Raw genomic sequence first — 72,089 nt, forward strand, 5'->3', positions numbered from 1 at the left:
ATATTTTAATAATCACCTCTGGCATTTCTCTAGCATACTGATGTCTGTACTCCATCCAGCTCTTCTGGGTCAGAATATCTAGCAATGATGCTCACTCAGACAGATAGGTTTAAAAATCTCCACGAGGGCTTCTCTGGTGGCACAGTGGTTGAGAGTCCTCCTGCCGATGCAGGGAACACGGGTTCGTGCCCCGGTCCGGGAAGATCCCACATGCCACGGAGCCCCTGGGCCCGTGAGCCATGGCCGCTGAACCTGCGCGTCCGGAGCCTGTGCTCCGCAATGGGAGAGGCCACAACAGTGAGAGGCCCGCGTACCGCAAAAACAAACAAACAAACAAACAAACAAAAACTCCACGGGTGATTCTGATCTACAACTTGCTGAGGGCAATTTCACTCATAATTATATGCTTACAAATATTTCCTTTCACTTAGTAGCCATTAATTGAGCAACTATTATGTACTAAATACTGTGTTAGGTGGTGGAAAATAGATATAATTAAGGCATAAAGCTTGTCCACGAGGAACTCACAGTTTAGTAGAGGATGTTGACGCAAAACCAGAAAATTTTATATAAATATACATGCATGTCACAAGCACAGTGATGGAGATTCGCACAGGGGCCGTGACAGAACAAAAGAGGCACCTAACGCTAAGTCGGTGTGGGGAGGGTCAGGAAAACACCCTGCTAGAAGTGAGACCTGTCCTAGAAAGAATGAGCATTAGATGTCTGACGAGAGGAGGAAAGATATTTCAGCAGAGAGGGCAATGAGCACAGGCATGGAGAATAAAGCCCAGGAAACTCAAAAGTTGTTTAATGATCCTGCATCTTAAAGTCCAGGGGCAAAATGGAGACCATTAATGCTGGAGACATATGGTGAGTGCCACATAAAAGAAGACCTCAAAGACCTTAAGGACACCAGATTTTGACCTATAGGTCAGTGCTTCTTAAACTTCAGTGAGCACATGAATCACCAGGGGATCTTGTTAAAAAGTTGACTGATTCAGAAGGTCTGGAGTTTGGCCAGAAATTCTGCATTCCCTAACAAGCTTTCAGATGCTGCTGTCTGTACCGCTGGTCTGCAGACCACATTTTGGGCAGCAAGGCCATGTAAGTTGTCTACCGTGTTACAAGAGCAGCTAGTCTGAGATCAGAGTGCTGAAGAGGAGCACGGAGGCACTCTGGCTGATGGGGCCAGATCTCACCATTCTGACTAGAGAAGACATCTCAGGTCCTCCAGACCAGCCCATCTGTCATCTAAATACCAACCAATAACCCCAGTTGATGTACAGTAGAAGACTGCCTAGGCGAGCCCACTCTGAATTCATGATCCGTGAAATTGTGAGATATGAAAAAATGGTGGTGGTAATAAGCCAACAAGTTTTTGGGCAACTAAGTTTTGGTGTGTAGCAAACAGATAACTAGCACAGAATTTAGTCTAATAGGCACTGGCTGCATATTTAAATAAATTAGGGAGCTTTACAAAAAAATATCGATTCCCAAACCCCATCTATCTCCAGAGTTCCTGATCAATTGGTCTGAAGTAGGGCTCAGACATTGATAGTTTTAAAAGCCCCCAAGATATGCCTATAGAGATTTTAATGTGCAAGCAGAGTTTAAGGCTATTGCAATAGGTGACGATGCAAAACCATCAAAGAAGTTTAAGCAGGGAGCTGATGTGCTCATGTCTCTGTTTAAGGCAATCCTTGTCAACTAAATGGAGAACAGATTTGAGAGGTTGAAGGCTGGAGCTGGCAAAATCAATTAGGAAGTTGTTGTCGGAATCCAGGTGAGAAATGAGGGAAGCTTCAATGAGAACAATGGTAGGAGGGCTGGAGAGGACAGGATGAATGAGAAAGGTTCAGAAGACAGACAGTTCTAGGAAACTGGATAAGGGAGATGATGCAAAGGAAGGAGCCCAGCATATAGTTTAGGAATGCAGCTTGGGTGACTGGGTGCGTGATGGTGACATTCACAGCAATTAGAGGCATAAGAGGAGAGGCAAGCATAGCAAGTGAGATGAGTTCATTTGGGGGATACGTTGACTTGGCATTACTACCTGGAATATCTAGGTAGGGCTGCCTGGTAGGCAGTTAGATGTGTAAATTTGAAGCTCAGGGGAGAGGCGTTAACTACAGATGTTGATCTGAGTGGCATCATCATTTAGATAGTAGTTGAAATCAAGAGAATGGATGTGACTGCTTTCCCAGGGATGTCTGTCAGGGATACTAAGATTGTCTAGCTCCAGCCCCATCCACCTCCTCTTACGGTCTTCCTATTCTGCAAAGATGAAAAGACCTTAGAAGACATGTGTTTGAGATTTGGAAAGCCATCCTCTTTCAGTTCTTTCTGCTGGCAAGTAAAGTGATGTATTCTGGAGTGGAGAGGCAACTGCAGGACCAGACTCAGATGGCCAGAGGATGGCTTCTTGGCTCCTGTGCCCCCAAATTCCATCCCACCCTTTTATACCCAAACCTATTTTTCTCATGGCCTCACATACTGTGAGGACCCTCCATTTTCTCGCTACAACTCTGTACCCATATCCATAAAGTTAAATATTTTTTTTGCTTGTCAATAGTTCTCAACACATTAAAATCACCTAAACTGCTTGAGAAATTGATGCAAAATTCCCAAGCTCAGATAGTCTGATCTAACTGTTCTCAGGTGTGATCTAGGAATAATTGTGGGTTTTGAAAACATTCCAGGTGATTCTAATACACAGCCAGGCTTAAAATATTGACTTCTGCTGGCATGTATATAATCTTGATCATTTGTTGCAAATCATAAAATCTTGCTTGTCTGTTGCATTGTTGCATCTTCACTGTACGGATCATGATATGTGTTGGTTATCCAGTTTTCAGAGAAAAAGGACAGTTATTTACCTTGATTTATACTCTAGTTGAAGTAAAACTTAGGCTGAGGCTTCTTGAATTCAACAGCAGTATTATTCATGTTTATATACCTATGAGCAACTTTCTTACACCAAACAGATGCACAATAAATAATTGTAGAATGAACATTACTGACTTGAGTATTTTGTAGAAGACTGGTGTCTAAATCTATTAAATCTCCATAAAGCATAAGTATCCATTTTTTCTGTAAAATATTCATTGACAAGGTAGATTTGTGTTTGATCTGGACTTAGGGTGTGAACATAGCACACAAATGAGATGAACAAGGAGTCGAATCTTTTTTTCCCTGCCAACAGCATTTAATCAGGCTAGAGTCCTTCAAGTCAGTATTCTGATTAAATGCCTCAATTACCAGTTAATTGCTAGAGAATAGATGCAACTGACTCATTTCTCTTAAAAATTCCAAGTTGGAAGCCTCAAATGAACAAGAATAATTCTAGCTCCAGAGTTTGTTAAATGTCAGGCTGAACCTGGCCAATGTCACCGTAAAATATGCCCTGAGGCATCACAACTTCGCATGTAGCACCAAAGAGATTTAACATTAATAGCGTGTTTTGAAAGAGTGCAATCACAGCGGAGAGCTAAAATCCAACAGCGCAAACGACACGGATCCACACTTTGCAAGATAAATACCTCTCATGACTCCTTAATTAAAGTCATTAATGATAATTAACCTCAGGGGAGAAACGACTCAGCCGATTGGTAAAAATACACTTGGTTTCATTTTGGCCTATTGTCTTCTTTCTAAGGTTACAGATGGACTGCCTTTCCTTGTACACGTGTGTACTCACCTGACAAGTAAGAAGTCAGAAAAGTGTGGACGGCCTTTCTGTTGATTTTCGAAAGAATCAGAGTAAAAATCTGACGCTGTATCATGGTCTCTCCCAAATAAGCCTACTGTTTTCCCGGAGGAGACATGGAAAGCACACCAGTGCTGGTGACTTAAACGTCACATTGGATGACCAGTGATAAATAATGCAAGGTTTACTCACGTTATTGGCTTGCTCAGAAAAGTCAATTCAGGGACTCGAATTTACTGTCCACTGAAATGCATGGATCAATTAATACGCATTGTTTACTCCTGGGTTTCAATCAGATTTGAAACAAATGCACTGTATTATGACACCATGAGGAAGTTAGATGTGCACAAGTTCCCAGCACAGAGGTGGAACCCTTCCATTTTCTCATTTTTAGTATAGATCGGATGGCAAGGAAGACTATCCCATGAGTTTCATTGTCCCTATAATTGACACCATCACCGCCCACACCCCCTTCTTGCCCATGGAGAATCAAGGCAAATTCAACAGGTAAGGGATGGGTAAGCTGTGCTTTTGGCACTGAAGCGGGGGTGGGGTGGGGGAGAATCACAAAGGTTTGGGAGCCTGTTTACTTAAAGCAGCATAAGCCTGGTAAGGGGCTATACGTGAATATTCTATTAAAAACAGATCTAGGTGACTCTTTTCTTCCAAGATCCATCCTGGCCACTCATAGTATCTCCAATTTCCACATAAGAACCCTGAGTAATAAATTCCCAGGTAACTTGTTCAGCACTGAAATTAGGATCCACTAGCAGGGTTTATGTCACCTTCTTCACAAACCTGAACTTTAAAATCAAGTCATATGAATGGTTGTGTCTTTTGTGTGGCATAGCAAGTCACTTTCAGGATCTTGGATACTCGTTCCCTCAGTTTCCTAGACTGTTGGCTGATGAAGGCCCACAGCTCAGTTACTCTCTAGGAATTGACAGCAGCTGAAGGGAGCTACATTACACAGAGTTATGCCCGTTCCTTCCCCAGGCTGATTGCTATCAAAACACCACGTGGGCCTAGACAAGGAGCATCTCAGTATCACCCAGTGAGGACAAAAGACAGATTATGTTAAATTCGTAAGACTTCTGGTGCCTTTGAGTAATGGGGTGGGTGAAAAATTCCAATAAGAACTGGGATTGATTTTTTGTGTGTCTTCCTGGCCAGTGGAATTCAAAGTCATTTAATCTAATATAAAAAATATAGTGATGCCCAATCAAAAAAATGGGCAGAAGACCTAAATAGACATTTCTCCAAAGAAGACATACAGATGGCTAACAGACACATGAAAAGATGCTCGACATCACTAATTATTAGGGAAATGCAAATCAAAACCACAATGAGGTATCACCTCACACCAGTTACAATGGTCATCATCAAAAAATCTACAAACAATAAATGCTGGAGAGGGTGTGGAGAAAAGGGAACCCTCTTGCACTGTTGGTGGGAATGTAAATTGGTGCAGCCACTATGGAAAACAGTATGGAGGTTCCTTAAAAACTAAAAATAGAACTACCATATGATCCAGCAATCCCACTACTGGGTATATATCAGAAAAAATGAAAACATTAATTTGAAAAGATACCTGCACCCCTATGTTCATAGAAGCACTATTTACAATAGTGACAACATGGACAAGTCTATGTCCATCAACAGATGATTGGATTAAGAAGCTGTGGTATATATATGGAATAAAAAAATGGTTCTGAAGAACCTGGGGGCAGGACAGGAATAAAGACGCAGATGTAGAGAATGGACTTGAGGACATGGGGAGGGGGAAGGGTAAGCCAGGACGAAGTGAAAGAGTAGCATGGACTTATATACACTACCAAATGTAAAACAGATAGCTAGTGGGAAGCTGCTGCATAGCACAGCTATCAGCTCGCTGCTTTGTGAGGACCTAGAGGGGTGGGATAGGGAGGGTAGGAGGGAGACGCAAGAGGGAGGGGATATGGGGACATATGTATTTGTATAGCTGATTCACTTTGTTATACAGCAGCAACTAACACAACAATGTAAAGTAATTATACTCCAATAAAGATGTCCAAAAAATAATTTAAAAAAAAGATGTGGTATATGTATAAAATGGAATATTACTCAGCCATAAAAAGAATGAAATATTGCCAATACAGCAATGTATTGTAGAGAATATTGTACTTAGTGAAATAAGCCAGACAGCAAAAGCCAATACTATATGGTATTACTTATATGTGGAATCTAAAAAATAATAATAATAAAAAGAATCTATATAAGAAACAGACTCACATAGAAAAACCTATGGTTACCAAAAGTGGGGGAGGGACAAATGAGGAATACAGGATTAACAGATACAAACTACTGTACATAAAATAGATAAGTAACAAGGATTTACTGTATAGCACAAGGAATTATACACAATATCTTGTAATAACCTACAGTGGAATGTAATCTGAAAAAAAAATCACTATGCTATACACCTGAAACTAACACAATACTGTAAATCAACTATACATCACTTAAAAACATACAGTGATGCCATCGTAGCATTAGGATGAATTCATTACTCAGTGATATTTTTTTCAATCCAGTATTTTTTTCAATCCAGTATTTTTTTCAATCCAGTGGAGCAAAATTCATACCAGCTAAGCGCAATATAAGCACTAAGTTTTACATCCAATTCATCACTGCCTGGGAATGTCAAGAAATTTCATGGCAAAAGATGAAATTTAATAGAATCCTTAAAGACGGAATAAAAATGAGAAAAGTGAAAGGAGGGAGTGGCCAACATTCCAATTAACCATGGTGCAAAAACATAAAGCTGGGACGTACCTTTCATTCCTAGGGGACGGGATCCTTTAGGTACTTCTCAAAAAGCACCAAAGGCGAGCTTCCGTGGTGGTGCAGTAGGTTGAGAGTCCGCCTGCCGATGCAGAGGATACGGGTTCGTGCCCCGGTCCGGGAAGATCCCACATGCCGCGGAGCGGCTGGGCCCGTGAGCCATGGCCGCTGAGCCTGCGCGTCCGGAGCCTGTGCTTCGCTGCGGGAGAGGCCACAAGAGTGAGAGGCCACAACAGTGAGAGACCCGCGTACCGCAATAAAAAAAAAAAAAAAAAAGCACTAAAGGCACAATGTTAACAGCCGTATCTTTGAGATGGCGCTTGAAGCTCTCAGCAAGAACTGTCCATATCTGCTTCTAAAGAGTCTCCAACGCTTCTCAACAGGTACTGGCGTCATTTAAGCTGGAGCAGCAGGTTTACCTTATCATCATGCATCAACCCTCACCCCCTGAGATGTTCTCTTCGAGTGTCAGTGATGGAAAAAGCAGCTGCTCCTCCTCCGTTTCCACACCTTACTTTGCCACATTCTTCAGAAGGAATCAGGGTGAGCACGGGCTCCTCCAGTATTCCTCTGCGTCTCTCGTGGGCCACCATGGTTAAAACCAGAAAACACGCACCCACGTCAGAAATGAACTGTGCACGCAGCCTCTAGGAACAACTCTGGACTGCAGCCCCTCTTCAGGCATGGATTCTTTTTGCTATTCGAAGTTAAACAATGTTTCCTTCTCACCAATTAGTGGAAAATGCTGAAACTGCTCTTTTCCAAACCATCCTCTGTTTCCATTAGGAAGCTGTTAACCTCTATCAGCTGGGTGCATACCTGGCCAAACCCAAATTTTTCTATGTAAAGTATTCTTTGCTTGATAACGGATAAAGAACCATGGACCTATAATCTACATAAATGCTATTTTAAAATACCATTAAGTCTAGTATTTAGCTATAGGAATTGGTGACTATTTGGAAAAGCCCCGGTATTTAGTTTTATCTGTGCATATTCAATCAGGATAAAATACATGCAGACACTTAATGTCCTCTACTTCTTTTTCTCTGTGTCTCCAAACTTTGCTAACATCCATTTTTTATCTCCTTCTTCTCCTCCCTCACTCCTCCCCACCCCTTCCTCTGTCTGATTACATGTCTGCGCTCTAGTCCGTAGTTTCAAGAGAACCAGGAAAGCAGGCTCTCTAGCTCCTTACAGCATCTTTCCTGGGCACTTTAATAACAATGAATTTGCTTCCTTGCCCTACATTTCTCTCTCATCTCTTCCCCTTGCTCTTTGTTTCTAATGACAATTGACATTATTTTCTTCACAGTTCATTTAATGTATCACAGAGCCGAGTCCCTGACTTGGCTGAGTAGAAAAACTCTTCCACTCTGATAAATTACACATGATAAATATATAGGGAGATATATAGAAGAGGGAGAAATGATTTTTGACAATGAACAGGTAAGCTCTAAATTAGTGTCCTAAGATGTCCATCCTTGCTCCTGACAGGTGCTAAGTTTAAAGCTACAGATTTCAGAATGGGGGCAGAATATCCACAGGACAGGTGAGGTGTTTCTTAATTTAAAAAGTCCATCGGAAATGATCTAGAAATAATCAAAGAATGATTTTTCTATAGACTTCTTGAAACATCATCAACAGTTACAGAGGGAACACTAGTCTAGCAAGTTTCCTGATTTGGGGAGAGATGTCAAATGTCCATAAATGGCATGAACAGCAAACTCCAACTTGAATCCAGTGGTAACTGAATGTTGCAATTACAACTATTTCTGTTCCTCTAGAAGTTACCATAGTACGCAGGGTTGATGGGGGTGGGTGGGCACACTGTACATAAACAAGCAGGGAGAGCATATAGCCCAATTCTAGTCACCAGAAGAGTCAGGGAGCCCCCACAAACTAATATTTAAATCAAATAAACTTTAAGCTATTTATGCAGAATCCCAGAGTCCTGGCCCACAGAGTGTTCTCACAAGGGATTGAGACAACAGACATCATACTACTGACTTGTCTCTGTAGATGCCGGACAGAGAGCCAGTTTGAGCGTGAGACTGACCTGGACCCTCTTAACTCCTTTCCTTGACTGGAGCCCAAGTAAAGCCCCAGAGTCAGGTGGTCATCCCGCCACAGGGAGTGTGCAGCCTGGCTTGGACTACTTGCCACAAGGAAGCAGAGTGGAGAAAAGACGAGGCTGGGTCTGAGGGCTCGAGAGTCTCAGAGAGAGCAAGACATACTTCTGTGTGTCTGGGCCATGTACAATCAGTGATCTGATGAGCCGCTCTCACAGGAGGGGAGAGAGGCACAGGATTCCTCCAAGCAGTCCCGGCCTGGAGAGCGAGGTACAGGGCCTGTCTCTCTTAGGGGCCTCAAAATCCCCAAGTAGAAACCCCCAAAGAGCACTGGGTATGGTTTCTTTCTGTGTTAGTCTGCTAAAGCGGCTGTAAAACAAAGCACCACCAACTGGGGGGAACGAAACAACAGAAATGTATCATCTCACAGTTCTGGAGGCCAGAGTCCCAAATCAAGGTGTTGGCAAGGTTGGTCCTGCCTGGGGGCCTTGAGGGAAGGAGCTGTTCCAGGCCTCTCTCTTCGGCGTGTAGACGGCCGTCTTCTCCCCGTTTCTTCACATTGACTTCCTCTACACGTGTCTCTGTGCCCAAATTTCTCCCTTTTATAAGGATACCAATCATATTGTATGAGGACCCATGCTAATGACCTCATTTGAGCCTGATTACTTCTGTGAAGACCCTTTCTCCAAATAAGGCCACATTGGGCATGGTTTCTTGCTTGAATCAAGTGTTCCAGGAAAAGCTAGCTTAACAAGTATGGAGTTTATCAACTTATACAGCACTAGCCAGACAGCAAAATGCCTCACTCCAAGGTACGTGTGCACTTTCGGAGCACATAGCTCATGCTGGAGAGCCCAGCCACACTCCTCCAATCGCTGTAAATTCTGAAGAAGACTTCTGAATTACATGGCTTCATGAACGCTTTGGGGTCCCACATCTTACACAGAGTCCCCGTCAGGAACATGAATAACCCACTCCTTTGCACATGTTCCCTGTCAGAATTGTTCAGCGATCCAGAGCTCCCATCTCTAAATATTTACAAAGTACTATTTATCAGTATGAAAGAGAATGTTTCTGCTCCACTATGTCTGGCATATGGTAGCAGCATGAGATAGAAGATAAATCGTGCTGGGTGATTCCAACTGGATTTAATGCCAGCAATAATTATTTTTAATCACATGGAAAGTTCCCTCCTGATACCAGCCCATCTAACATTAGAAAATAATTTTGTCAGTTCTCATTGTCTGCTGCTGTTTCTATAAATAATCTCCTAGGTCCTTTTGAAGTCTAACTTTATATCTTTCCTTTTATCTTTTCTCGTCCATTCTTTCTATGGTAATGTTCTATCCATTCTCTAAATCCTGGCTTTTGATTACAGGATGCCTTCACAAAATCCTATCAAGCATTTGGGGCTTAAGCAAATCCTGTCACAACTACATGGAATTTCAACAAATTTCTTGATCCTCGGTGCACTTCTTCCCTGTTCCCCATACCCCTCCCCTCCAAGAGGGCGACTAAATATAACAGCCTGAGAGCAACCCAGATCAGGTGATACAGAATTTGCATTTGGTGTGTGTTATTGGTGTGAGGTTGGAAGGAGGTTAGATACGTTACTGGGGTAATAAGACCCCAAAAGGGCACCTGACTGCATGCACTGTGTGTACACAGCCTACAGCGACCCACACCTCATGAAAGCACAGACAAATTTCCTGGCAAACTCTGATCTGGAATTTTAAACATAACTGAACATTTAAAAAATAACTGGCTGTTTAACTGCATTCACTTGTAGGTATAAAAATACATGTCGGGGTACAGCTAAAACATCCTATTTCCAAGCAATACAAAGAGGAGATTCATGTCGATGACAATTTTCCATCAGTGGGGCATGGGGGAAAGCCACATCTCTGTCACAAACTCACCAATCGGTCCAGGCTGATGATGCCTCTGGCACAGAGGGCATTTTCCTTCTGGGCTTCATGCAGCTCCGGAAGGCGACACCAGACCAGAGGGCCTCACCAGGAGAGCGTCGGCCAGTGTCAGGTTTGCTCACCCCAGCTTTGGAAGTTTGCTGCCTACCATGGCACTTTGTCCTGTGAGCCCAGGACTTGGCCAAGCCCCTAGCCTTAGAGCAAGCAGAAGTGTTTTTGCTAACACGCAAAAACTCACTTCCTACTGTGAGAAGAAGAGTCAGGAGAACAATCCCCTTAAAAGGCAGCAGTGGGGGCCTTTGTACCTGGCTTAGGAGTCAAGACTGTGCGCCTCCCGCTTCCGGACCCCTTTGTCCATCTATCTTCCTGGGTCTGGGGAAAGTGGCTTCTTGTTTTGGCTCTTCCTGCTCCAAACTGGAGGCCAGACTGTTGGTATATAAACTCTCCAGGCCACTGAGAAATTAGTTTACTCCTACTTTTACTTTTACTCCTGGGACCTGGGTCCCAGGCTGCTGCCGCCAGCGGGCCTCCAAGAGGACAGCCTGACACTGCGAGTCACAAGACCGTCCAAGGCACACGGCAAGAGAGTTCTCTGGGCCTAGCTTGAAGCTCTTTGACTTTGAGGTGAACTCTTACTTATAACTGATCTTGGGAACTTGCCTTCAGACAAATAATCCATTTCACAATCTGCCTTTGCCCCTGGAGCAAGGAGAAGCCTTATCACTTTTCCATGTAGAGCTTTACTGTGATGCTCCAGGGGTATAAAAACTTCAGGGTCGCCGGGCTTCCCTGGTAGCGCAGTGGTTGGGAGTCTGCCTGCCGATGCAGGGGACACGGGTTCGTGCCCCGGTCCGGGAACATCCCGCATGCTGCGGAGCGGCTGGGCCCGTGAGCCATGGCTGCTGAGCCTGCGCGTCCGGAGCCTGTGCTCCACAACGGGAGAGGCCACAACAGTGAGAGGCCCACGTACCGCAAAAAAAAAAAAAAAAAAAAAAAAAAAAACTTCAGGGTCGCCAATCAAAGAAAAGTTAGAGACATTGGTGCAGGCACTGAAAAAGTACATGATTCTGATGACTGGGTCACAATTCCTTCCTTAAGTCAGCTGGTTTCCAGTTCTTTGCTTTCAACAGAAACGAAGGAGGAATTGTCACCTCATATATCATTAAAAATAATTTTGGATAATAGATCATCATGGGATGGTGGGGGGACCAGGGAGGAAACTAGCTCCAAGGAATGAACATAACTGGTGACTACGCTCTAGCAAAATTCTTTCTGTTCCATCTACTAATTTAGTGCTTTGCTTAAATACTTCAAGAGAAATTTACTGTATGCCAGGGACTAGTTTATGAACTTTACATGCATTAATCTGTTCAAACCTCACAACAACCCTGTAAGGTAAGTTGTACTATTACTCCTAATTTACATTTGAAAAAGAAAACTCGAGAAGTCGACTACTTGTCCAAGGTCACAGAGCTAATGAGTGACAGAATTGGGACTTGAATTGGTAGACTGGCCCCAGAGTCTGTCTGGATAATGGCTGTACTGTATTTAATATTACTTCTGAGCTTATAGCAATAAAAGCAATAATGGCAATAGAATTGATGCTGAACCCTAACTTATTTTAGCCATAGGTATACCCATCCACTGATACATAAATGAGTTGAAAATTTTAAAATCGCTATCCAAGCTAGTGGGAAGCAGCCGCATAGCACAGGGAGATCAGCTCGGTGCTTTGTGACCACCTAGAGGGGTGGGATAGGGAGGGTGGGAGGGAGGGAGACACAAGAGGGAAGAGATATGGGAACATATGTATATGTATAACTGATTCACTTTGTTATAAAGCAGAAACTAGCACATCATTGTAAAGCAATTACACTCCAATAAAGATGTAAAAAAAAAAACCCACTATCCATATTGAGATAAATTTCCAATAAAATTTTACTCTTTAATTATCAAAATTTGTAACACATTCTGGTTAATTTTTATTAACTTGATATTGCTAATATTGCTAATAATAACCAATCCAGAAGATATTTTATCATTTAAAGATTTGGACAGGGCTTCCCTGGTGGCGCAGTGGTTGAGAGTCCGCCTGCCGATGCAGGGGACACAGGTTCGTGCCCCGGTCCGGGAAGATCCCACATGCCACAGAGCGGCTGGGCCCATGAGCCATGGCCGCTGAGCCTGCACGTCCGGAGCCTGTGCTCCGCAACGGGAGAGGCCACAGCAGTGAGAGGCCCGCGTACCGCAAAAAAAAAAAAAAAAAGATTTGGACACAGGCAATTACAAAATTAAATTTCTATATATATGCATTTTTGTTGCAAAGTATAATAGAGTAAGAAATATAAGATTTTTAAGCAAAAATACTACATTAAGATAAATTTCTGTGGAGGCAGAGTTGAAAGAGAAAAAGGAATGACATAGATTTTCCAATTTTTAAAACTGGGCTTATGTGTTTTTCTCATTTTTATATTTATCTTTGCTGTATCTTTGATACAATAAATTTTTTTCTTATGCATAACACATCCTGTATTTTTTTAAAGTGGATAACTCTTGGTATCAGATTACCATAATATTTAGATTCCTTTGGAGTTTTTAAAACCTCTTTATTCAGATATGATTGACATAGAAAAATCTGTGTATATTTAATGTACACAACTTGATGAGTTTGGAGATAAGCATACACTCTTAAGACCATCACCACAATCTATGCCACACATATATCCAGCACCTCCAAAAGTTTTCCCTTGGATATTGTTTTTAAAAGCAATGCAAAGGTTTATTTTATTTATTTATCTATTTATTTATTTATTTTTGGCTGCATTGGGTCTTTGTTGCTGCACGCGGGCTTTCTCTAGTGGGTGGTGAGTGGGGGCTGCCCTTTGTTGCGGTGTGCAGCCTTCTCATTGCAGTGGCTTCTCTTGTTGTTGAGCACGGGCTCTAGGCATGCGGGCTCAGTAGTTGTGGCTCACAGGCTCTACAACGCAGGCTCAGTAGTTGTGGTGCACGGGCTTAGTTGCTCCGCAGCATGTGGGATCTTCCCGGACCAGGGCTTGAACCCATGTCTCCTGCATTGGCAGGCAGATTCTTAACCACTGCGCCACCAGGGAAGCCCAAGGGTTATTTTTAAATGTCAACATATTTACAATATCCTGGCAATTATACCTTTTGCAACTGTTTATACTTACAATACATTTTTTTGAATGTCAATCTAAAAATGTGCAAGGAGTTACATCGTTTTTCAAAATTATTTTTGGTGTTATGTGAACAAAAATGTTCAAAGACCACTGCTCTAGTCTGTGGGCCTCTCCCCTCCATTCCCTGTGTGTTTTAGTTTTCTCACTCTTAGCACACCCTAATTTAATTTACTATTTAATCAATATTTATTAAGTGCCACTATGTGCCAGAAAGGGTATCAACATACCAATGAACAGGACAGAAACATTAATGATTTTATGAAATAATGAGATGCTAATTCCTTCTGTGGAATTTTTTTCTTGCTACCCTTCTCTGTAGCTTCTGAGTCTCTTTATTTTCATGTATTATTTTCGGTTGGGGCCCAGTTCCCCTGAGTATAAAAACCATTAAAAAATTATTTAAATTATGATATATCTCAAACATAGAGTAGTATAAGGAACAGTAAACTGTATACTTGTCTTCTTACCACCCATGTTTAATAAATCTTACCATTTTGCTCAAACTGCTTCATATTAAACAACAAAACAAAATAAGAAAATATTACATACACAAATGAAGCCACCTACGTACCCTTCCCTAAATCCATATGCTTTCCTCACTCTTCAGATATAAACTCTGTCTTGATTTGTGTTTCTAATTCTTAAGAAATGTTTATACTTTTGCTACATATAAGCAACTTAGAGGTGCATTGATTTGTGTGTTTTCAAACTGGATAAAAATAGTATCATTTTGTACATATGTTGCAACTTGTTTTTGGTACTCAACATTTTTTTTTTGAGATTTATACAGTTTATACATGTAGTTTTAGTCAAGTCCATTCATTTTTCTTTGGTGCATAATATTCCACCATAGGAATAAGACACATTTAACTATTCTTCTTTGATGGAGATTTAGGTTGATTCTCGCTTCTCACATCATGATGTGGCAATGAACCTTCTTGCACATGCCTTCTGCACACGTTTTTGAGTTTCTCTGGGGTCTACATGAAGAAGTGGAATTACTGTGTTATAGTTTGTGCAGGTTCAACTTTATTAAGTATTGATAACTTGCTTTTTTAAATTGTTGCTCAACCTTACAGTCCAGCACAATATGAGCATTACTCTTTCTATTCTTTTGGTGGATACCTTGGAATTTTTAAAAATGTAAACTTATGTTAATATTTCTCTTCTACTTCTGACATAAGGAACTTAGCAAGTTTGAATTATCCATTAATACTCCCCCCACATCATCTTATTTTTCCCTGAAGTTTTAGTTTTACTTTATTTTAAAAGCATAAAAATTAATTACTTTTAAAATAAGTAATTAATCTTTGATTCAATTTTCAATTTTTCATTCTGTTCCCCTGGGTTCATGTTTCTTTTTGTTGAAGTACATCCTCTAATTGTTCTTTTAGTGAGTATCTGTAGGTGACATATCCCATTAGTCTTTGTTCAAAAATGTCTTAGTCTTTTTCCTGAATGATAGTTTAGATAGGTATAGACTTATATTTTGACAGTACTTTTCCACCCTTGATACTTTGAAATTATATCTCCAGGGTGTTCTGGTTATTGTTTCTGAAGAGTTTAATGTTTCTGAAGACAAGTCTTCTGTTAGTTTAATTTTTATTCCTTTGGTTTGGTAGCTTTCTGTTTATCCTAGACATTCTGCTATTTTGTCATCACATGTCTAGGAATGGATTTATTTTTATTGATCCTATTGAGTACTTGGAGTACATGTCTTCTGAAAGTATGAAATATTCTCAGCTACTGACTGTCTTTGTTTCTTTAAGTTCAATTTTTACCTAACTAAAAAAAATACATGTACATAATTTTAAAAGCAAAATACTTGTATAAGACTTATAATGAAAACCAGCAATTTCCTGCATCACATCTCTCCAATCCTGACATTTTTAATCCTTGGAAGCAGCTACTTTCCACTTTAAAATATTTTATCTGTTTCTTTTAGAATTTACTTCTAGTATTGAAAATAACATTCATATACTATGATTTATTGATTTTTTGTTTTAGATTTATTAACTTTCTAACATGAAAGGTAAGAATTTACCCCTCTTAAACCCTCACCCTCAAACACATATTTTGCAATATCTCTCTTTCCAATGTAGTTTTATTATATTCATTGTTAAACCATTCAGAGAATTTACCCAATTATAACTTTTAAAATATTATTCAGAATTGAGCCATGTGTTATGCTGTGATTACACTTTTGCTTTTAAAAGTTTTTATTTTCCCTATTTGAGTATTGCTTTGTTCTTTAATTCATTTAGATTTTTATGTATTTAGAATTATCCTACTGTAAAGCATCATTAAATATGATCAGATACATCAGGTAGTCTGTAGTTTCATTTATTTCTTACAGATATCTCTCCTAGAGCCCTTCAATCTCCTCTTCTGGGCTGAACTGGTTGCTTCCCAGCTTGGCAGCTGTCACCCAGGAATCTCCCCTAATCATCCTGCAGATTCCCTTTTCCTCTTTTCTAATTGAATCTCCTGTTTCCTGGATCCTTATGCCTTCTTCCTTTTTGGTTTATGCTCTGATGTTGATGTAGCATATCCTCAAATAGCTTTCTGAGGAATGGTACAAGGAAGTAAATTTTCTGAGACCTTGCATGTTTTAAATTCAAGGTCTTTATCTCTCTCTCACACTTTGTTGATAGTTTGACTGGGTATATAATTCTAGACTGGAAATCATTTTCTTAGAATTTGCTGTTGAGCAGTTTAAAGCTTCTTATTCCTGATACTTTATACTTCAATTTTTAAAAATTGTGTTTGAATTATATTAGAATCTCAATCTCCAGGGCCCAGAAATTTGAAAGTAGCACACATTGACATGGGCCTTTTTCTTTTGGCGGGGAGGTGAAATTTAGTGGATTTTTTTCAATCTAGAAACATTTTTTATTTAGTACTTGGATTTGTACTTGAACTATTTCATCTGTGCCTCTTTCCTTTGATTACAGAATCTCTCAGTAAATGTCTTCAAAAAGAAAAACTCCACTCTTCTTCTATGGAGTGAGGAGAGGTGGTAACCTGGCTGTACCTAGTGAGAGAGGGATCTTCTTATGAAGACTTTCAACCAATTCTCCTTTTAGAGTTAACCAATCCTCAAATTTCTGAACCATTCTTTTATTTTGAGGTGCAAATTAGCTTGGTTATTGTTGACTTCTCCCTTTTGAGATTAGATTTAATAAACTTCCATCTTCCAGCTGTTATAATTTATTCATTTACTTTTCAACTTCTGAAATTTTGTCTTTTTCTTTTCTCCTATCTATAACTTTGCAGATTTACATCCTTTTAATGCTTTACTGTCCTTTTAGTAAAGTCTTAACAAGAAGCAGCAGTAAATGCATTTTTAACTGGAAGTCAAAGTTACTATCTTTTTAAACAATTACTCTCCATTATTCTTTCTCTTTTCTTTTTCTAGAACTTCTATTAAATGTATGCTGGAGAATTTCAGTTTATCCTATAGTCTTTAACTGTTTGTCACAACTTCTGTCTCTAATGTGCTGTGTTCTGGATGAATTGCTAGTGCATTGTTTCTTCAGTTTTTCCAATCTATAGTAAACTGCATTGCATCTGTTAAGTTTTTGTTTCAATGACTATTTTTTTAATTTTGAAATTTTCTGATAATTTCTTTTCCCATTCTTATTTAATTTATCCTTTGTTTTGTTTCATGGTTTGAAGTCTTCGATCAAACTTTTATTTAAAAAATCAATTTCCTCTAGAATAAATTCATATTAAAGATTTAAAGTTGGCTATCTCTGTTAGCATTAAATTTCTTTTTGTATTTTGGAATTTGACTTTGAAGTCAATTTTTAGTCATCGTCTTTCCCTTTCTCCTTCTGTGCTCAGTTTTCCTTGTGCAGTGGTTTTGTGGATATCATTACTCAGCTCCCAGATCTGGTCATATGATAACAATTCAGTTTTCTTGCCCTGACGTGATATTGACAATATGCAGATTTACTTAGCCAGCCAGTGGCTTAGTTCGGCTCTAGGTTGGGAGACTGTCTCTAGGTCTTCCTATCTTCTTAGACCTGTAGCTTATCAGGAGCCATTGCCCTAATCAGCAATTGAAAGTAGCTTTTTTCAGACCACTCTCAGGATCAAGGTAGCTCCGCTAATTCAAGGAGTGAGCTTTAGGGATCATGCTTGGAGAACTTTAAATCCCCATTACCCCACAAGAGCCAAACTTTTATATGCCACTGTATGAGTCCAGGAACCCATATAGCCTAGCGATTTCAGTCCCTTTCATTACTCTGTGATTCTTTTCCAAATCTGGTCTTAAGCTATGTTTATCTTATTTTTGATCTTGGCTTATGTCATCTGGATTTTCTCTCTTTTTATATTATTTGACTGAACCATATGAAATTGCCAATTTATTGGCAAAATGGGCAAATCTTAGCAATTTTATATAGTTCATATTAATAAATCCATTTTTGCTACATGTTTTACACTCGGATGCATCAAAGCATGAACCTCTTTTGACATCTTGACTGGAGGTCTTTATAAGTCTTTGATCTTTCTTTCTCTTCCCAAGCAGTCAGCCAGTCAAACAGCCAAATACCAGAATCAACTCACAGCTCCACACAGAAAATTTTTCCTCCCATAAAGTGCCTTTCAGACTTTGGAAGGCTGTAGAGAGGGAGGGAAGTGGTAGTGGGAGGTTGATAAACAATGAATGATTGAGAAAAAACTTTGTCTACCTCCTCCAAATGGCATTATTCCTTTCTGCCATCATCCAAAAGTTTAAGCCAAATTAAACTGCATTGAGTCTAAGAGCTATGGTTGGTATTTTTCATTTGGCAAAGGGGGAAAAACTAGAAAATATGCATAGTAAGGGAGGAAATAACATATTTATATTTTATCCTTAAAATCTTGAATTATACCCATTATCAGCAAACATATGAATAGCCTTGCTTATACAATGAATAAAAAGCCATGGGTCCTGAGGAATGTCAGAACGAGGCAGAAGGCATCAGAGACCCTGGATGAGTTCATGGAATAGAGCCACTCACCCACTCTGAATCACCTGCCCACCTCCAGAAAGTGATGTGAAAGAGAAATCTGTGCCTCTTTGAAGGTACAGAGGAAGAAACAAGTGAAGACAGACCGAAAAATACTAAGAGCCTTCAGAGTGACCATGGCCCTTCCAACACCTTGATCAGAAGGCCCAGGTGGAAGAGCAATGGCACAGGGGCATGCTTTTCTCCTGGTGCAGAAAGGAACACAGGAAGCCGTGTGGCTGACAGGGTCTTGGTGCTCCGGCTGGGTGTCAGGCCTGAGCCTCTGAGGTGGGAGAGCCGAGTTCAGGACACTGGTCCATCAGAGACCTCCCAGCCCCACGTAATATCAATCGATGAGAGCTCTCCCAGAGATCTCCGTCTCAATGTTAACATGCAACTCCACTCAATACCAGCAAGCTCCAGTGCTGGACACCCCATGTCAAACAACTAGCAAGACAGGAGCACAAGCCCACCCACTAGCACAGAGGCTGCCTAAAATCATACTAAGTTCACAGACACCCCCAAACCCACCACTGATGTGGTAATGCCCACCAGAAAGACAAGATCCAGCCTCATTCACCAGAACACAGGAACCAGTCTCCTCCACCCGGAAGCCTACACAACTCACTGAACCAACCTTAAGCAAAGGGGCAGACACCAAAAACAATGGGAACTACGAACCTGCAGCCTGAGAAAAGGAGATCCCCCAAACAGTAAGTGAAGCAAAATGAGAAGACAGAGAAATATGCAGCAGATGAAGGAGCAAGGCAAAACCCCACCAGACCAAACAAATGAAGAGGAAACAGGCAGTCTACCTGAAAAAGAATTTACAGTAATGATAGTAAAGATGATCCAAAATCTTGGAAATAGAATGGAGAAAATACAAGAAACGTTTAACAAGGACCTAGAAGAATTAAAGACCAAACAAAGAATGATGAACAACACAATAAATTAAGAATTCTCTGGAAGGAATCAATAACAGAAAAACTGAGTCGGAAGAACGGATAAGTGACCTGGAAGATAAAATAGTGGAAATAACTACCGCAGAGCAAAATAAAGAGAAAGAGTGAAAAGAATTGAGGACAGACTCAGAGACCTCTGGGACAACATTAAATGCACCAACATTCGAATTGTAGGGGTCCCAGAAAAAGGGAAAAAGAAAGGGTCTGAGAAAATATTTGAAGAGATTATAGTTGAAAACTTCCTTAAGATGGGAAAGAAAATCATCAATCAAGTCCAGGAAGCACAGAGAGTGCCATAGAGGATAAATCCAAGGAGAATCATGCCAAGACATATATTAATCAAACTATCAAAAATTAAATACAAAGAAAAAATATTAAAAGCAACAAGGGAAATGCAACAAATAACACACAAGGGAATCCCCATATGGTTAACAGCTGACCTTTCAGCAGAAATTCTGCAGACCAGAAGGGATTGGCAGGACATACTGAAAGTGATGAAAGGGAAGAACCTACAACCAAGATTACTCTACCCAGCAAGGAGCTCATTCAGATTTGAAGGAGAAATTAAAACCTTTACAGACAAGCAAAAGTTAAGAGAATTCAGCACCACCAAACCAGCTTTACAACAAATGCTAAAGGAATTCTCTAGGCAGGAAACACAAGAGAAGGAAAAGACCTATAAAAACAAACCTAAAACAATTAAGAAAATGGTAATAAGAACATACATATCGATAATTACCTTAAATGTAAATGGATTAAATTCTCCAACCAAAAGACATAGACTGACTGAATGGATACAGAAACAAGACCCATATATATGCTGTCTACAAGAGACCCACTTCAGACCTAGAGACACATACAGACTGAAAGTGAGGGGATGGAAAAAGATATTCCATGCAAATGAAAATAAAAGAAAGCTGGAGTAGCAATTCTCATATCAGACAAAATAGACTTTAAAATAAAGACTATTAGAAGAGACAAAGAAGGACACTACATAATGATCAAGGGATCAATCCAAGAAGAAGATATAACAATTGTAAATATTCATGCACCCAACATAGGAGCACCTCAATACATAAGGCAAATACTAACAGCCATAAAAGGGGAAATCGACAGTAACACAATCATAGTAGGGGACTTTAACACCCCACTTGCACCAATGGACAGATCATCCCAAATGAAAATAAATAAGGAAACACAAGCTTTAAATGACACATTAAATAAGATGGACTTAATTGATATTTAGAGGACATTCCATGCAAAAACAGCAGAGTACACTTTCTTCCCAAGGGCTCATGGAACATTCCCCAGGATAGATCATATCTTGGGTCACAAATCAAGCCTTGGTCAATTTAAGAAAACTGACATCATATCACGTATCATTTCTGACCACAACACTATGAGACTAGATATCAATTACAGGAAAAAAAATCTGTATAGAATACAAACACATGCAGGCTAAACAATACACTATTAATAAGCAAGAGATTACTGAAGAAATCAAAGAGGAAATCAAAAAATACCTAGAGAAATGATAATGAAAACATGATGACCCAAAACCTATGGGATGCAACAAAAGCAGTTCTAAGAGGGAAGTTTAGAGCAATACAATCCTACCTCAAGAAACAAGAAACATGTCAAATAAACAACCTAATCTTACACCTAAAGCAATTAGAGAAAGAAGAACAAAACCCCCCCCAAAGTTAGAAGAAGGAAATAAACCATAATGATCAGATCAGAAATAAATGAAGAAGAAATGAAGGAAATGATAGCAAAGATCAATAAAACTAAAAGCTTGTTCTTTAAGAAGATAAACAAAATTGATAAACCGTTAGCCAGACTCATCAAGAAAAAAAGGGAGAAGACTCAAATCAATAGAATTAGAAATGAAATAGGAGAAGTAACAAGTGACACTGTAGAAATACAAAGGTTCATGAGAGATTACTACAAGCAACTATATGCCAGTAAAATGGACAACCTGGAAGAAATGGACAAATTCTTAGAAAAGCACAACCTGCTGAGACTGAACCAGGGAGACATAGAAAATATAAACAGGCAAATCTCAAGCACTGAAATTGAAACTGTGATTAAAAATCTTCCAACAAACAAAAGCCCAGGACCAGATGGCTTCACAGGGGAATTCTATCAAACATTTAGAGAACAGATAACACCTATCCTCCTCAAACTCTTCCAAAATGTAGCAGAGGGAGGAACACTCCCAAACTCATTCTACGAGGCCACTGTCACCCTGATACCAAAATCAGACAAAGATGTCACAAAAAAAAGAAAACTACAGGCCAATATCACTGATGAACATAGATGCAAAAATCCTCAACAAAATACTAGCACAAAGAATCCAATAGCACATTAAATAGGTCATACACCATGATCAAGTGGGGTTTATCCCAGGAATGCAAGGATTCTTCAATGTATTCAAATCAATCAATGTGATAAACCATATTAACAGACTGAAGGACAAAAATCTCAACAGATGCAGAAAAAGCTTTCGACAAAATACAACACCCATTTATGATAAAAACCCTCCAGAAAGTAGGCACAGAGGGAACTTACCTCAAAATAATAAAGGGCTGTATATTACAAACCCACAGCCAACATCATCCTCAATGGTGAAAAACTGAAACCATTTCCACTAAGATCAGGAATAAGACAAGGTTGCCCACTCTCACCACTATTATTCAACACAGTTTTGGAAGTTTTAGCCACAGCAATCACAGAAGAAAAAGAAATAAAAGACTCCAGATCGGAAAAGAAGAAGTTGCTGTCACTGTTTGTGGATGACATGATATTATACATAGAGAATCCTAAAGATACTACCAGAAAACGACTAGAGCTAATGACTGAATTTGGTAAAGTTGGAGGATACAAAATTAATGCACAGAAATCTCTTGCATTCCTATACACTAATGATGAAAAATCTGAAAGAGAAATTAAGGAAACACTCCCACTTACCTTTGCAACAAAAAGAATAAAATACCTAGGAATAAACCTACCTAAGGAGACAAAAGACCTGTATGCAGAAAACTATAAGACTGATGAAAGAAATTAAAGATGATACAAACAGATGGAGAGATATACCATGTTCTTGGACTGGAAGAAGAACCATTGTGAAAATGACCATACTACCCAAAGCAATCTACAGATTCAATTCAATCCCTATCAAACTACCACTGGCATTTTTCACAGAACTAGAACAAAAAACTTCACAATTTCTGTGGAAACACAAGAGACCCCGAATAGCCAAAGCAATCTTGCAAAAGAAAACCGGAGCTGGAGTAATCAGGCTCGCTGACTTCACACTATAATACAAAGCTACTGTAATCAAGACAGTATGTTACTGGTACAAAAACAGAAATATAGATCAATGGAACAGAGATAAAGCCACGCACATATGGTCACCTTATCTTTGCTAAAGGAGGCAAGAATATACAGTGGAGAAAAGACAGCCTCTTCAATAAGTGGTGCTGGGAAAACTGGACATCTACATGTAAAAGAATGAAATGAGAACACTCCCTCACACTATACAGAAAAATAAACTCAAAATGGATTAAAGACCTAAATGTAAGGCTAGACACTATCAAACTCTTAGAGGAAAACATAGGCAAAACACTCTATGACATAAATCACAGCAAGATCCTTTTTGACCCACCTCCTAGAGTAATGGAAATAAAAACAAAAATAAACAAATGGGACCCAATGAAACTTAAAATCTTTTGCACAACAAAGGAAACCATTAAAAAGACAACCCTCAGAATGGGAGAAAATATTTGCAAATGAAGCAACTGACAAAGGATTAATCTCCAAAAGTTACAAGCAGCTCATGCAGCTCAATATCAAAAAACAAACAACCCAATCCAAAAATGGGCAGAAGACCTAAATAGTCATTTCTCCAGAGAAGATATGTAGATTGCCAGCAAACACATGAAAGGATGCTCAACATCACTAATCATTAGAGAAATGCAAATCAAAACTACAATGAGGTATCACCTCACACCAGTCAGAATGGCCATCATCAAAAAATCTACAAACAGTAAATGCTGGAGACGTTGTGGAGAAAACGGAACCCTTTTGCAGTGTTGGTGGGAATGTAAATTGATGCAGCCACTATGGAGAACAGTATGGAGGTTCCTTAAAAAATTAAAAATAGAACTACCATACGACACAGCAATCCCACTACTGGGCATATACCCCGAGAAAACCATAGTTCAAAAAGAGTCACGTACCACAATATTCATTGCAGCTGTATTTACAATTGCCAGGACATGGAAGCAACCTAAGTGTCCATCAACAGATGAATGGATAAAGAAGATGTGGCACATATATACAATGGCATATTACTCAGCCATAAAAAGAAAGAAATTGAGTTATTTGTAGTGAGGTGGATGGACCTAGAGACTGTCATACAGTGTGAAGTTAAGTCAGAAAGAGAAAAACAACTACTGTATGCTAATACATATACATATATATGGAATCTAAAAAAAAAAAAAAGGTTCTGAAGAACCTAGGGGCAGGACAGGAATAGAGACGCAGACATAGAGAAGGGACTTGAGGACACGGGGAGGGGGAAGGGTAAGTTGGGATGAAGTGAGAGAGTGGCATGGACATATATACACTACCAAATGTAAAATAGATAGCTAGTGGGAAGCAGCCGCATAGCACAGGGAGATCAGCTCGGTTTTTTGTGTCCACCTAGAGGGGTGAGATTAGGGAGGGTGGGAGGGAGACACAAGAGGGAGGAGATATGGGGACATATGTATACGTATAGCTGATTCACTTTGTTATACAGCAGAAACTAACACAACATTGTAAAGCAATAATACTCCAATAAAGATGCTTAAAAAAAAAAGCCATGGGTAATGGAACCATGTCTAGTTTGTGTGTGTGCATTTTGGGGACTTGATTTTTGTTAAAAACAAGATAGAGAAAAGTGAAACATGAAGTTTTTCAAAGAGTCCAAATATCCATCATTGCGAACCATTCAATAGTTTCCTTTCAAACATACTGATTTTAAGAAGCATTGACATCTTTTAGCCTTAAAAGATTCAGTATCTCTGAATTCCTGCCCTACCCTGTAACAGGCTCCTCCCCACCAATATCCATTCACCCCTCTTCTAACATAATCCCCGCTCTGCATCTGGGCAGATTGCCACCCAATTGAAAGACTACCTTCACCAGGCTACACAAGTAGTAGAGACACCATGTGACCAAATTTTGGCCATAGAATCACATTTGACTTCTGCGAAGTATCTTTAAGAGAGAGGTATGATCTTTGTCTCTGCATTCATGTGGCTGCCTGCAGCAACGATTTGATGGCTGGAGTTCAAAAGCTATCTTAGAGCATGAGGGCGGGCAGAGCAGAGAGCCGGGGTTGGGGGCCCTGGGTCTCTACTGACTTAGTGGAGCCCCCAGAGAAGCTCCGGTTCTTTGCTTTTAGACTTCTTTTATTTGAAACAGACATAAGCTCTTGTCCTGTTCAAGCCACTGTTATTTTTCTTTTTTTTTTTAAATTGGGGTATAGTTGCTTTACAATGTTGTGTTAGTTTCTGCTGTACAATGAAGTGAATCAGCTATATGTATACATATATCCCCTCCCTCTTGGATCTCCCTCCCACCCCACTCCCGCCCATTCCACACATGTAGGTCAACACAGAGCACCGAACTGAGCTTGTGCTATATAGCAGGTTCCCACTAGCTATCTGTTTTACACATGGTAGTGTATGTATGTCAATCCTGAGCTCCCAATTCATCCTACTCCTCTTTTCCCCCCACCCCGTGTCCATACGTTCATTCTCTATGTCTGAGTCTGTATCCCTGTCCTGCAGAAAAGTTCATCTATACCATTTTTCTAGATTCCACATACATGCATTCATATACAATATTTGTTTTTCTCTTTCTGACTTACTTCACTCTGTATGACAGACTCTAGGTCCATCCATGTCTCTACAAATGACCCAATTTCGTTCCTTTTTATGGATGAGTAATATTCCATTGTATGCATGTACTTCTTCTTTATCCATTCTTCTGTAGATGGCTTCCATGTCCTGGCTATTGTAAATAGTGCTGCAATGAACATTGGGATGCATGTGTCTTTTTTTTTATGTATTTATTTTATTTTATTTTTGGCCACACTGGGTCTTAACTGCTGCACAGGCATCCTCTAGTTGTGGCAAGCAGGGGCTACTCTTCCTTGCGGTGCACAGGTTTCTCATTGCAGTGGCTTCTCTTGTTGCGGAGCACGGGCTCTAGGTGCGTGGGCTTCAGTAGTTGTGGCTCGCAGGCTCTAGAGCGCAGGCTCAGTAGTTGTGGTGCACAGGGTTAGTTGCTCCGTGGCATGTGGGATCTTCCTGGACCAGGGCTTGAACCTGTGTCCCCTGCACTGGCAGGTAGATTCTTAACCACTGCGCCACCAAGGAAGCCCGATGTGTCTTTTTGAATTATGGTTTTCTCTAAGTATATGCCCAGTAGTGGGGTTGCTGGGTCATATTGTAGTTCTATTTTTAGTTTTTTAAGGAACCTCCATACTGTTCTCCATAGTGGCTGTATCAATTTACATTCCCACCAACAGCACAAGAGGGCTCCCTTTTCTCCACACCCTCTCCAGCATTTATTGTTTGTAGATTTTTTGATGATGGCCCTTCTGACCACTGTGAGGTGATAACTCATTGTAGTTTTGATCTGTATTTCTCTAATAATTAGTGATGTTGAGTATCTTTTCATGTGCTTCTTGGCCATCTGTATGTCTTCTTTGGAGAAATGTCTATTTAGGTCTTCTGCCCATTTTTGGATTGGGCTGTTTGTCTTTTTGATATTGAGCTGTGTGAGCTGTTTGTATATTTTGGAGATTAATCCCATGTCAGTTTCTTCATTTGCAAATATTTTCTCCCATTCTGAGGGTTGTCTCTTCATCTAATTTATGGTTTTCTTTACTGTGAAAAAGATTTTAATTAGGTCCCATTTGTTTATTTTTGTTTTTGTTACTCTAGCAGGTGGGTCAAAAAAGATCTTGCTGTGATTTATGTCATAGAATGTTCTGCCTATGTTTTCCTCTAAGGGTTTTATAGTGTCCAGTCTTACATTTAGGTCTTTAATCCATTTGAGTTTATTTTTGTGTATGGTGTTAGGGAGTGTTCTAATTTCATTCTTTTACATGTAGCTGTCCAATTTTCCTAGCACCACTTATTGAAGAGGCTGTCTTTTCTCCATTGCATATTCTTGCCTCCTTTGTCATAAATTAGGTGACCATAGGTGTCTGGGTTTATATGTGGGCTTTCTATCCTGTTCCATTGATCTATATTTCTGTTTTTGTGCCAGTACCATACTGTCTTGAGGACTGTAGCTTTGTAGTATAGTCTGAAGTCAGGGAGCCTGATTCCTCCAGCTCCGTTTTTCTTTCTCAAGATTGCTTTGGCTATCAGGGTGTTTTGTGTCTCTACACAAATTTTAAGTGTTTTTATTCTAGTTTTGTGAAAAATACCATTGGTAATTTGATAGGGATTGCATTGAATCTGTAGGTTGCTTGGGGTAGTATAGTCATTTTCACAATGTTGATTCTTCCAATCTAAGAATGTGATATATCTCTCCATCTGTTTGTGTCACCTTTGATTTCTTTCATCAGTGTCTTATAGTTTTCGGAGTACAGGTCTTTTACCTCTTACCTTTTACCTTTTACCAACCTTAGGTAGGTTTATTCCTAGGTATTTTATTCTTTTTGTTGCTATGGTAAATGGGATTGTTTCCTTAATTTCTCTTTCTGATCTTTTGTTATTAGTGTATAGCAATGAAAGAGATTTCTGTGCAATAATGTTATCCTGCAACTTTACCATATTCATTGATTAGCTGTAGTAGTTTTCTGGTGGCATCTTTAGCATTTTCTGTATACTTTTCTTTTTCTGTTCTGTGTAACCAATTCATAGTGCCTGCAAATTATTCCATTGCTAAAGTAAATTTTGTATCATGACACGTTCATTTTGATGATAAGGCTCAGCACTTAGTATTTTCATGACAAAGTGAAAGGGCAGAGAGATTTGTCATTTGATTCATTCCACTTTAGTTCCAAATGCTTGAAAAACAGTTGGGTTTCCCTCAAGTTTGCTTGATCATGCAGCGCTTTCCAATGACTTTAGCCAACATGTTTGAAAACTGTGTTTTTCATGTCATAACTATCTGGTCCTCTACAGTAAAATCTTTTCATTTTCAAATGTCAAGCTCCCTGTGAAAGAGAAGAAATGCTTTTGAAAGCTAGACCCCGTTAATTGCTGTGAAATTGCCTTAGGTGTTCCTCACTACAAGTGTGTTCTTCATTTATTGGCTATATTAACACCCACCACTTGATTCCTTCCTAATTTTCGCTGTGTCCTAGACTAAGTTCTCATCATCCTAAAGATAAGGCAGATACTTGTCAGAAATTTTTTGATTTAAAATGAGAGAAATTTCATTCGAGCTGGCTTAATGAAAGCATAATTTATTTGTTCATACCACTGAATAGTCCATGGAACGTAAGTCTTCTGGCTTCTGGCATGGCTGGGTCAATTGGTGTCATCAGGAATCTATTTCATTATATTCTAAGGCCTTGCTCTCCTCTGTGCAGGATGTCTCTGCATGGTGGACAAAATCATTCCCAGCAATTAAATGTTCCCATAGTCTTTTTTTTCCCCCATAATCTTTAATATTAGCATTACTACCCCAAAATGGGCTGCCTCTCATTTGTCTGGCTTAAGACATGTGCTCACCCTAGTCTAATCCCATAGCTGGGGGTGCAGTCTTCTGATTAGCAAGACCAGTCCACATGGACCCTTGTAGCCAGAGGTGCTGCATGAGCAGAGCATGAGAATAGAATGAAAAAAAAGAAGAGGAATTTTATCCACATAAAAGAGCATAGTTAGGGGCTTCCCTGGTGGCGCAGTGGTTGAGAGTCCGCCTGCCGATGCAGGGGACACGGGTTCGTGCCCCACTCCGGGAAGATCCCATATGCCATGGAGCGGCTGGGCCCGTGAGCCACGGCCGCTGGGCCTGTGCGTCCGGAGCCTGTGCTCCGCAACAGGAGAGGACACAACAGTGAGAGGCCCGCGTACCATAAAAAAACAAACAAACAAACAAAAAGGAGCATAGATAGCAAGAAAAGACTGCAGATGTGCACCACAGGGCAATTCAATAACTTTAAAAATAAGGATAAATCATGTGTTACTTTCAACATCTTTAAATGCTCTCTAGGTCTCATCCTTTTCATCTTACTATATTTTACATCTCATTATATTTTACCGCTAACTCACTTGTAGTTCAGCTAATACTTACTGTTCGTACAGGTTTCTCACTCCTCTATCTTCCCTTCTAAACTTCTGGGATTTCAACCTAGAGGTACATGATTAAGAAGAACAAGGCTGTGTAGAAATGGGGACTTAAATTTCTTTTCCTTAAACAGATGGAATGGTTGGGTTTAAGCATTTGGAGGGATAGTCAGTTAGAGGGTGAAAGAACCCTCATTTTGGAAGCTCTTTGAAAGATCATGATACTGGGTGCTAACTACATGGGAAAGGAATAGTACTGACAACTGGCATAAACAGGATGGTGGAGTTTGTCTATCACAGGTTTTTATTTCTCGGGGATTTCAGCTCCAATTCATGTAGGGACCTCAGTGTAAGCCAGGGAGAGTGAGAAGGCCAGGACATAATAGAACCAAGGGTGGATCAAGAAGGATTGTCGGCCAGTTGTCCAAATGCAAATGGTGTCCTTGGCTTTGACCAAATGGCATCAAGAGCCACGTGATCCTCAGGTGGTAAGTGGCATAAGGCAGCAGACAATATGCAAGTCAAGGGGTGAACATGTCAAGTCCTGAGGGCTGAGTGGAGCCCTGAGTACAGGGCTCCACTCAGCAATGCTGGTTACTGAGAGATCTGTATTCCTCCCTCAAGAATACATACTGGCAAAAGCTAGCCAAAACTTCACATCCCGCAGGGAACCTCAGGTATCAATCAAGAAACAAAGGTAATCAGAGCACACTCATGAGGACCGGGGTGCTGGCTTTGATCTGGGGCTCGCCATTGCCAGACAAATCCCAGATTACAACCTCTGGAGGGTCTGTAGCTGCTAATAGCTTGCTGACTTGAATCACAATGGCTGAGAACTCGAGGCTGAGTTTTCCAGTTAAAGTTATCAGCTGAGAGCCTTCCGATGAAGAGGAAAAAGATAAATTTGAGGAAATTCTCAACTAGTTCATAACTTACACTTATTTTTATATCTTGAAGCTTCTACTAAAATGCTGGGCATTGTACTCAATACAGACTTACTGAATTAAAGGAGGAATGACATAAACACACACTCATCATCCCAATGTGACCATACATAAAACTAGGGGTGACAAGTATAGCCACAGATGGGAAGACTGCTGGCTGGGCCGTCTGGCTATATGAACTTAGTCTGCTTATTGCAGTGTTCTAACCACACAAGCCAAACAGCTTCGAGCCCACACCTCCAGAGTCCACCAAAACTCTTGTTAATATCAACCAGCCCTTTTAGTTCCCAGGAGTAGATGTGAGTTCCTAGGTCTACACTTCATTGAACCTTGAAGTTTTGGGAGAGAGTAGTGCAAGCCATTGGAAGTAGAAACATGGGAGTTGTCACTCCCAGAATAATGACATCTCCAGGCCCAGTACTATCTAAGAAGGGAATTCTGTCCTTCTTAAACTTTTATACTGGGGTGATTTGAGGGCATTCTCACCCATTGTATCTTTCTGGCTCCACTATAAGAAAAACCCTTCTTGCCTCTCTGTGCTTATTTCCCTCTCAAACAACATGTAAAGTTTACAGAGGCAATCCTTCATGGCTTCTATGGCCCCTAGTTATATGAGACTGCTAAACAGTTTTTGGAATGTCTTAGGAATCAGAAAAAGGAGGTGTTGCCAGATTATCTTGGCCATCATTGGGCTGACAGATGTCTCATCCAGGTTGTCCTCATGCCCAAGTGATTATTGGGAGCCAGGCCAGAGCTCCAAGCTGGTGGTCCAAGGGCACATGCAGCCAAAGTGGGCAGCGGGTAAGAGGCATAGTTGAATCTGAGCTATACTTGGGTCAAGGCAGGCAGCTAGCCTGAGAGGTAATCAAAGTTACACAAGGCAAGGTTCCCTGTGGGGGTAGAAACAGTTTGTATCTTTTATAGCAGAGAACATTCAGGTGGGGGGAAAAAGGAAAAAAATACATTGAATAGCTCTGTGTGCCCATGAGTGCCCTTGACCTTAGGGAGAGCTTGGTTAGAGGACATCATGAAGTTCTACTGTCACAGTCGGAGGCGCTCTTGGTTGGTGACTACCTCCTACATTCTTGGAGCTCTGTTTGTGAAAGGGACTCTGTTCCTGTTATATGGAGCTTAGTTTCTAAGGAATCATCTTCAAAGTGTCCCTCTTATACCCCTAGGAGCTCTAAGCCTTAGTCTTATGGGAGGCTTGGGTCTTATTTGAATTAGGGCTGTGGGTGGGGTCAGGGACCACATCTTTAGGAAGGTGATGGTGCTGGGGAGGAGGCCTGCCTTGTCCACCAGACCATTCTTCCCCCAGCGGCCTCTGTTTCCTGGGGCCAGGCAGCGCAGCACTCTGCTGTGTTCTGGTGAGACCTACAGCTGTGTGCTGGGCAAATGTTCAGGGTGAGCACCACTGATTACACCCTTGACGGTGGTCCAGTTGGCCTTGACATTTGTAGACAAGGTCCCTGGGCCTCTGCATCATGCAGAAGCACTTGGGAGAAGGTGGCAGTCCTGGACAGACATTCTCTGCTCACCCACAAATCCTCAGAGGGTTTCCCTCTGTGGGTTTATAAAAGCCCATTATCTAATTCATGACTCAGAGAATTGAGCTTGCTGGCAAGAGGCTTTTTAAGCCACATTTTGAATAATTTCTCAGCAATTCATTACATGGGAAAACAGGTCCTTTTTGTTCTAATACTTAGCCTACGAATGCAACTCCCTTCTGCCAAAATTCATTAACAAAACCTGTGTATAGGGGCCCAGCAACTCTGGCCAGTTTCTTAAATGCACTCAAACTTGCTGATCATTGAAATGTAAATTTTTACCTTTGGCTGGAAATGACTCATGGGTCTCAGCTTGTAGGAAACAGCAATGTCGCTTTCAAACACCCGGGATAGCTCCAGACCAAGTGCCCATTGTGAGATGAGGCTTAACGTGTGGCAACCAAGAGACGGCCGCGTGTCATCTTTCCGATTGGCAGCAGAGGGAGGGCTGGTAATGAACATGCTAACAGCTTGAGGGGGACAAAGCTCCCCTTGTTGGCAATATGGTGACCCAGAGCTCAGCAGAGCCCCACGACAGGACCAGGCTGTTCAGGCTCTGCTCACACCAACCATCATCCCTGTGAGAACAGTTTGGGCTTGCCACCCCAGGCTGGCCTGTGCAGAGTGGTGGGCTGGGTTCTCTACAGAAAGGAAGAGAGAGGGGTGGCCAACGGAGCTCAGACCAATGAAGCTGGTGCAATGGGTGAGGCATAAATAGCCATCTCAAACTTTGCTTGATACAAAGCTGGATATGCTTATTTCTAAATATATATTTTTAATTTATATTATATGTAACATAAGGTATATTTAAACTATATTACCTTATATATTTAAATTAATATGTTTAAAATAAAATATTAAATATATTAAAACATATATCTTTTTAGTTTTTTTATTGTGTTAAAATACACATGACATAAAATTTATCATCTTAACCATTTTTAAGTGTGCAGTTCAGTGGTATGAAGTACATCTATATTGTTGTGTAACCATCACCACCACCCATTTCCAGAAGTCTTTTCATCTTGCAAACAAAAACTCTGTACCAATTAAACAATAACTCCCTATTCCCCTTTCTCCCCAGCCCAGGGAAACTACCATTTTACTTTCTGTCTTAATGATTTTGACTACTCTAGGTATCTCATAAGTGGTATCTTCTTATAATGATGTCTCTTCTTATAAGGGCACTAATCCTATCATGAGGGCCCCACTCTCATGATCTAATCTAACCATAATTATTTCCCTTGAGATCATCATACTAAGTGACGTCAGTCAGACAGAGAAAGACAAATATCATATGATATCACTTATATGCAGAATCTAAAAAAAATGATACAAATGGACTTATTTACAAAACAGAAATAGACTTAGAGAATGAACTAATGGTTACCGAGGGGAAGGGTCGGGGGGGAGGAATAAGTTGGGAGTTTGGGATTGACATGTACACACTGCTATATTTAAAATAGATAACCAACAAGGACCTACTGTATAGCACAGGGAACTCTGTTCAGTATTCTATAATAACCTAAATGGGAAAAGAATTTGAAAAAGAATAGATACATGTATATGTATAACTGAATCACTTTGCTGTACACTTGAAATTAACACAACATTGTTAATCAACTATACTCCAATATAAAATAAAAAATTTTTTAAAAACTTAATTATTTCCCAAAGGCCTCATCTCTAAACGCCATTTTATTGGGGGTTAGGGCTTCAGTATATAAATTTTGAGGGGACATAATTCAGTACATAGCACTATACAAATACCTCTTCAAGACCCTGCTTTCAATTATTCTGGGTATATACCCAGAAGTGGAATTTCTGGTCATATGGTAATTCTATTTTTAATTTTTTGAGGAACTGCCATTCTGTTTTTCACAGTGGCCGTCCCATTTTACATCCCTACCAACAATGCACAAATTTTCCAATTTCCCCATATCCTCGTCAACACTTGTGATTTTCTGTTTTTTTGATAGTAGTCATACTAATGTGTGTGAGGTGGTATCTCATTGTGATTTTGATTTGCATTTCCCTAATGATTAGTGATGCTGAGCATCTTTTCATGTGCTTACTGGCCATTCAAAAACATATAACATACACTTTTAATATATACTTTATATATTTTAAAAGTACATGCTAATATAGATGCTTGGGGAAAAAACTGAAAAAATCATAAATTCAAGGTTACTGATTCTGCTGGCAAGATTAAGGGTAAATTTTTGGTTTCTTTCTTATATTTTTCTATACATTCTAAGTTTTTTAATAAGAAGGGTTTTCTCTTATAATTGTTATTGTCATTATCATCATCTAACATTTATCATTTATCCTGGCACTGCACTAAGCACTTTACATGAATTCTTTCAAATAAGTCTTATAATCACCATAGGTAACTGGCACCACAATTATTTGTAAATATGCTATTTTGTTTTTTAAAAAGAGTTCAAGAATCTCAGGGCTGTCAAGGTGACTTAGCACCAAGTTCATTAGAAATCCCTTTGTGGTCACTTCCATAGCTCATTCTGCCCCTGAGCACTAAGTTAAGCAGGTTGCTCAGTAATAAGACAAGCTTCTTTGTGCTAGTGTTCTCAGAAGCACTCTGTGGAGGTGAATAATTATACCTTCCATTTGTTTAAACAATGTAACAGATAATTATGGAGCACCTACTATGCACTAGACACTCAGACACTGGGCTCAGAAGGGATGCTACGAGAAAAGACAGTCTCCACCTTAAGAGTTTGACAAGCTTCTGTAGCATCCTATAAATGCTCTCCAGGGGAGCCATGACAGTGGTACAAAGAAGGACGGGCTCTGCCCCAAGGATTTCTATATCTGGTGGCACATCAGAATTATCTGGAGTGCTCTGTAAAGTTACAGACTCTGGAACACCACCCCAGACTTTCTGAATCAGAATCTCTGAATGAATCCCTGGGAATCTGTATTTTAAAACAGTTGCCCAGGTGATTCTGATTTGCAGCCAGGATGAGGAATCACCGGTAGATCCAGCTTCTTGACTTGCATGGTATGTTGTAGATGCTATTGTTGACTGATCGAGTAATCTCTTTTCAGATAAAAGAGGGAGGGAGGAGTTCTATAGAATAATAATATAGAAATAAGATGGGTGGGGAAGAATGCTTATGAAGCCTGTGTTTTATTCCCTCATTCAAGCTCAGTCCTATGGGTAATATATCTTGCAGAAGTGTTAAAGAAGACATTTCTCCTTGGTATAATCATTTCGGAAAACAGTGTGGTGGTTCCTCAAAAAATTAAAAGTAGAACTACCATGTGATCCAGCAATTCCACGCCTGGGTAAATATCTGAAGGAAACAAAATCAGTATCTCAAAGGAATATCTACACTCCCATGTTCATTGCAGCATTATTCACAATAGCCAAGATATGGAAACAATCTAAATGTCTTTCAATGGATGAATGGATAAAGAAAATTTATATGTTAGAATATCATTCAGACTTAAAAAAGAAAATCCTGCCAATTGCAACAACACGGATGGATCTTGAGGGCACTGTACTATATGAAATAAGTCAGAGAAAGAAAAATACTGTGTGGTAGCATTTACATATAGTATTTTTTTTAAGCCAATTTCATAGAAACAGAGAATAGAATGGTGTTTGCTAGAAGCTGGTGGGGCGAGGGAAATGGGAGATGTAGGTACATTATATTTTCATTATATGAAGAATAAGCTCTGAGGATTTAATGCACAACATGGTGACTATAGCTAATAATATGGTATTATATACTTAAAAGTTGCTGAGAGTAGCTCTTAAACATTCTCACCACACACCAAAAAGAGTTAACTATGTGAAATGCTGCATATGTTAATAATCTCGATCGTAGTAATTACTCTACAATGTAGATGTATATCAGATCATCACATTGTACACTTTAAATATATACAATTATATTTGTAAATTATTTCTAAATAAGTTTGGGAAACAAAAACAAAATTCTTCAAATGTTTCTTGTCACTCTTAAAATCTAAACTCCTTGAACAAAAACAGAAGACATATTTCCCTAGTAATTTTTTTCTCAACCTAAAACTATTGAATACATCAAAGATTGTTTTATACAGTATTTGTGTAAATATTTCTACCACCCAGCATCCAATTCAATCCCTATTCATCAAACAATTCAACTCGGTAAATATCTCTTCTTGGACCGAATATCACTCTTAGACCAAATAAGAAAGCAAATAAGAAATGACCCCTGATCTTAAGGAGAGCAAAGGGCTTTGTAGATAGATAATATAAGGAGAAAGAGAGAAGAGTAGTAGGTAATAAATGCATATACACTGAGAAGAGTTTGATCAGCCCGCAAACAACTTCAGTTCACGTGAACCTTGAGGCTGAATTCATATCTTCCCACACTACTGAATTGCTGGCTGTAAATTTAGAAAGTAACTTCTAGTTTCCTATCCCAAATCCACCCTCACCCTCTTTTCCCAGTTACTGGAGACAAAAAAGTGCCCAGTGGGGGAAAAAACTTATAATTTCCAGCCTCCTTTATATTTAAGTGTGGCTGCTGTGATGTTAGCAGAAGTCATTGGCTGAGGCTTTCAATAAAACCCTTGTTTCCCCTTCTGCCCTTTCTACTGCCTGAGGTTCAGAAGTGATGACTGGAGCTCCAGCAGCCAAGCAAATCACAGAGACCTTAGCTCTGACATCTCTGTGCCACTGAACTAAGGACGGTCTCTACTTACCTCCAGACTTTTTAATACATGGGAGAAATAACTTTCTGCATGGCAACTGTGTGTTTAAGCCTCTTTAGCCAGTTTTCTGTTCCTACTAACTACCACCTAATAGAAAATGTGCAACATTTATCTCCCAGAGCCTAGATATTATACATAGAGAAAACCACAAACGTGCTTCAATGTACTTGCACGTGTGGCTTGCAAATTGGATTCCTAAACACCATCAAAGAACTAATAAACACTCGACTGAGGGATCCTCTATTTCACTCCTCTCAGGAATGGCAGTTAGTTTTCTTGGCAAAGGTCTTGCAGGTATATGCTCAAGTTTGAGACCAAACCCACAGGTTTATATCCGCCTGTGCTTTGTATTTCTACTGCTGTGTGACATCACTGAGCCATCCCACGAGGCTCTTGGCCTCCCCAATTAGTCAAGGATTAGAAAGGCAGTGTTGACATTTATAAATTCTGTTTCATCATTGGTCATGTCAAAAAGAGACTGCTTTGTTGCCAAATTTGTGGGATTTGGGGAAAGATTCTGCTGTTATGGAAGACTGGGTAGAAAGACAGGCTCCCCTTTCACTCTTACAGAAAATCTACTCCTGCCCCAAAGCTTGCGATTACATTTCCTTTGCTTTGATAAACTACAAGTGGTTTTAAATTGAGTCATAAATTTCTCCAGGCCTTTTAGAGACCAACCGCCTGCCTTTGATTCCCTCACCTCCCGTGGCAGTGAAATCTGCTGGAGACCCACTCATACACTTTGTGCACGTTTAGGCTGGGAGTTTGAAATTTACAGGCCAAGCCTTGCAGAGTGAGCTCGACTTTTTAATAGCTTGAGAAGGAACCAGAGAGACTGCAAGTGGGGATTCATCAGGGCTGCAGGTCTTCGAGACAGACAAAGCTGCCTCTAGAGAAGACCCTCACACCAAATGCTAGAAGTGAACAATTCATTGGTGGCTCCAATAAGCTCCTTGAGGTGACTATGTGGACAACTGGCTTTGGAGTCATGGTCTAAAATTAGTCTTTCTTTTTAAAATAATGATTTGTAACATATATACTTTGCCTTGATTGGTAACATATATACCAAGCTTCAGGAACTGAATAACTTCATGTGTAAAGCTGCTACGTTCAGTGAGAAATCGTTAGCAAACTCCATCTCCCCACTAAGTCCTCGTACATCCCCTTGGCAGGTCATGTGCAGAAGACCCTGGGTGGGTTCGTGGATACCCTCATCTGTCCCTGATTTTCTAGAATCAGTGTATCAGGTGAGGGACAGCAAAGTGAATGGGGAGCTTCTCCCTAAGCGGGGGGGTGCTCGCGGCCCGGAAACAGGAGCAGCAATTTCCTCTTACCCACTTCTGCAGGCTGTATTCTTCCAGGTGGCTCAGAGCATGCTGGGCAGGGCTTCACACTTCCCAGTCGTGGCCAACTCCAGTCTGTTCTCTGAGTTCATCTGACCTTAAGCAAAAGAAAATTCCACCTCTGAGGTTTTGCCTGAGGTCAAACCTATCCCTAGCAATATGTATGTATATATGTAAATATGTGTATGTATAAAATAACTAGTTAATTCTCTGTAATTAGCAGCTGTGAGGTAGGTACTATTACTCGCCTCATACTATGGATGAGGAGACTGAGGTATAAAATGTTAAAAATAACTTCCCTAAATGCACACAACTAGAGAGTGTTATAAGGATTGAGTTACTGGGTAAAGTGCTTGGAACAAAACCTTGTACACAGTACAATATAAGTGTTAATTATGATTATGATAATTATTATTACTCTAACATTCCAGGCACTATACTAGCACTAGAGATACAATGATCAAAAAGATACAGCCTCTGTCCTTTAACAACTCACTGTGTGGTGGGAAAAATTGTTATGCAAATTGATAATTATGCTATAGGTAAATATTTGAGATCTGAATAAGGGACCGTAAGAGCACACAGAGGAAGCACTTGGGTTCAGCCTGGAGTTCTTACAGAGCAGCACTGTCCAGAAAAAATAGAGTACAAGCCAGATACTCAATTTTAGAGTTTCTTGAAGCCAAATTTAAGAAGTGAAAAATATGGAGAAATCAATTTCATAATATACCAAAATATTATCATTTCAATGTATAACATATTTTAAAAATCATTACCATAAAAATATTTTACATTCTTTTTTTTGTACTAAGTCTTTGAAATCTGGTGTGTATTTTATACTTAGAACACATCTCAGTTCAGACTAGCCACATTTCAAGTGCCCCATAGGTCTAGTATCTCCTATATTGATCAGCAGATACAGAAAGCTTCCTGGAGGAAGTGACATTTGAGCTAAAGGAGGAGGTTGGGCCCTATTTCTAATTACTCCTGAGAAGGATGAGATTGTGATTCACTGGTGACTTTGATCCCAGGCTCTACTTCTCTAGGATAATACCCTGTGTGGTCGGCAGAACAATGACCCCCAAAGATGTCCACTTCCTGATCTCCAGAACTTGTGAATATGTCACTTCACCTGACAAGGGGGAATTAAGGTTGTAGATGGAATTAAGATTGCTAATCAGCTCACCTTGAAATGGAGAGCTTATGCTGGTTTATCCAGGTGGGCCTAATTTAACTACAAAAAGTCCTTACAAGTGAAAGAGAGAGGCTGGAGAGTCAGTGTCAGAGAGATGCCACATGAGAAAGACTCCACCAGCCATTGCTGGTTTTGCAGATGGAAAGGGAGGTTGTGAGCCAAGGAACGTGAGTGGCCTCTAGAAAATAGGAAAGGTAAGGACCCAGACTCTCCCTTAGAGCCTCCAGAAGGAACACAGCTCTGTTGACACAATTTTTGTCCAGTGAGACCCATTTAAGACTTCTGACATTAAGAGCAGTAAGATAATAAATTTGTCTTGTTTTAAGTTACCAAGTTTGTGGTGATTGTTGTAGTTGTAGCAGCCAAAGGAAACAGCCTCATTTCCTTCTTCTTTCCTGGTAGCCCCAACTTGATCCCCACTCCTTGAATGCATTCCGCGGATGTGGGTTGGGTCACTGAGAACACCAGCTGGGGGATTTCCCAGCTGCTGCCACCGTCACCTCCACCACTAGACTACACTCCTGTTCCGAGGTCCTATGTCCACAATCAGCAATCATGTGACACCCCTGTTTCCTGAACAGTCTGTTAAATGAGACACTGTAGGTGAAAGTCCTTCCTCCTCACAAAAATTATCATTGTCTGGTACTGCTGTTCATAATGTTAATTAAAAGGAAAGGTTATTAATAATAGGGAAACTGGGGGAGTGAGGGAGTATATGGGAACTCTGTACTTTCTGCTCATTTTTCTATAAACTGAAAGCTGTTCTAAAAATAAAATCAATTAATTTTTTAAAAAGTAATTTACAAATAAATCAAGTAATTTACAAATAAAAAAAGTAGAGGGAAAATGGCTCACAACCCAATACCTGCAAATATGTGGAAGGCCTTGTTAGCAAGATGTAAAGGAGAGATAGGATTAGAAGAGTAATAAGGATGCTTTTCAAAGCACAGAAGGAAGACTGTACTATGTGAAGCAATAAGGGACCAGGAAAAGAAGGCTCAATTCCATGAGTCCACGGAAAAATAGGCGTGACTGTACTTTTGTTCTTCAGGGATGCAGGACCTTTGGTGTCCCATTCCTTTACGATGGGTATATAATGAAAGGAAAATGGGCCAAGTAATTTAAATAATGATTTCTGTCCACCACACCTAGTCTCGCCCCACTGAGAACCATCTGAGTGTATTCTTAACCTTTCCTCATGTTCCTCTCCTGTGAAAGGAGAGCGCAGGTTGTCCTTCACCCCTGCCGGGCAGCAAGGCTGCTTTTCTTACCAAGACTCCTGGGAAAAGTGAGAGACAGACTGGACCCCGTTCTCATGTGAATAGTATTCTCCTTACTGGCTCGCGGGAGGAGGCTTGGAGAAGACACTGAGTAGTGTGGAGAGGGACACACACCTCGGTTAATATTCCTCATTTGTTTCCAAGAGTTTAGGATGAAAGACAAGCCTCATATCAGCAGGCTTCACCTCCTGCGTCTAACCAGCCAGGTAAAGACAACTTTTTTTTTTCTTGTTTTCCTATTTTTTAAAAACGGTGCATTATAAGAGTGTTTAAGTTGTAAGACAGCAGTGAATTCAAGGCCCCTTGAGGAAAAGAGCAGGAAGAAAGGATGCCCAGAGAACATCAGTGCTCTCTCTGCACTGAAAGCCCTCCATGCAAATGGACAGGGAGATTTATTACTCACTGCAGGTTAGAGAGCAGATGCTTGCTACTCCAGAGATTTGGCACTCTGGGATTTATAGACTTAATATAGTTTATGCTTTTGTGGACTCATTGGTTGGGAAAGTATAAGATTCCTTGGCAATAAAACTTAAAGCAGGGATAATAAACCACATCCTACAGGGTTTGAGAATCTCCCTGCACAGGTCCCACCAAACCCTCTGCCTGGATAAGACAGTTCCAGGCAATTCTTACCCCAGCCCCGCTCCTCCCTCAGTGATGCGGCCAGTGTCTCAAGAAGGGAAACTCAAGAGAGTGAAACTGGGTGAAGATGAGCAACTTCATGCCCGACCAGACGGGACGCCTAGGGCTCCTTGAAAATGCGAAAGGGAAAGAGGCAGCTTTGTTGTAGGTATCTACGTTGATATGTTATCTTGCTGCCAATTGAAACAGTAGCAAAGAAGAACAAATGTGTTTCAGCATATGGACACTGCCTCACACAAATATGGAAAAGAATATGGCAAATAATTGGTTATTTGAAATCAGTGTTTTCCTTTTCTTGATCACATCCTAAAGTACTTATTACCTGGCAAGAAAATGATGCAGTTCAGCTGGAAGCTTAAGGTGCCCAGAGATGGATTTAATTCAATAGCATCATCGAAGTGCAACTTTTAAGCACCTAGTTATTAGGGAAGGAAGGGGAATATGTCTGTGAGTCAGAGGCTGGGAGCATTCCTAAGAAAATATAAGTTTTATTACCTTTGTGGTATCTCAGGGCAGAGGCAGGCAGGCCTGGGAGATGGTAGATGAGAACCCAGGGATGCATGGTTCCCAGACCTGCCCCAGCCATCAGAAGACTCCCTCAATACAAAGCACAGTCAAGGACAAAACAAAGGGAATAGCCCAGAAGATGAGGCTGCAACTCTGCTATTTTTAAACTGCCAATTAGAATGTCTAAAATTATGTGGCTGGAACTACCACATCCGCTTCAAGATAATCATACTCTTCTGAGCTGAAGTCTTAAACCTTCTGTTTTCCAAGCCCCTGATCAGAATATTTTAAAAGATCATTTCTTGGCTGCATTAGGCCCAAAGCCAACGTGTGCTTCAGTATGTTTTCTCCTGGGAATGACTTTTCTTGGTTATAGTTCTCAAAACCTGTCTTTTGAATATTTTTGTTTGTTTCTGGGGGGGGGGGGAATAAAGAAAAAAATAGAGATTAAAAAACAAAAGAAACAGAAAGAAAAATATCAGAAAAAAAATCTTGTATGAAGATTAAAAAAAAAAGTGACAGGGTTCTGTGAGTCTGTTTGATCGATCAAATTAAAGTGATTAACGTAGGCCTGTTCACTACTCACCCTTGGCCTCCTGTTAGCCCTTCTTTCCCTCCAGGTTTCACTATCCAAGCAGGAAGAATATGATGTTTTGCTTAAGGCAAATGAATCCAGTTTCCTCCACGGACATCGGACCCCAGAGAGTTCAGTTCAAATGAAATGAGAAACAGTGCATATTAAAATCCTCATCAAGCCCACTTCCAAGACCTGATACAGAGTCTAGGCTTCACGAAGCCTGCATGAACCAAAAAAGTGTGTCGAATCCCCAGTAATTCCTGCACCATCCACACTGCACACTACCCACCTTGGCTGTCCATGCAACATGTGGCTCGTGTGTAGCCTCCAGAAGCTACCTGATATAAGAGGACAACTCTGAAACACGGTAAGGACTGAAACAAAAAGATGCCATAAAAAAAATCTATCTGTATATGCCGTATATGTGTGTATATATAGGCAGTGCTTAAGTAAAATTAATTTTATTTAATGGATTATTAGGTTTTAGCTCATGCCTCTGTATGGTTCGGGGTGGGGTGGGCGTTGAAGTACACTTGATTTACAACGTGTTAGTTTCCGGTGTACAGCAAGGTGATTCAGTCATATATATATATATATATATATATATATATATATATATATATATAACTTTTCAAATTCTTTTTCATTATAGGTTATAAGATATTTAATATAGTTCCCTGTGCTATACAGTAGGACCTTGTTGTTTATTTTATATACAGTAGTTTATATCTGCTAATCCCGAACTTCTAATTTCTCTCTCCCTGCCCCTTTCCCCTTTGGTAACCATGTTTGTTCTCTCTGTGAGTCTCTCTCTGTTTTGTAAATAAGTTCGCTTGTATCATATTTTAGATTCCACACATAAGTGATATCACGTAGTATTTGTCTTTCTCTGACTTACCTCACTTAGTATGATAATCTCTAGGTCCATCCATGTTGCTGCAAATGGCATTATTTCATTCTTTTTTATGGCTGAGTAATATTCCATTGTATATATGTACCACATCTTCTTTATCCATTCCTCTGTGGATGGACATTTAGGTTGCTTCCATGTCTTGGCTATTATAAACAGTGCTGCTATGAACACAGGGGTGCATGTATCTTTTTAGATTATAATTTTCTCTGAATATATGCCCAGGAGTGGGACTGCTAGATCATACGATAACTCTGTTTTTTTTTTTTGGCGGTACGCAGGTCTCTCACTGTTGTGGCCTCTCCCGTTGTGGAGCACAGGCTCCGGACACGCAGGCTCAGCGGCCATGGCTCACGGGCCCAGCCACTCCGTGGCATGTGGGATCTTCCCAGACCGGGGCACGAACCCGTGTCCCCTGCATCGGCAGGCGGACTCTCAACCACTGCGCCACCAGGGAAGCCCGATAACTCTATTTTTAAAGGAACCTCCATACTGTTCTCCACAGTGGCTGCACCAATTTATATCCCCACCAACAGTGAAGGAGGGTTCCCTTTTCCCCACATGGTCAGCATTTATTGTTTGTGGACTTCTTAATGACGTATGCCTCTGTATGTTGTGAGGAAAGCACATTCTATGTGGTCATTTGGAAGTTGTATCCTACTTCCCATGACTGTGTATTTATTCTTTAAATTCTGTCAGTCAGGAGGAGAGTTTTAATTTGTTTTTCTCAGAAAAGAATATGAAAGATTCTTGAGGACAAATAGAGCAAGTGTTTTCCATGCCTTGGGAGAGGGCATGTGTGTCCACCACGTGCACACTTGTTCCAAGTGACGGGGCTGGTGAGAAGGCCGGCTGTCCCCTGGCAGCCTCTTGCCCCTGTGCAGCTCAGCCCTGGGAAGCTCTTTCCCAAGAGGCAACCAAAAGAAGCTGGAAATGATGTGAAGGAAGGACTGTTGCCACCTTCAGCATCTCTCTCTGGATCAGTCTTCAATGTATTTCCCAATTATTACATTTCCCAGAACAACATTTATCCCCTATAACCTCACATTTAACAAAAGGCTGCTTATACCATAAAAAAAGGCAAACGGTGGTGAACACAAAATTACCTTTTAAATGTGTGCTTATGGCTTCTAAGCATTTACAAATATATCTGTGTACACAGTGCAACCAGCACCATGGCACACATCTTGCAGCTGAAGCCACTTTAAAACGAGGTCCTATTGGCCTTTCAGTAACTACAAGATGAATGCAAGATGAATGCAAGATGAGGCAGAGAGCTCTGCCCCAGGTTCCAGGGCAGTATCGTTAAGAGATCTTAAAAGATACAAATAGCAGTGGTTCTATGTTATTGTGGGGAAACTGAGTTACACTCTAATTAAATAATTGTTGCAAAACTAAACTGAAAAAAAGAAATCAGGAATGGAGTTCAAGTGGAATCCTGGTCTCCTAGCCCTTATCATCTAGCCCTTTTCTCATTTAAATACTACAGTATATCTTCTTTCTGCCACAATAAATAGTATAAGCTCTCTTCTCTCCTGAAAAGAGTTCATTCTGGGGACCAGACAGGGTGCCTATTTCTTTTTAATACTGCCCCTCAGTCCTGTGAGCTCTGATTAAATGATTTCACATGCTGAGTGCAATAATTGGAGTTGCCTAGTTCCCGACCATTTGTTTGCCAGCCATAATAAGTGTCACTGTTTTAAGGGAATGACTGATATAGTGGAGAAGCGAGAAAGGGGCTGGGAGGACTAGCAAACAAGGAATCCTATTCAGAAGAAGCGAGGCGCTAAAGGTCACCACTGCCCAGCTTCCCAGGCACGCCCCCATCCCCCCACCCTCCCTACACCTACTCTCTCATAAATTACAAATCCACATTCAGAGCTCAATACTTTAACCTTGCAAACTGGATCAAAAACTCAAATTCTGGTAATACCAAGGCCTTGTTTCCGGCCCTTCTTCTGTTTTTGTCATTGACCAGCGTCCTCAGGTCAGCTGCTTTATCTTTATAAAGCTGTACTTTCCTCACCTGTCAAAAAAAAGAGACCTATCAGGGCCTCGGTAACATTCTGTGGCCCGTATTAGGCAAGTTGGTTAGAGATACTCTAATGAAAGCCCACCATGGTCACCTAGAGGCCCCAGAGGAGAACCCACGAGCCACAGAATGTTATTTTATGTATTTGGAAGGAAGTCTACTACAAAATAGACTATGTCTGCAGTTATAAACTTAAAATTTAATAGTAGCAATAACACATGAAACCAGGAAAAGGAAACCAATAAAAGAGTGTACATACAATACCTACAGTTTTAGAAAGTATATAAAGAGGGGTCTTGACATTTGAGAATTCATTAAAATGTCCACAGAGCATCCACCATGTGCTCCACACTGCAGCGGGTGCTTGAAAGAGGACAAGACACAACCCTCAAGGTACTCCGGGTTTGCCAGGACGCACGGAGTGCTGAGAACCCAGAGGGGGTCTGTGAATTCTGCCTGCAGGTATGTGGTTCAAGATGACACGGAGCTGAAATGCAGGCTGAGCCTTAGAAACAAGCAGGAGTTAGCCAGAGAGAAAGGAGATTAAGAATCCAAAGCTGAGGCAATGCAATGGGCCAAGGAGCAGAGCCTGGAAAGAGCAGCTGTCAACGGTTTGGAGGGGCCAGAACACGAGTTATTGGAGGTGAGAAAGGGCAGTGGAGGAAACTGACAAGGAGAGCAGAGCGGGGTCCTGAGGAGCAGAGGCAGCCGGGCCCCAGAGGTTGGGATGTACGCCAGGGCACAGCTCTGGACACCTGGAAGCGGCTGTTGAGCAGGGGGAGGTCACAGTCCATCGTGTTTACATTGTAAGAGCAGAAATGCAGGACTAGGTGAGTGTGTACGTGGTGGAGGAGGGACATGAAATAGGGGATGTAGGTAGGAGAAAGTTGTGGTGACCATAATTATTACTAAAAGAAAGAGCTTTTGTTCATACCTTATGAGGAGACAGCCTAAGGTAGGGATGGGCAAACTGCAGCCCATGGGCCAAATCCTGGCCCTTACCTGGTTTTGTACGGCCCCGAGCTAACAATAATCTTTACCTTTTTTTAAATGATTGAAAAAAGTCAAAAGAAGAATAATACTGAGGACTTCCCTGGTGGTCCAGCTGTTAAGACATCGTGCTTCAACTGTAGGATCCCTGGTTGGGGAACTAAGATCCCGCATGCGGTGCAGCCAAAAAAAAAAAGAATATTTAATGGCACATGAAAATTATATGAAATTCAAATTGTTGTGTTCATAAATAAAGTTTTATTGTTGCACAGTCATGCCTGTTTATTTGCTATTGTCTATGGCTGCTTTACCATCACAGTGGAAGAGTTGAATAGTTGCAACAGACCACATGGCTCCCAAAGCCAAAACTTTTTACCATCTGGCCTTTTATCGGCAAAGTTTGCAGAGCCCCGGCCTAAGGCTTGAAGATGAGGAGAGGGTATAGACTTCTTGAGGGCAGACATGGTGTTTTCCCCTCTCCATACACCCAGCTCATGCCTGCCTCATAATAAATGCTCCAAGAGTGCTCGGTGGAGGAACAAGTGAGGACCAGGTGGAAACAGTCATAATAAACTTGAATGATGACAAACTTGCCCCAGAGGTTGACAAAGTAGCAGTTTATCTTGGCAGGGTGATCTTCAGATCTGGGAAGGACCCAGTGCCCCCTGGCCCCAATATATTCCACCACCTTTAGTGGGGCAGGAGAGGAGGGGGAAAGACACCAGAGAGCAAGATATGAGTGACACAGAAAGACTCATGTTTTTCATTCTCTTATTTAAAAATAATTATGAGGCACCTACAATGAGTTGGAACTGGGCAGATCCCCAGGATACATTTGGGGTATAACACTGGTCTTCTAACTAGTGTCTCTGTCTCTTTCCCTCCCCTCCAATTTCTTTCCTGTGCAGATACTAGGGTAATTTTTCTCCAACACAGTAGAAGAGAGTACTCCATGCACCATATTTCAGCCTCCCCTAGAAAAAAGTCCAAACACTTAGCCATGCATAAAGGCCCTGTGTGGTCTGGTTCTTCTTTAGCCATCACTCCCCAAGTCCTCCTTTCAGTGCCACACTCTAAGGACACCTAACAACCTTCAGTTTCCCAAATGGGCCAGGCTATTTCATGCCTCTAAGTCTTTGTTCTTGCTGGTCCCTCTGCCTGCCATGTGAGCCCTACCACCCTGCAGCATCTACTCATGCAATACAATTCAGTTCCAGGGTCACTAGTTTTGTAGCTGGCAGATGTGAGGATAGCACATAGCACTGGGTAGAGAGGTGGGAAGCCTGGATATGGAAAAGATCGAGACCCAGGATCCTGTTTATTAGGGGCAAGCATAGGGGTAAGACAGCATTGGCAGGCTCAGAGCTGAGGTTGGGACTCAGGGCTTGAGCTGTTTTCAGGCTGTCAGAAGCTATTGATTTTATAAGAGCTGGAGTTCTCAAACTTTGGTGTGCATCAGAGTCACCTAGGTGATTTTTTAAAACACTGGTATCCAATTAGAGTGGCTGAAATTATAAAGACTGACAATACCAAGTGTTGGTGAGGACATGGAATAACTACAACTCTCAAACAGTGCTGGTGAGAATCTAAAAATGGTGCAGCTGTTACCAAATCAGGGTTATTTTGCCCCAAGCACAGCAAGCCAAAACTCTGAGACCTTGAGGTTTGCAGCAAAGATAAGGTATGTGTGCAAGGCAGCCAAGAGAGCTGGGAGTGGAAGGGGTGGAATCTCAGATCCAGAATCCAGATCTGCCTCCCTAAGGCAAGGGGCTCGGGGTATTTATGGAATAAGGAATAAAGCAGCAGGGCGTCTGAGGTGTGGAGGGAGTGGGCAGCGTGGAAAAAGGTGATTGGTAAAAGATGTGGTAATGGTAATCTTTCTGCACAGGTGTAACTAAGATACAGGGCCTCTGCACTCAAATGTGCAGGCACTTGGCAGGATCAGAGGGTGGAGTTTTCAGCCCTCTGACGTCTAAAGGTCACAGAGAGGTCACTCACACATGTCCAGTTGGAGGGTCAGTGGTCCTATCCAGTCTTAACCAGCTCAGCTCCAACTAGACACAGCTGACTCCAAGTTCCTGAAAACAACTCAGGCAAGCATCTTACCGTTTAAGCTACATGCTGCCTGGAGAACCTGCAAGTCGTAAAACCACCTTGATTAGGGAAGGCAGGAGAAAGGGATTTGACTAAGAATTACTCAGGGTTTCACAGCCATTTTGGAGAACAATTTGGCAGTTTCTTATAAAATTGAGCATAAACTTGTCGTGTGGCCAGCAGTTCCACACAGACTTCTACATGATTGTTCATAGAGTTTTATCCTCAATATGAAAACTCTATAACAACCCAAATATCTATCAAAAAGTGGATGGATACACAAACTGTGGTATAGCCACACAAAGGAATACTCTATACCAATTAAAAGGAATGATTCAAAGATAGATGCAACAAAATAGATAAATCTTAAAATATTATGCTCAGAGAAATAAGCCAGACACAAAATAATACATAGTGCATGCTTCTATTTTTATGAAATTCTAGAGAAGACATTAATTATAGTGACAGCACATCAGTGGGTGCCTGGGGCCAGGAGTTTGGGGGGTAGGGGCATTGAGTGCAAAGGGCATGAGGAAACGTTTTTGGGTGATGGAAATGTAGATCTTGATTGTGGTGGTGGTTACAGGGGTGTATGCTTTCATCAGAACTGACTGAACTTTGTGCTTAAAATGAGTCCACTTTATTGTTTGTAAATTATATCTCAATAAGGTTGACAAAAAAAAAAAACGGTTCCAGGCCCTGTGACAAAACTGCTGAATCAAACTCTCTGTAGGCTGGGCCCAGGGCATCAGTGTGTTTAACAGGCCCAACAGGGGATTCTGATTTTCACTAAGTTTGCAAATCATCTGATTACCATTTTACTGAGCTGGCTGAGAATACTGCAGCCATGGTTCCCTTCAGTGCTCTCTGTATCAACCTTGGCTTTTGGAGTGAGTGGTGGTGTCACAGTCTCTCAGTAGAGACTCCATTAAACTAGAAGAAACCTTGTAAGCCCACACAGGCCAATCCCAGGTATAAATCTGCTCCCTGGGTTCTGCCTAGTCTTAGTGCATGCAGTAGAAAGTTCCAGATACTCCTTGAAAAAGGCTCCCAAGTGGGCTTCCAACTCACAGTCCTCGACAGGGGACATTTCCAAATGGCAGCTCAAAGCCAAATCTCCCCAAAGTGAGCAAACGAGCTCCCCTTCCCCAAAGCTCCCACATGAGCCAAGCAATAGTGCAGTCGAGTCTGTATTCCAAAAGCAGTGCAGTTTCTGAAGTTAGGTTATTTACTTTCCTTCTCACCTCTCTATGGAAATTAAGACAGTTGTGCACTGCATAGACTTACATGCAACTGTGCCTGATTAAAAAAAAGTCTCAACTTCAGGTTGTAGAAAATTACAATTTCCAACTAAAATAAATATGCCACTTTAAGGAAAGGATGAGTAATTCTGTGTCTGTGATGTTTCTTGGGATGGGTTCAGGGGTTTAGAGTGTAACGCAGTACAGGACTCTACCTGTGGTAAAATGCTTCTCTACATCAGTAACGAGCACTCCAGGGTTTCTTCAGCCTGTTTGATTGTGTAAGGTAGCTTACTAGATGTTTAGCATACTGTAATTTGGAATGCAATGCATTATGGGTTAAATTACCACCCAAACACTACAAATAAATTACAGCCAGAGGTAGAAATGGATATTATATTGTCTTTGGCAGTAGAAATTTTACCTTCCTGGAGGCTGACTGCCTTGTCGTGATCAGGACTGCTGCTCCTCTGGCATCTGCATTAATAGAACAGATCACTGGTAAAACAGAGCTAGAGTCGCAAAGGACTGCTGTTACAGAACAGCTTGAATTACATTGTCTCCCGACAATGTCAAAGAAAATTCAATACCCGAGTCAGAGGGACTTTTACAGGATTATTGGGAAGATGATTTTTATCATTGATGCTCTTATTTTTGTTCATGTGTTTAAAATTTTTGTTCAGTTTTAAAGCAGCCTGATTCTACAGAAAAATTCTTGATCTAGGTCTTTTCATTAAGTAAACCTGGAGTAGAGAAGCTCAACATCCCTAAATAATGTAAGACAAAATTACATGCACTCCACAACTCTCAGAAAAATAAATGATGGAACGAAATCTCCTTATATCAGTGCATCTTGGATATATCTAGCATTAGAACAAAAAGGGAAAGGCTTTGGTGCTTCAAGAAAGCAGGTGAGAATATCTGTCACGTCCTAGCAGCAGTGTCTGGGACTGGGAACGTTACTCTGGAGTAACAGGGGTGGTAGCATTTGTAGTGGACATTACGGTAACGACTACTTACAGAGCACTATCTGTTGTGATGGTATACGTCCCAAAGAGTTGTGAAGATGATCAAAACGATGTACAGGAAGCACTTAGTACAGTTCCCAGGGCATTGTGAGTGCTCAACACAGGGTGTAATTACCATCATCTTTGCCATCATTAACCCTATTTTAGAAATAGAGAAATTGAGGATCACAGAGACTCAGTAGCTTGTCTAGTGTCATAAAGTAGTGAGTGTCCTAACAGGAATCTAACTCGTGTCTGACTGACCCTAAATCCATGGTTTTAACCAATCTCTGCACCTTCTTGGTTTGTAGCTGCATGAGCCTGCTGAGAAAATTATTTCCCCAAACACCAAATTACTCTCTTGACCCAGGTAAATAACTGAGATTTTGGAAACAACTCAGAGGTCTATATTTACCTATTGCTGGGTCTCTAGTTAGAGCACCTGAGCCGAGTGAAGGGGGCTCACAGGCTGATGACTGAGGGGGGGGGGGCAGGGCAAAGCTGTGTCAGGCTAAGGGAGTGGCTTTGCGTACATCGCTATTGGAAGTACCCAGGCTCCTGTACCTTCTCCACACCTCCTGTTCTGAATCAGAGGTAGCATTCACAGGTATGCAGGGCACACTGACATCTGGGTTGCTGGGATTTGTCCTACAGATTTGGTGAATTTAGGATACACATTAAGCTGTCTTAATGACTTCACAGTTTCTCCCAAGAAAACACATAAGGTGTCTAAAGCCAAGTATATTTAATAAGTGATTTTTTTTCATAAGGAAAGGCATTTCAGCCCTAAGTGATGAAAATCACTTAGGTCGCCTGCAGTTGAGGACACAAATCCATCTGTACTCGGAAAGTATCGCAGAAACCAGAAACTGAAAATGTTCATGGGCAGTCCAGAGAAGGGCTCTGTTGCTAGGATGCCCACTGATGCATAAATAGATAAGGACTCCACAAAATCTTATTAATAAAGTTGATGTGGCTTTGGTTGACTGGCCAACTATGGCTGCCTTCAAAGTCATTAACCCTCAGACCAGGCTCAAGATTTATTAAGAGATCTTGCTGCCTGATAGTCTGTAGGGATATTCTTATAGCAGTTGTTACTATCATGTTCAGCCACTGGGTAAATTCCCAGCAACCAAGGTTTCAAGAGAAACTGAAATCAAGTTTAACATAATTCAACCACAACAAGAACACAATAGGAAACAAAACAGAAAATTCCAGAGACCAATGATTTCCTCATAGATAATTTTACATAGACATTAAATAAGAATTGTTTTAGGAATCCAGGGAAGAAAATTTTTGCTTTACATGAAAACACTATTGATTCATCATCATCATCATCATCATCATATTTATTCACCACTCACCACATATAAAGAATTGTGCTAAGTACTTCATCTCATTTAGTCCTCGCAACAGCTCCATAAAATAGAGATGTATCCATCCCAGAGTATCCACCCTCAATCCTAACTGAGACACACAGAGGGATGTCTAATATTATCTCAAGATATCTCAAGAGACATAGAATATTTTCTCCAAAAATGTCTAAGCAAATTAACCTCAAGGTATTTATTTTTTTAAGAAACGAATGTATGCTATCCATCACTTTTAGTTAGAAGAGGCATTCAATAAAATCAAACTAAATAAAATGGAATGTCTAAATACCCCAAGAGTGGGGACTATGCCTCTAAAGCGTATAGGAAGGCACCAAAATCTTACACCTGGCCTGTGAATATGAAAATTGATTACACCAGCTCCTTGGGGAAACTTAGTAGAACCAATGCTTAAGGATTAGAGCTTCAGAAAGTCCGCTCCTTGGGAATACAAAAAGGTGCTGTGCTACCTTCCATCGCAAGAGCCTTTTGAAATATTGTGAAACAAGAAGCGTCATCTTATCTCTGAGTTGAACGCACAAAATGAGGGAAGGACTGAATTACACTGCAAGACCAAGAAGGAATCCTCCTTTTGCGTTTTCTGACCCCTCCTCCCTTCATCCAGAGGCTTTAGGGTACACCCGTCTACCTTAACCCTCTAGAGATAGGTCTAAGGGCCAACAGGCGCTGCTCTCCAGGTGTGGCAAATGACATTTAAAGACTTCTTTTTTAACTTCACTTCCAGCTCTTACATTGAAAACATTCACCTTTATAAACATCTCTTTTCACATTTTTGTCCTCTTCCCTCTAGGAGAGTCAAGGCAGAATTCCTATAGTGCTCCCTTTCTAGACAGAATGTTCAAGGGCTCTAAATATGTCCCTCTAAACTAGTGTCTTAGCTTGGATTCCTCCCAAAAGAGGTCCTGAGACAAAAACTTGAGTACAAGCAGTTTTCTTGGTGATAATCCTTGGGAGCAGACTTGAAGCAGCGGGAACATAAGGGAGGGGGAAAACCAATAACTCATGCATCAATGAGGAGGTTATGACTGAGGGCACCTGAGGAACCTGGGACCCTCTGAGAAGCCATGTGGAACACACCTCAGAATCATCCCACTGGGCATTATCCACCAACTCCCATTCCCCACTGGTAGAGGGTGGCCCAGGGACATGAGCTCCTCTTCACTTCCTGTTGACACCAGTGTACTCATGGAGGGTGTGCAACGAGCAGGAGAAAGTCCTCCAGCAGAGAAGTGAGCTGCAGGGCCTTGAGGGGGAAAGCAGCTGGTGTGCCTTCCGCGGCAGCTGCAGGTAGATTCAGGTTGGCTGGGGGATATGGGGCAGGGCAACTGCTTTTCACATGCCCCTACCTCTCTCTTCTCAAATATGCTTCAAGAGTTCTTGACCAAGTTGCCTTGGGGAAGAAATGACCTCTGTCCCTTCCTAGTTATGTAACCAGAGGCTGACTTAACCTCTCCAGGTCTCAAATCCTTGAACATGGAGATGGTGGTAGCACTCACTTCTTATGGCCTCGTGGAGACTTAAATACGTAAATACATGTGAAGCTGTTAGCACAATGAACAACAAGGCATGCAATAAAATGTTGGCCATCTTTATCACTTTTGTTTGTCTTACCTTTTATGTTTTTAAGAAGAAATAGCATGGGACTAAGAATTCTGAGACCCTGGTTTCAGCCCTAGCTCTGATGCTAGCTGTGTGATCTTGAGAAAGTCACTTAATGTTTCTGAACTTGAGCTCCCTCATCTGTTAAATAAAGGGGTTTAAATAAATGAGTCTTGAGGGGGAGGGTTTTAGTCAAGGAATCTTGAATTCAAACCCAAACACCTAAAATGTCAAGATGTGGAAACTGGAAATCCAAAGAGATGGGGCCCTGGCAGTTCGATCAGGTTTGTTTGTTTGTTTGTTTTCTAAAAATTGATGGACTTGATACTGAGTTCCTTAAATCTCTTTCAGTTACAAGTAATGAAACATCAAACATGAACTGGGTTAAACGGAAAAGGGGGATATATTGACTTGGAAAATGGAAATTAAAATCCCCATCTAGATTACCTTCAATTGTGGCTGGGTCTAGGGGCCAAGTGATACCATCAGGACCACGTTTCTCTGCACCCCTCAGCTCCATGTCTTTCTCTGCTGCCTTCATCTCAGAAAGGCCTGCCCTCCTGGTGGCAAGAAGGCTGCCAGCAGCTCTCCATCTCACTCCTATCTTAGGACCACAGGAGAAAAAGTTCCCCCCAAGAGGTATTTAGTCCTGGGATTGACTGTTACTGGCACAAATAAGGGTGAGACATGCTCATATCTGAACCAATCACAGCAACAGGACAGGAAATATGCTCATTCATTGGCTTGGACCACAGGCCGACTTCTGATTGAGAATATCTAGGGCGGCGGGTGGGGTAGGTGGGAGCAGTGCTATTGCCAACAGAAGGAAGGATGGCTATCATGTGCCAAAAAAAAAAATGCCCACTGTGAATCTATTCAACTCCAACCTCTAAAATGTCTCCTTGCTGACTCCTTCTTGTCTTCTGGGTTTTATGAAAACCTCTGAATTTCACCATCCAAGTTGCCTCATCCCTTTGCCACATTTCCTTGCTGTTGCATCCACATCCCTTAACTGAATAACGAATGGGTCAGTAAGTATGTATGAAACACTCTGAATTCTGTGGGGAAAATAAGACATCTCTGAGACTAGACCTTTATCCTCAAAGAGTTTATAATCTAGCTGGGTAAAAAAACCCCAGAATTATTCTGCTTATGTAGGTTCATACGCAGTACAAGTCCATAAAGGGGGAGATCAATAATATGAACAGTTCCAGGCAGACTGAAATGATGGTCAAATCTAGCCAGATGAAAGTCAATAAGGACAAATATAAACTCCCACGCTAAGATCCAGGGGCCCTAGGGAGCCACTGAAGGTTTTTAACCAGCATAGTGATAGAGTCAAAGTAGTGGTTTAGGAAGAATTATTCAGCAATACGTATGGATGAGTCAGAGTAGGAAAAGACGGGAAGGTGGGGGCCAGTTTAGAGTCTACTGCAATAGTATTTGTATAGAATGAGGTTACAAACTCTAGACCTGAGGTATTCGTGGAAATGAAAAGAAAATGTGTACGGAAATGCACTGGTTGAGGAAGGCAGAGAAGAATGAGTTAAGGAAGAAAATTGTCCATGAAGATTTGAGGCTGGAAGACTGAGGAAAGGTGCCATTAGAAGTAAGAAGGTGGGAGGAAGGAACGCTGACTGGGAGTGAGGGGCAGGATGGAGAGTGGAGCAGGAAATAAGCTGTTTTAGACGTGCCACGTTCGTGACGCTGGAGAGACATGCAGGTGGAAGTCTTCAAAGGGCCATTGGAAGTTTGGTTCAGAGTCAGGGGAGAGAAGACAGCAGTTAGGGAATCAACTTCCTGGAAGTAGGAGCAGATGAGATGAGATTAATGTCACTTACCTGTCAAAACAATAGAGAGTCAGAGAAGAAACCCAGACCTTTCGGCTCCTCCCCCTGCTGCCCGAGTGACCTTGGCCTCAGCCTCCTCACTCATACACTGGAGTTAAGCAATAGCAAAAGCAGCACTGACTATGGGCATCGAGTCCACAGTCGGCTCTCTTCTCTTGCACATCCTATAAGGACATGCAGTTTCCTGATCAGTCATTCTGAGTTACACCACTGCCTGGAAACGAGTTTGTCCCATCAGCTACCTGGCCCCAAGTGCACCTCAGTCTCTCCACGGAGCATGCCCAGGGCTCTACATGTTGACACCCATGTTTATTTCAGCTAGACCACAGTAAATATGACTTGTGCACGACATAATTCACATATTATGTTAACGTCGTTTGATAATTCCAACACGCACATGCTCCGCATTGCTGACTACCCCTGCCTCAGGGTGGAAACATGTCAAAAAGACTTTCTTCTCCCACCTGGCCAAGCTTCTACTGAATTTATCTTTGACCCAACTTTAAGTTTTCTAAATATTTTATTCTCCAGCTATCTAACTTAAAATCCTTGAAATGCATGTCTTATCCAATGTTTCTGCCCATAAGATGGACCATGAACACCGACTGTCCCCTTTATCATCAAGACAGAGCATCTACTTGACAGTCCTTTCTCACATTAGAATTTGAAACCAAGATGAGTTATTTGGACAGAAACGTTTCCCCTGCTGCATTGCAATGGGCTGGCATCCAAGCAGGGCGTAAGGACACCTCTCCAAGTGGCAGATGGCAAATAACTGGCTTTGTATAAGTAACTCAACCTGATGATTACATCTAATAATTCCAGGCCTGATCCTGGAGACTCTGACAGTACAGAGAGCGCTCCCACTGCCATTTCCAATGATGAAGCATCCTCAACAGGAAGTATGCTTTCACTAAAAAAATTGTATTTGTGTGTATGTGTGTGTACAGGTTAAGGTGTACTGTACTGTCCCACACAAGCTGGCATTAACTCTTGCTGGTTCATCAGTATTGCTTTTGCTAAGTCATTATTGCTATATTTAGGTACCTCCAGCCTCTGAGCCAAACTATAATCCTTAGAAGTGGCCCCTACGTATGTACAGCAACATCACGATATATTTACTATTTACTGAGTAATTATTATATGGTGTGTACTGAAATTACTCTGTTAATTTTCACAGGAATCCCATGAGGGGTGTATCATGAACTCACATTACAGGTGAAGAAAGTTAAGTAACATGCTTAATGCTCTATGGTTAGCAAAGGTGGGCTGGAACTCAAACTCAGATTTGAATTTGAATTTTCCCAGGCCAGATGTCTTTTCTACCTTGACTATTATTAGGAGTCAGTGTTAATGAGTGCATGAATGAGGGACTCTAAAACTCACACCTTTAACCTCTATGTTATATTGGACCAACTTATAGCCACAATAATAAACCCAAAGCCCTTGGACTTCCATATGTTCCCTAGATGTAGATGGTTAACAATGACATAAAATTGAGTCGTCTTCAAAAAATGTAACACCAGAATGGGTGAACTGTAGTACACTCAGATAGTGGAATATTATTCAGGAAAATGAAATGAGCTATCAAGCCATGAAAAGGAAAAGACATGAAGGAATCTTAAATACATATTACTAAGTGAAATAGGCCAATCTGAAAAGGCTACATACTGTACGATTCCAACTACACATATGACGTTCTGGAAAAAGCTAAACTGTGGAGACAAGTAAAAAGATCAGTGGTTACCAGGGGTTGGGGGTGGAGAGAGATGAATAGGCAACAGGCAGAACACAGAGGGTTTTTAGGGCAGTGGAAACACCGTTTATGATACTATAATGATGGATACGTGTCATTATACACTTGTCCAAACACACATAATGTACAACACCAAGAGTGAACCTTGAAGTAAACTATGGACTTTGAGTGATAAGGATGTGTTAATATAGGTTCATCAGTTGTAACAAATGTACTATGACGCTGAGGGACGCTGATAATAGGGGAGGCTATGAATGTTTGGGGACAGGGAGTATATGGGAAATCTCTGTACCTTCCTCTCTATTTTACTGTGAACTTATAATTGCTCTAAATAAACAGTCTTTAAAAAAAGTACTAGCAAGGGAGACGCAAGAGGGAAGAGATAAGGGAACATATGTATATGTATAACTGATTCACTTTGTTATAGAACAGAAACTAACACACCATTGTAAAGCAATTATACCCCAATAAAGATGTTAAAAAAAAAAAAAAAGTACTAGCAAGGGAAACAAAATAGACCAAGGTGATTCACATGTGGAGAAAACCTAAACTGAACTCTGGTCATCTTTACCACTGCCATTGACCACCACCATTCCTCAGGTCAAAATCTGGACTTAGGCCACACTTGCCAAGGAGTGGCTAAAAGACACGGATCGGCCTGGCTTTGGACCATTAATTTCACACATTAGGATTATGACCTCGGGGAATTAAATTTGCAGAGGATTTACTGTGAGCAAGGCTTGGTGCTAGGTCCTAGGGTTGAGTTCCAACTTTCCCACCCACAGTCTAGGTCTGGGAGTGCATTCCTACAGTATCTGGGGTGCATCACTGCTATTCTCCTTCCCTAGGATCTTGCTGATGGCCTGATAAACACACAATATCCACGCCCCATGTTCCTCGACATTATACAGCTACAGAAGCAGCATATTGTTCATATTTGGCTAGTGCCTCTTGCTTTCTGCTACCCAAATGTGTGCCAACATTTCCCCATAGTTAATGACTCTAAGGAATGAAAGTCCATGCACATTTGGTTCATCCCCATCTTTTCTAAAAAAGTCACCTCTTTTTACCTCATCTCTCCTTGTAACAAGTGGATTTTTCTTTCTATTAGAGGTTATCTCTTAAGTTCACTGTCAAGTCCATTTTAATTCTTGCATTCCATTATGAGGTAGTCATTCAAAAAGAACTGCTATCCTGTCAGTTACATAGCTCTGCTCCCGGCATGGGAATTGTATTTCTTTAATGGCTTTATTCCTCTAAACATATTCTTTTTCGAGGTCTCCATTATCCCCCCAGTCCTCGGAGGGAACCACTGGCAATTGTAGAGTAGGGCTCTCTGCTGCCTAGAGGCTTGAGAAACAAATCTGAAATATTTTAAAACTAAAAGAGCTCCTGAACTGATGTGTGTCCTGGATTGACTGTTACTGGGCACGAGCACCAGACACAGCACAGAACGGCAATTATTCTTCCTGGCAGTCACGGTGCCAAATGACTTTTTTCTGTGTTTAAAAATGGACAGAGGTTTGCAGTAATTGGATGAAATAATGTAGAATAATTTAAAATATTGTTCATTCAGAGAGAGATTAGGCTTTAATTAAATGGTGTCATTTAATATACCATCCAGCAGATACTATAATTGGTTTCTTTAGCAGAGAACACAGTAATATCTAGGCTTACTGAAGTGATAATGGTACTAATTTAGCCCAGTGGATACATCAACAGCTTGGCTGTTTCTGACACCCCCGGTGAGCAAGAAGTAAGCTTTGATCATGATATCTGCCTAACTCTTAATCAGTCATTTCTTTCTGAAATAAAATTACTAATCACGCAGACTAAACAAACTCTGTTTGTATTAAACAGGTACAATATCTGGGATTTTCAGGGGTATTAAGCTCTTCGTTTCTATGGATTAAAAAAAGGCAGGGTTATCTTCAAAGCAGTTATGAAATTATATTTCATTTGAACAGGGAGAACGGCATTTATTATTTTTAAAACCTGGTATAAATGCAAACCAGCACTCCCAGTTCGTTCAGAGAGGGCAGACAATTTTCTGGCATGACAACAGTTGTGTATTTTAACTCCTGTTTTCTGTTGGTCATTTACAAGGACGTTCTCATTTCCAGGCTTGGCTCCTGTTTCCTCATGGCTCATTCCTGAAATGTGATACAATAAGGTCCTATTCTCTTCAAACTATTCTGCTTGATAATTCTGAACAAAGCTAGAAGGGGGAGGGGGTGGGGTGTAGAATTTAACTGAATCTAAAAGAAAAAAAAATTGCCTTCTAAGGTCTAGTGCCCCAGACAAATTACAAAGTAACCAGAGATCAGATTAAAAGCCTTTGCTAAATTCTTCATTTTCAAAACTACATGCACGGCACCTAGGGATGGAAAACTTTCATTCCTCTGTTTGCAAATGACCGTCAACATGTTTATTTTGGAAAAGAATGGAAACATTGATTATGGCAAAGAGCTAGCTGGGTCACAGTGTCAGAAAAACAGGCTGGCTCTGTCACTGGGTGGGGAAACAGAACTGGCAATTACAGGATAGGATCCCTGGAGTGTAACTCCACCTTTACAGACTTTCCAGTGGATTTTCAGGGATTTGGTGCAACACGTCAGAACTCCTCCCTGACCCATTAGAACTCAGGGAAGGTGTTCCCCACTTCATCCTCAGAAGATGCAAAATGTAAGTGAGGACACAGGAATTATTTGCAAATGGCATCCTGAAAACTATAAAGTCGGGATATTCCCTCCAAATTCAAGAGAGCTGGCAACCCAAGCGGAGCTGAATAAAGGCTGCCTTGGAGTCAGCCTGGGTCCTCACAGTTAAAGGACAAACCTCATGCCAACGCAACTGCACATCAAATACAATTCTCAGGGACCATTACAGTCGCTGAAGCCCACTGGGATTCCTTTATCCTTGGGATGTCTTCCTTACAAAGCAAACCACACTCGCTGGACTGAACAACCACTAAAAAGTGACTGTGCTCTGGACAATTAGAGCCTCTGCTTTGCTCTCCTGTAAATTACTCTTTAAACCAGGGCCAACCGGTTGCACCCAGAGCACCGTTCTGGAAGGTCCTCACTGACCTCCTAATAGCTACATCCAGTGGCCTGTATTCAGTTACTGTGCTTCTTGACCTCTCCGGGGCAGACAGTACCCACCTCCCTGGCCTTTCTCCTCCACTGGCTACAGCAGCCTTATGTTAGATTCTTCCTCCTTTCTCTCTGACTGCTAGAGGACTTGTTCTAGAATGTGGACATGCTCAAGTTTCCCTGTTTAAATCTTTGACTTCCAGTTCCTACCGGCTAAAAACTCAATGGCATGTCATGCAAAAGCCTTCGAAGATGGCTTCAAACATCCTTACTTTTCCAGCCTCGTTTCTTGAAACTTTCTAATATCTATCTATTCCTCCCTCACCCGCTGACACACACACATTCTTATAATTATCTCAGTACTGCACGCTTTTCCAGGTTTCCGTGTCTTTGCTCATTTCCTCTCCTTTTCTCTTTTTCTTTCTTCTTCACCCAATGAGACCCAACTCATCTCTCAAAATCCTTCCTGGCCCACTAGACTGGAAACTGCATGCAGGCAAGACCACTCCTGTCTTGCCCTTCACTGGGACCTAGCACAGAGCATGGCACAGCACAAGCATGCAGTATGTGTTTGCTGCAATGAGTTAAGTTGATGTCCCCGATTATTTAGTCACACTGTCCTTCACACTCTCCTCTCACTGGATTCTCACCATATCTTAAGCATCACAATTTTTAGTTTGTGCCTTAATTATCTGGATGGGAATCACACCTACCAAAACTGAGTTTTTCCAGGTCAGAGACTTACCTTAGCCACATGCTTGGCACACAGTAGGCACGCAGGAACTGTTTGCTGAATGAAGGAGGAGAATGTGAGAAGTGGCCAGGTGAGCGTCAAGAGGTGGGTTTCCGTCGAACACCTGTGCCCTTCCCCCTTCCTCGGGGGGGCGGGTGCGGAATTCCATAACTTTACCACCTCCAGCCAGGGTTTTTTTTTAAACTCCTGCCTCCTGGATGCCTGCTGTGACGCCAGAGTCACAAAGCAGGCAAGGACTGATTTGGCACTTTACCCACAGCCCAACTCACAGCCTCCCTCAGGGATAAAGAAGCCTGTTCTAACCTAATCAAAGAGCTGCTTCATAAGGCTTCATTTGCGTGGATTCTCTGCATTCTCCTGCCTACTCCCTTAGACACCCACCAGGGAATAACAGCAACCTCCCAAGCCTGCAAAATAAACCCACCGGGATTACAGCCATTCCCCATAATTGAGCACACCGCCTCTCAAAATGCCCATACATTCTGCATTAAACACAGTGTATCAAATTAAAAATGAAACTCAAGTTGTGTGCTTAATGGTTTTCCCAGACCTGAGGTTGAGACCAGACCACTGGTCCATCTCTTCATGAATGTCGGCTGGTTTTGCTGCTTTTTCCACAGACACCGTTTAGCTATTATGGGGCACGTGAGGCACTTTTATTCATTCTTAAACGTAATGTCCAACTAACTGAGAAAGGGGATTCATTAAATAATTTAAACTAGATCTAAATTAAAGGGCAGTTTTCTCAGTCGTATTTGCAAAGAAGTTCAATTTGACTGAAAGAAGTAATCATGCAAGCCATGTTGGTTTGGGATTACCTCTAATGGGGGTAATTTTGAATCAGCTCCATTTATATCTTCTTTCAATAAGTAGCATAGGGAAATCTTGCCTGTGACATCTGTACAGCATTTCCTCCTAGACAATGTGTTTAAACTTAATTCTTTGAAAAATTATGTTTAAAAGTTTTGGTCACAATCATATATTGAGTTTTTACTGAGGACCTGTTAGACAAGACGATGAGTCACATTCATTTCCAAGATGCTAAAAAAATCCCCGGGTACCTTCCGGAAAATCAGTTGGTTGTAGACATCATTCGTGTCAGTTTATTCTTAAAAGAGCTGGGAATAGAACTCAGAATATTTGACTTGTACTCCAGTGCCTTCCTACCTCACCTGCTTAATATTGTGCCAGGGAGACCTACAGTCCAGAGTTGAGTCATAGGGGAAGCAGGGTAGGGGATTCCGGCTAATTCACCAGGTATTCGCAGAATGTGTTCTTGTGCTAGGGAATGCAGTAGGAGCAGACTGATCTGTTCCTGAAAGTTGGCTTCTCTAAACTGGCATGCAGTTAATGTCAACAGGAAACAAGTCAAGGTTACAGAAATCCTGCAAGTCCTTCTCTCAAGTCCAGGGCTTGATCCAGTCCACCAGGGCCTCTAGAACAACTTCTACCTGGGCCATTCTACTATTCCTTTTTCCAAACAGTGGATCCAAAGAGGAGTGCATAAAAACAACCCTTTCAGTGGGCTTCCTCAGAAGGCCAAGTCCCAAGTTCACTCTCACAGCCACCAGCCAAACTCTCAACTCCCTGAGCCAGAGGAGCTCTTCTTACAGGCAGTCCTCTTTCCAGGTGCGATTTTGTAAACAGACTTTCTGGGCCTTGAATTTGGTCTTTTACTCTCTTCAATCAATGTGATAATAATAATTATTATAATAGTTATATTATCATTCACATCAAAACACTTATTTCCAGTTGCCCGCTTCGTAATGAGCTCAGTACATTCCCCCCTCTCTTCATGGTAAATCAGACTGGGGAAACAGCATAGGCCAGAGGCCTTCAAGCAATCAGGTCCCCTCTTCATGATGTTCCATGCTGCTCCCATGCTGGTTTCCAGCTGCTCTTCCTCAAAGGAGTTGCTGGCAGTGTGTTGCCAGCTGTTCCTAGTTGGGATCTCCCATCAGCAGCAGTCCCTTCCACCTTTCCTGTCCCCTACCCCAGTTTATCACCTGGGAAATTTCCAGCTGCTCTGGTCAGTGGCCTCTCTTGCCTCTGGGAGCAGGTCTGTAACTTCCCAGTAGCTTGAAAACTTCATTTATAGTCTCAACACCACCCTTAGAGAATGGCTCCTCAGAGGGTTCACTTGGAGTTTTCTAGAAGTAGCTACAAAGCTGAACAGCCCTTGAACAAACATTAAGAGAAAAAAAAAGACCATAATGACATTTATAAAGAGGTATATGGCTACACAGCATTTCTACATGCATTATTTATTTTCATTTTCACAAAACTCATAGGAAGTAGATACTGTTATTTTATGCATGAAGATTGTGGCAAAAGGCCCCCGATTCTTCTTGTGTTCCTCTGCCCTCACTTTCACTTTTGTAAGGCATAAGAAAACCTAAATACTCTGCTGTTGTCAGTTCTGTGCCCATCTATGATTCCCCATTGTCTGTAGAATAAAATCCTAATTCCTTAACCTAGGGCACACGATTAAAGCCTATGCACTATGATTAACGACTTCTTTTCCCGTTTTGTCTCTTGCGTGCATGCTATGATGCAGCCGACATGAATTGCTGCGTGCCTCACACTCACCCATCTACGAGAGATACCTTGTTGCTGTAAGAAAAGCACTGGATTTAGATACAGATTTTTTTCAGATTCCCAAGTCTACCATTAGCCAGCTATTTGAATTTGAGAAAGGAACTGAGCCTCAGTTTTTTCTGTTGTTGTTGTTTGTTTGTTTGGCCATGCTGCGCTGCTTGTGGGATCGTAGTTCCCCAACCAGGGATTGAACCTGGGCCCCAGCAGCGAAAGCGCCAAGTCCTAACCACTGGACTGCCAGGGAATTCCCATGAGCCTGTCTTTAAAAATCACTGTAGCCACTTGAAATACATTTATTGGTGAGCAAACAGACACGGTCCTTTCGATTCTAGAGCCCACACTGTGGCAGGAATGGGAGGGGGGAACTCAACTTTGGTGCAGTTAAGTGGGGGGGCAGTCAAAAAGGAGGTGCAGAAGAGGGAACTGAAAGACATTTGGAGTGACTGGAGGATGGATGTGTAGGATGGAAGAGTGTTCCAAGATGAAGCTGAGGAAGGAAGCAGAGGCTAGCTCGTGAAGGCTCTTTAAGCTTTGTTCAGGAATCCTTTTGTCTAAGAAAAATGAAGAACATTCACAGGGTTATAATCAAGGGAAGAATGTGACCAAATATGCATTTCACAGTGATCCGTCTGGATGCAATGTGGAGAATGGACTGAAAGAGGATTCGAGGGGTGGGTAGAGGGAAGACTGGAAGCAGCAAGATCAGCTGGTGGAAGGTGGGTGCGATGGTGCCTGAGAGATGGTGATAGCCTGGAGCAAGGCAGTGGCAGCTAGAGTCCAGAAAAGTGGGGGGATTCCAGAGATGTTCAGAGGGTGGAATGAACAGGTGTTGATGAGGCTGAGGGGCAGAGGGGGAGGAGTCAAGGATTCTGAGCAGGAGCCAGGCACAGGGAATAGAATGGACAGTGATGTCATTTACATGCAGGAAATGAGGGAGCTGGATGGGCGGAGGGAGAATGAAGTGTTGAGTTCAGCTTGAAAATTTTGTGTTTTATGTGCTTATGGAACAGACAATACCACCCAATAGAGTTCTTTAAGAGTTAGATGAAATGACATATACAAAGTTCCTGGTACCCAGTGGATACCCACTGTTATGGACTGCATGTTTGGGTCCTCCCCAAATTCATATGTTAAAACCCTAATTCCCAATATGATGGTATTTGGAGGTGGGGCCTTTGGGAGGTGATTAGGTTTAGATTAGGTCATGAGAGTGTTGCTCGTGTGATGGGATCAGTGTCCTTATATGATGAAGAAGAGATACCAGAGTTTTCTGTCTCTGCTCGCTTGCACTGAGGAAATGCTCTGTGAGCGCACAGTGAGAAGGTGGCTGTCTACAAGCCAGGAGTCGCACCAAGATCAGAATCTGCTAGCACCTAGACCCTGGACTTCCCAGCCTCCAGAGCGGTGAAAAATGCCTGTTGTTTAAACTACCCAGTCTGTGATATTCTGCTACAGCATCCTGAATAGGCTTAGACACCAACTGAAGTGTGGTTTTCTTTTCTATTTGTTAAACCATTCCCTTTGCCTGGAATGCCCTCTCCCTCATTTCCGTAACTTCAGATCCAAGCCATATTGTAAAGCCCATCTTAAAAACTCACCTTCTCCCAGAAGCCTTCTCTGATTTTCCCAGGTAGAGACTTTCTGTGCATATGTCTTTACCTTATATTGTAGTCATGTATACCAATATCATATTGCTCCTAGAGCTAGAGACATTTCATTAACAACAGGACCCATGCCTGATTGACCCCTGACGCTCAAATAAGCACCTGATAATAATTATTTACCTATTAATAAGCAATAAAATTATTATAATTTATGTAATTTATATATCATACTCTGTATAATGTATAATATAGTAAAATTACAATAGTAACAGTATTTATATAATAATTCAGGGAGCCAATGCATTCGTTACTGAATGAAGATGCATATTTTCATCCTTGTCCTTATCTTGGCCCATTTCTCTCCTGAAAGAAGCAAAGACAGGCGAAAGAGCATAGGTTTCTGTATTAAACTTACTTGAGAAAATAGTTTTTTCAATTCCTGTGTGATTATAATAAGTCACTTAATATCTCTGAATCTGTTTTTATATCTGGAAAGTGATAAGAAAAATACCTGGCTCTTGAAGTAATCATGAAAATAGACAAAATATAGGAAGTAACGTGCCCAGCACAGTACCCGGCACTTGATCAATAAATTCAGGCTCCTTCCCATTCCCAGTGTTGGCATTCACCAAAGATCAAGGAGGAATGGAGAACCAGAAACAACAGTAAGACAATATTTATATATGTCAAGTTTTTCAGATATCATAGCCATTTGGTATTCTCATTTATAATACAAATTTCCAGTACGCCTGTTGCTATTAAGGCTGTAGTGTTTTACTCCCTGTTTTCATTTCCCATTACATTGTATGCCTTGCTTCCTCTTACTCTGCCCTCTCTGCAAATCTGTATATTATAGTACAAACAGTAAACAAGAGTTTTGCTTTGATCAGAGTCGGACAGAAATCACTGGTAAAAAGCTGAACTGCCCATTATTTAAAGAACTTTCTGAGAATAGGAGATAGTGAAGTAGAAAACAGTAAAAATATTCACTGAATACAACCACAGAACTCAGAATGCCATTGTGCCTAATCAGGGCTTAAAAGAAACAGCAAAATGTTTAAAATCAGAAGTTTAAAGATGCAAAAGTTCAGAGATGAAGAGTAATTTTTGAAAATGTTTGCATTTGCAGATAAAAGGGTTCAGCTTCCTGTCATCAATATCCAATTTGGCTTTATATTTTTCAGGACCAATCACACAATTAAAAGCATATCTGGTAACAGATGATAGCACAAAAGCATTTGTTTATATTATACCATATTAAGAGGTGTTAAAAAAAAGCTCAAAATAAAAACAAGAATTATGACCATGAAAGAAAAGCAGACACATCATTTATGAGTTTTTCCTCTGTGTGCTCTGAAAAGGCAGGATAATTTATTTTCCATGTAAAACAACCTTGAGATTGAAAAGAAAGTTACTTCTAGCATTTTCTGAATCTTCTCTGGGTAATCAATCAAGATGTAAAATTTGGAACTAGGCAGCTCCCTCCCCAGTAGACCAACCTTTGTCTATATCTGCTCTTGTCAAAACAGATCTAATACTAAACCACAAGGCAAGTTCATAGGCACTCTTCCAGAGAGTGGAGTTACATTGTGAGCAGAGTGGAGTTCTTTTTTATTTTTGGCGTTGGGTCTTTTTTTTTTTTTGGCTGCGTTGGGTCTTTGTTGCTGCGTGTGGCTTTCTGTAGTTCCGGCGAGCAGGGGCTACTCTTCATTGCGGTGCATGGGCTTCCCATTGCTGTGGCTTCTCTTGTTGCAGAGCACGGGCTCTAGGTGTGTGGGCTGCAGTAGTTGTGGTGTGCAGGCTCAGTAGTTGTGGTTCGCAGGCTCTAGAGCACAGGCTCAGTAGTTGCGGCACATGGGCTTAGTTACTCTGCGGCATGGGGGATCTTCCTGGACCAGGGCTCAAACCCATGTCCCCTGCACTGGCAGGTGGATTCTTAATCACTGTGCCACCAGGGAAGTCCCCAGAGTGGAGTTTTGTGCACTGAAGTTTGATCCTCAACTCTGCCCTTACTGTGTAAAATGGAGAGAATACAATCTCTTCTCTACTTGTATGGATTACACAGACTAATACATGGCCCAGAGTTCTCACACAAATGGCAGCTTTTACAGATTGAGAGAGTATAACTTTAAAATTGCTGAAACAATCAGGCAACCCTACCTGAAGAGAAAAGCCCTAGAATCTGTCTTTACCCCTGGGTCACCCTGTTCCAGGTTCACTCCTTACTCTGTCTGCTCCCCTTTGAGGTCCCAGCATGCCTTGGGGCTGAGCCCACATGGGTCATGATTCTGCAAAATGTTTTCTGAAGAAGGTCCAGAGTTTCCATGCTGTTATTTTCTTCTAAGGCAACGTTAGAACAATATTTTAATGAAATACTGCTCATTAGCTTTCTTTCCTAGTTGGTGTTTTCCTTTGGGATTTTTATGGCCTTAGATAGCAGGGTCTATGTCCATTTCACTCACCATGCACTCATCATTGCTAGGTAATAAAGACAATAATTTAACAACTCCTGCTCGTTCTTAGGTTCTTTAAGATTCATTTTCAGGAATTTGGAAGGAAGGGTATCTGAGGTTCTATTGGCAATCATTTTTTATAGCCTCAGTGGGTGGCAAAGGTGGCTAGAGAGCTGTTGGGAATAGGGGAGCTTCTGTCACTCACTGTGGCCATCTTCCCTTCAGTGGATCAGCTGACCTTCAGCCCTACCCAAGCCACAACTCCCAGTAGCAGAGAGTAGTAGCAAGCCTGGGGCTCAGGCTTGTAAGCATATGCGGGCAAAGGGAGAGTGAGATGAGCAGGTGAGCACCTCTACTTTGGATATTGTCATCTGGGGGAGGCCAATCTAAACCCAGGGGGCTCTTGGACAGTCCATCCTGTTGCCAATTCAATTTTGAATCTAAAGACACATGCTGTCATTTTACAGACATCTTTAAGCCCGGCCAGGAAGGAATCACAGGTTTGGAAACGAGCATCAGGGGATTCACGGCCTGATCATCACCTTCCACATCTCTTCCTAGACAGTTAAGTATCTACCTACCCTACGGTCAGAGACTGAGAGAGCAGATGTTTTCACAGGAACCCAGCAGCGTCAAAGTCCTTTATTCAATAACTGTTTATTGAGCACCTACTATGAGCTCAGGAAATAACCAAAAAATGTTACTCTTACTATCTGTCTAGAATTTTTCATGAAGGAACCTCAGCTACTTGTTCTAGGTTAGCATAATAGTATTTCTAAAGTAGAGAGAGCCTAGAATTTGAATTTAAACCCTTTTTTAGGCGTGAGGAAAAACAGTCCAGGATCCTAAGTGACTTTCCCAATGTTAAAAAAATAGACATGACAGAGGTGAGTCCAAGTTCAGGTTTCCTGGATCACCGTCCAGTGCTCTTGCCTGCTACATCGACCTTCTTGCAGAGTAGCATGAACATAATTGAGTTCTCAGAGAGATACACTGAAGCATCCAAACATTATTTTTCAATTAATCAATAAGCGTTTATGGCGTGCCCACTTAGGAATGCATTGTGACTTTCATGGGGGTCCCAAGCACTTCTGTCTTTGTGGGCCTACTCCTTCATAAAAAAATTATTTAAAAATTATATTTAACAACTGTGTTGGTATAAATATGAATATATTAATATTATATATTAAAACATTTTCTTTGACCCAAAAGTTCATTTTTTTCTTCTGATTTCAAAGAAATCAAAATATTTTCAAGGGCCCTAAAAGTCTTGTGGGCCCATAAGTCAGTCCTGCGTGTGGCAGATTCAAGGCATGGAAGGCAATCATGGAAAGGACACGAAAAACTGTGAAGATATTCTCACCCTTAGCCAACACACAGAATAGTTGAAGAGGGAGCGCAGAGAATGCACTTTTTTCTCTGAGTAGTGAACCCTCTTTAGACACAGTAAAGATGAGCATTTACTAAAATAAAAACTGTGTTAGTCACAGATCATTTCCTACAACCATGTCTCTCCACTAAAGAAACCCAGACACAAGCATTTTGGTTGAGTCAAGCCAGTCAATTCTCCCGCCCTCTTTTGCCCAACCATTTCTAACAACAGTCAACCATTCCAGGGATGGAGATAATGAGCCCATCTTCATCGGGGTAATATCTTTTCTCACTCCATCATCAGCCGGATGATTGGTGTCATCTTTCTTAATAAAAAGCCATTGCTAGAAGCTATCTCCACTAAATACTCTTGACATCACTTCCTTTAATAGAGCTTAAAAGTTATAAAATATTTAAGCAGCAAGGCGTGACAGAGCATTTATTGCTCTGGGCCACTCACTCAGCTCTCTCTGCGGGTGTGAGACAGGACACTGAAGGCCAGTCCATTCCCTGCTTCCCCCAGAGCTGAGTGTGGATGCTGAATACTGCCTCATCGGGAAAACGATTTTGTTACCAATGTTGGTTTTAAAAATAACTAGATGGAAAAGCATCAGCACAGATGATTACCATGAAAGTAAACGGACAGCGCTAAGTCTCCGGCTCTCCATCCTCTGATTATTCTGTAACGTCGTTGTCTCTCTGTACCAGTGGACAACTAACTTACTGGAGTGAGGCCTTCTTAAGCAGGACAAAAATGTGTGCTGGACACCAACACCACGTATCCCTACTTTTCAGTAGAGAAAGAACTGGATGATCACACGAATTGGAGAGCAACTAAACAGAAACCAAAAAACTAATTGTGCAGTATTACACACACACACAAATAAGCTTTTAACAGAAGTAAGAGCTACAGATAAAAGTTGATTACTACTAGAATGGCAATGGAAAGCCATGACCCTCCCAAAGCAACACTCACTCTGTACTGATAAAGATGTATTCTTTCTCAAAATTTACGGTAATTCTAATCATCTATAGGGTATATGCTCAATAAAAACTTTTTAAAATCAAGACAGTAGAATATCTATTATGCCTAGTCGGGTTTCTTAATGTGTCTATTTATAAATATCAAATTTCAATAAGCCTTAATAATTTGTTTTATAGAATGCTAGACAGTGGTCATTAGTTATAAGTAAAAATGAAAATATAAATGTATGCATCATTCACATGTATGATCCAAAGGAAACAGTTGTAATTTTGAACTGGTTTTCAACTCACCCTTAAGAACTTAGAGAAGCACTGCTCTGCTGAGACATATTTACACATAGTATGTGCTGAAGAAAACGTAAAAGCTCGATCCTAGTTGTTCCCTCTATTCCCCCCAAGCCCCTTCTCTTTGTAGGATGATAAATCACTACCTCTCTAAGACACAGTGGCTTTGACAGGATGTAGACTCAAAGAGCCAGGAGATGGAGTCCACGTTCCTTGCACTCGAAAAATGTCTCCCAGAAACACCCACAACTCTTTAGTAGGTCAGATAAAATTAATTTTTAAAAAATAAATTCAAAAACTGAGCGTTTGAAGGCTTTGAGAAATCAACCCAAATTGCGGAAATGCTGAGTATAATGTGAGTGGGTAATTAGGTGGCAGCTCATGTCCTGACAGATAATTCCAGAGAAAAAGCCAAACAAAGCCTGCCATATGTTCAGCTCTCTGTGTAAATCACTACAGCCAGAGAGAGCTTTACGGAATATTCTATAGCATATGTCTAGTCAGTATGTTTGTTCCATCTTACTTACTGCCAAGTTCCAAATGCTTAAAATAATTAACCTTTCCCACCTCTTTGGAAAGCTTTGCAATATATTCCAAAGGGAATACTTTGCCGTCATCCTTTGAGGCAGTCAGTACCCCACCAAAATTTACCAATGAAGTAGGTTTATTCCCCTTTGGAATTCAATTCTGGCATGGATATTAAGAAACCTCTCTTCTCCAGAATACTACTCAGGTGGTCATACAAACAAATGCCAAACACTGGTTTTTCAACCACCAAGAAATACATATAAGAAATAATATTAATGAAACAAGCATTCTACTGTGTTAAGTTGTTATGTGTAAGAATATATTTTTATTACTTATTTTATTGAACATTGATTAAGTACCTTCCACTTAAGCTAGGTGCTTCAGATACGAATATAAATAAGACCTGTTACTTGCTCAAAAGAATTTAGACGCTGATGGTGGAAACATATCTGAAAAAAAACATTACTCTAATAAAAGGAAGATATGGGGGTGTAATGGATTCATACTGTGTCCGATAAGTTTTGCTGGATACATGTTTCTCAGAATTCCCTTCACTCTAAAACTCCAGGTTAGCATGGACCATGAAAGCTATTTTATGGGAAATTTGGAAGACAGCAAAATGAAATAGCCTTATTCTTATTACACTTTGAGGTTTGGAGCAGATGTGGCTGCTTATTGCTGGCTTACCTGGTCGGGGAAGGGGGACAGGCAGCAGCTGGGCTCACAGCAGCTCCAACTCCTGCTACATCCTCCTTCAGCGTCTCTGACTCCTGGCTCAGTACATATCAAGTATCATGACAAAGTGCAGTGGCTTCTCCTGCAGCGGACACCTACAGCATCAAAGTTGGAGGTCTCAAGATGGCAAAAGACCAACAACACAGGTTCCAATTCACCCTCATAGGTCCCATTCAGGTTCCAATTTGTCCTTCTTCCCCATTTCCCTTTCCAACTGCCTGCCCTGAAGGCAGACATGACAACCACCCATAGGCTGTTTTACCAGTCAACTGGCTTCCACAATTGTTTAAAGTCAAATTCCTATAAAAAAGCCATATCCTAATGGTTCTGCCAGGGTTATCAAGAAATGAGCCTTGGGCTTCCCTGGTGGCGCAGTGGTTGAGAGTCCGCCTGCCGATGCAGGGGACACAGGTTCGTGCCCCGGTCCGGGAAGATCCCACATGCCACGGAGCGGCTGGGCCCGTGAGCCACGGCTGCTGAGCCTGCACGTCCAGAGCCTGTGCTCTGCAATGGGAGAGGCCACAACAGTGAGAGGCCCGCGTAACGCAAAAAAAAAAAAAAAAAAAGAAATGAGCCTTAATCAGATGATATTTGACTTGAGGGTCTTCAAAGATAAGGAAGAGTTCCCCAATACAGCGAACAGGAGAACGACCTTGAAGGTGTGGAAAATAGCACGTGCAAAGGCTTGAAGACATTCAAGAGCATCTTATATTCATAATATAGTGACCATCAAGTTTGTGAGAGAGGGTGCTAGGAGACAAAACTGAAAAGGGAGACTGAATAGGTCTTAAGGACCACGTGGGCCATGCTAAGACGTCTGAATGAAATACAGTAGGCAATCAGGAACTACAGAAAGATTTTAAGCAGATAATGCATGGATATGAGTCCCTGTGAATGTGTAAAACGATCAGATTTGTATTTTAAAGATAGCTCTGGCAGCTGTGTGAAGGATGGATTAGAAGGGACAGGACAAGCCTGGAGCCAGAGAATTTGGTTAGGCGCCTGTTGCAAAACCAATTAGCAAAAGATAAAGGACGGTGGAAGTCGGGGAGAGTCACCTGTCCT

The 72,089-nt window shown here is 41.2% G+C and overlaps 1 long non-coding RNA gene across 2 annotated transcripts; it reads right to left on the minus strand.

Moving 5' to 3' along the window:
- Positions 1–28,206: 28,206 nt before the first annotated feature.
- On the minus strand, positions 28,207–39,764 carry LOC307181918. 2 transcript variants are annotated; one of them, XR_013827077.1, is made up of 4 exons: positions 39,072–39,764; positions 37,538–37,643; positions 28,995–29,051; positions 28,207–28,297 (listed from the first exon to the last, which is right to left on the minus strand). It is a non-coding gene; the product is annotated as an uncharacterized lncRNA (long non-coding RNA). The 2 variants fall into 2 exon arrangements; XR_013827078.1 differs by lacking the exon at positions 28,995–29,051 and having other exon boundaries at positions 28,223–28,297.
- Between the last annotated feature and the right edge of the window lie 32,325 nt (positions 39,765–72,089).

This window comes from Stenella coeruleoalba, assembly GCF_951394435.1.
Source record: "Stenella coeruleoalba genome assembly, chromosome: 2".
NCBI classification, from domain to species: domain Eukaryota; kingdom Metazoa; phylum Chordata; class Mammalia; order Artiodactyla; family Delphinidae; genus Stenella; species Stenella coeruleoalba.